The following is a 70,379-nucleotide window of genomic DNA, read 5'->3' on the forward strand; positions in this document are numbered from 1 at the left end:
GGGAACCAGTGAGAGTAGAAGTGAACCCAGCCAGATTCAGCACCTTCAGAGGAGGGGAACCAGTGAGTGAAGAACTGAACCAAGCCAGAGTCATCACCTTCAGGGGAGGGGAACCAGCGAGTGTCGAACTGAACCCTGCCAGAGTCAGACCTTCAGGGGAGGGAAACCAGTCAATGCACAAGTGAACCCACCCAGAGTCAGTACCTTCACGGGGGAGAACCAGTGAGTGCAGAACTGAACCCAGCCAGAGTCAGCACCTTCAGGGGAGCGGAACCTGTGAGTGTAGAACTGAACCCAGCCAGAGTCAGTACCTTCACGGGAGGAGAACCACTGTGTGTCGAACTGAAACCAGCCAGAGTCAGTACCTTTAGGGGAGGGGAACCTGTGAGTGTATAACTGAAGCCAGCCAGAGTCAGTATCTCAGGGGAGTGGAACCAGTGAGTGTCGAACTGAACCCAGCCAGAGTCAGCACCTTCAGAGGAGGGGAACCACTGTGTGTAGAACTGAAACCAGCCAGAGTCTGTACATTCAGGGGAGGAGAACCAGTGAGTGTAGAACTGAAGCCAGCCAGAGTCAGTATCTCAGGGGAGTGGAACCAGTGAGTGTAGAACTGAACCCAGCCAGAGTTCGTACCTTAAGGGGAGGAGAACCAGTGAGTGTAGAACTGAACCCAGCAAGAGTCAGACCTTCAGGGGAGGGGAACCACTGAGTGTAGAACTGAACCTAGCCAGAGTCAGTACCTTCAGGCGAGGGGAACCTGTGAGTGTAGAACTGAACCCAGCCACAGTCAGACCTTCAGGGGAGGGCGACCAGTGAGTGCAGAACTGAACCCAGCCACAGACAGACCTGCAGGGGAGGGGAAGCAGTCAGTGTAGAACAGAAGCCAGCCACAGTCAGCACCTTCAGCGGAGTGGAACCAGTGAGTGTAGAACTGAAACCAGCCAGATTCAGCAGCTTCAGGGGACGGGAACCAGTGAGTGTAGAACTGAACCGAGAAAGAGTCAGTACCTTCAGGGGAGGGAAACCAGTCAGTGTACAAGTGAACCCAGCCAGAGTCAGTACCTTCAGCGGGGGGAACCAGTGAGAGCAGAACTGAACCCAGCCAGAGTCAGTACCTTCAGGGGAGGGGAACCAGTGAGTGTAGAACTGAACCCAGCCAGAGTCTGTATCTCAGGGGAGGGGAAACTGTGAGCGTAGAACTGAACCGAGCCATAGTCAGACCTTCAGGGGAGGGGGACCAGTGAGTGTAGAACTGAACCCAGCCAGAGTCATCACCTTCAGGGGAGGGGAACCAGCGAGTGTAGAACTGAACCCAGAAAGAGTCAGTACCTTCAGTGGAGGGTGACCAGTTTGTGTAGAATTGAACCCAGCCAGAATCAGCACCTTCAGGAGAGCGGAACCAGTGAGTGTAGAACTGAACCCAGCCAGAGTCAGCACCTTCAGCGGAGGGCAACCAGTGAGAGCAGAACTGAACCCAGCCAGAGTCAGTACATTAAGGGGAGGAGAACCAGTGAGTGTAGAACTGAACCCAGCAAGAGTCAGACCTTCAGGGGAGGGGGACCAGTGAGTGTGGAACTGAACCCAGCCAGAGTCAGAACCTTCACGTGAGGGGAAGCAGTGAGTGTAGAACTGAACCCAGAAAGAGTCAGTACCTTCAGGGGAGGGTGACCAGTTAGTGTAGAACTGAACCCAGCCAGAGTCAGCACCTTCAGGAGAGCGGAACCATTGAGTGTCGAACTGAACCAAGCCAGAGTCAGCAGCTTCAGGAGAGCGGAACCAGTGAGTGTAGAACTGAACCCAGCCAGAGTCAGCACCTTCAGCGGAGGGCAACCAGTGAGAGCAGAACTGAACCCAGCCAGAGTCAGTACATTAAGGGGAGGAGAACCAGTGAGTGTAGAACTGAACCCAGCAAGAGTCAGACCTTCAGGGGAGGGGGACCAGTGAGTGTGGAACTGAACCCAGCCAGAGTCAGAACCTTCACGTGAGGGGAAGCAGTGAGTGTAGAACTGAACCCAGCCAGAGTCAGCACCTTCAGAGGAGGGGAACCAATGAGTGCAGAACTGAACCCAGCCAGAGTCAGCACCTTCAGGGGTTGGGAACCTGTGAGTGTAGAACTGAACCCAGCCAGAGTCAGCACCTTCAGGGGAGCGGAACCTGTGAGTGTAGAACTGAACCCAGCCAGAGTCAGTACCTTCAGGGGAGGGGAACCAGTGAGTGTAGAAGTGAACCCAGCCAGATTCAGCACCTTCAGAGGAGGGGAACCAGTGAGTGCAGAACTGAACCCAGCCAGAGTCAGCACCTTCAGGGGAGGGGAACCTGTGTGTGTAGAACTGAACCCAGCCAGAGTCAGCACCTTCAGGGGAGGGGAACCACTGTGTGTAGAACTGAACCCAGCCAGAGTCAGTACCTTGAGGGGAGGAGAACCAGCGAGTGTGGAACTGAACCCAGCCAGAGTCAGACCTTCAGGGGAGGGAAACCAGTCAATGCACAAGTGAACCCAGCCAGAGTCAGTACCTTCACGGGGAGAACCAGTGAGTGCAGAACTGAACCCAGCCAGAGTCAGCACCTTCAGGCGAGGGGAATCTGTGAATGTAGAATTGAACCAAGACAGAGTCAGTACATTCAGGGGAGGGGAACCACTGTGTGTAGAACTGAACCCAGCCAGAGTCAGTACCTTCAGGGGAGGAGAACAAGTGAGTGTAGAACTGAACCCAGCCAGAGTCAGTATCTCAGGGGAGTGGAACCAGTGAGTGTAGAACTGAACCCAGCCAGAGTCAGCACCTCAGGAGAGGGGAACCAGTGAGTGTAGAACTGAAACCAGCCAGAGTCAGCACCTTCAGGGGAGAGGAACAAGTGAGTGCAGAACTGAGCCCAGCCAGAGTCAGTACGTTAAGGGGAGGAGAATCAGTGAGTGTAGAACTGAACCCAGCCATAGTCAGACCTTCAGGGGAGGGGGACCAGTGAGTGTAGAACTGAACCCAGCCAGAGTCATCACCTTCAGGGGAGGGGAACCAGCGAGTGTAGAACTGAACCCAGCCAGAGTCAGCACCTTCAGGGGAGGGGAACCATTGAGTGCAGAACTGAACCCAGCCAGAGTCAGCACCTTCAGCGGAGGGCAACCAGTGAGAGCAGAACTGAACCCAGCCAGAGTCAGTACCTTCAGGGGAGGGAAACCAGTCAATGCACAAGTGAACCCAGCCAGAGTCAGTACCTTCACGGGGGAGAACCAGTGAGTGCAGAACTGAACCCAGCCAGAGTCAGTAATTTCAGGGGAGGGGAACCAGTGAGTGCAGAACTGAGCCCAGCCAGAGTCAGTACCTTAACGGGCGGAGAACCAGTGAGTGTAGAACTGAACCCAGAAAGAGTCAGTACCTTCAGGGGAGGGTGACCAGTTTGTGTAGAATTGAACCCAGCCAGAATCAGCACCTTCAGGAGAGCGGAACCAGTGAGTGTAGAACTGAACCCAGCCAGAGTCAGCACCTTCAGGGGAGGGGAACCATTGAGTGCAGAACTGAACCCAGCCAGAGTCAGCACCTTCAGCGGAGGGCAACCAGTGAGAGCAGAACTGAACCCAGCCATAGTCAGTCCTTCAGGGGAGGGGGACCAGTGAGTGTGGAACTGAACCCAGCCAGAGTCAGCACCTTCAGCGGAGGGCAACCAGTGAGTGTCGAACTGAACCCAGCCACAGTCAGGCCTTCAGGGGACGGGAACCAGTGAATGTAGAACTGAACCCAGCCAGAGTGAGGATCTTCAGAGGAGGCGTACCAGTGAGTGTAGAACTGAACCCAGCCACAGTCAGCACCTTCAGGGGAGGGGAGCCACTGAGTGTAGAACTGAAGCCAGCCAGAGTCAGTACCTTCAGGGGAGAGGAACCAGTTAGTGTAGAACTGAACCCAGCCTGAGTCAGCACCTTCAGCGGAGGGCAATCAGTGAGAGCAGAACTGAACACAGCCAGAGCCAGTACCTTCCGGGGAGGAGAACCAGTGAGTGTAGAACTGAACCCAGCCAGAGTCATCACCTTCAGGGGAAGGGAACCGGCGAGTGTAGAACTGAACCCAGCCAGAGTCAGACCTTCAGGGGAGGGAAACCAGTCAGTGTCCAAGTGAACCCAGCCAGAGTCAGTACCTTCAGGGGGGGGGGGAGCCAGTGAATGTAGAACTGAACCCGGCCAGAGTCAGTATCTTCAGGGGAGGGGAACCAGTGAGTGTAGAACTGAACAAGCCAGAGTCAGTACCTTCAGGGGAGGGGAACCAGTGAGTGAAGAACTGAACCAAGCCAGAGTCAGCAGCTTCAGGGGAGGGGAACCAGTGAGTGCAGAACTGAAACCAGCCAGAGTCAGCACCTTCAGAGGAGGGAACCAGTGAGTGTAGAACTGAACCCATCCAGAGTCAGTACCTTCAGCGGAGGGGAACCACTGTGTGTAGAACTGAAACCAGCCAGAGTCAGTACCTTTAGGGGAGGAGAACCAGTGACTGTAGAACTGAACCCAGCCAGAGTCAGTATCTCAGGGGAGTGGAACCAGTGAGTGCAGAACTGAACCCAGCCAGAGTCAGTACCTCGGAGGAGGGGAACCAGTGAGTGTCGAACTGAACCCAGCCAGAGTCAGTAACTTCAGGGGAGGTGAACCAGTGAGTGAAGAACTGAACCCAGCCAGAGTCAGCACCTTTCGGGGAGGGGAACCAGTGAGTGTAGAACTGAACAAGCCGGAGTCATCACCTTCAGGGGAGGGGAACCAGCGAGTGTAGAACTGAACCCAGCCAGAGTCAGACCTTCAGGGGAGGGAAACCAGTCAGTGGACAAGTGAACCCAGCCAGAGTCAGTACCTTCAGCGGGGGGAACCAGTGAGTGTAGAACTGAACCCAGCCAGAGACAGTATCTTCAGGGGAGGGGAACCAGTGAGTGTAGAACGGAACCCAGCCAGAGTCAGTACCTTCAGGGGAGGGGAACCAGTGAGTGTAGAACTGAACCCAGCCAGAGTCTGTATCTCAGGGGAGGGGAACCTGTGAGCGTAGAACTGAACCGAGCCATAGTCAGACCTTCAGGGGAGGGGGACCAGTGAGTGTAGAACTGAACCCAGCCAGAGTCATCACCTTCAGTGAGGGGAACCAGCGAGTGTAGAACTGAACCCAGCCAGAGTCAGTACCTTCAGGGGAGGGGAACCTGTGAGTGTAGAACTGAACCCAGCCATAGTCAGACCTTCAGGGGAGGGGGACCAGTGAGTGTGGAACTGAACCCAGCCAGAGTCAGAACCTTCAGGGGAGGGGAACCTGTGAGTGTAGAACTGAACCCAGCCATAGTCAGACCTTCAGGGGAGGGGGACCAGTGAGTGTGGAACTGAACCCAGCCAGAGTCAGAACCTTCACGTGAGGGGAAGCAGTGAGTGTAGAACTGAACCCAGAAAGAGTCAGTACCTTCAGGGGAGGGTGACCAGTTAGTGTAGAACTGAACCCAGCCAGAGTCAGCACCTTCAGGGGAGAGGAACCAGTGAGTGTCGAACTGAACCCAGCCACAGTCAGGCCTTCAGGGGAGGGGAACCAGTGAGTGCAGAACTGAACCCAGCCAGAGTGAGGATCTTCAGAGGAGGGGTACCAGTGAGTGTAGTACTGAACCCAGCCAGTGTCAGCACCTTCAGGGTAGTGCAACCAGTGAGTGTAGAACTGAACCCAGCCACAGTCAGCACCTTCAGGGGAGGGGAGCCACTGAGTGTAGAACTGAACCCAGCCAGAGTCAGCAGCTTCAGGAGAGCGGAACCATTGAGTGTAGAACTGAACCCAGCCAGAGTCAGCACCTTCAGAGGAGGGGAACCAATGAGTGCAGAACTGAACCCAGCCAGAGTCAGCACCTTCAGGGGTTGGGAACCTGTGAGTGTAGAACTGAACCCAGCCAGAGTCAGCACCTTCAGGGGAGCGGAACCTGTGAGTGTAGAACTGAACCCAGCCAGAGTCAGTACCTTCAGGGGAGGGGAACCAGTGAGTGTAGAACTGAACAAGCCAGAGTCAGTACCTTCAGGGGAGGGGAACCAGTGAGTGAAGAACTGAACCAAGCCAGAGTCAGCAGCTTCAGGGGAGGGGAACCAGTGAGTGCAGAACTGAAACCAGCCAGAGTCAGCACCTTCAGAGGAGGGAACCAGTGAGTGTAGAACTGAACCCATCCAGAGTCAGTACCTTCAGCGGAGGGGAACCACTGTGTGTAGAACTGAAACCAGCCAGAGTCAGTACCTTTAGGGGAGGAGAACCAGTGACTGTAGAACTGAACCCAGCCAGAGTCAGTATCTCAGGGGAGTGGAACCAGTGAGTGCAGAACTGAACCCAGCCAGAGTCAGTACCTCGGAGGAGGGGAACCAGTGAGTGTCGAACTGAACCCAGCCAGAGTCAGTAACTTCAGGGGAGGGGAACCTGTGAGTGTAGAACTGAACCCAGCCATAGTCAGACCTTCAGGGGAGGGGGACCAGTGAGTGTGGAACTGAACCCAGCCAGAGTCAGAACCTTCAGGGGAGGGGAACCTGTGAGTGTAGAACTGAACCCAGCCATAGTCAGACCTTCAGGGGAGGGGGACCAGTGAGTGTGGAACTGAACCCAGCCAGAGTCAGAACCTTCACGTGAGGGGAAGCAGTGAGTGTAGAACTGAACCCAGAAAGAGTCAGTACCTTCAGGGGAGGGTGACCAGTTAGTGTAGAACTGAACCCAGCCAGAGTCAGCACCTTCAGGGGAGAGGAACCAGTGAGTGTCGAACTGAACCCAGCCACAGTCAGGCCTTCAGGGGAGGGGAACCAGTGAGTGTAGAACTGAACCCAGCCAGAGTGAGGATCTTCAGAGGAGGGGTACCAGTGAGTGTAGTACTGAACCCAGCCAGTGTCAGCACCTTCAGGGTAGTGCAACCAGTGAGTGTAGAACTGAACCCAGCCACAGTCAGCACCTTCAGGGGAGGGGAGCCACTGAGTGTAGAACTGAACCCAGCCAGAGTCATCACCTTCAGGGGAAGGGAACCGGCGAGTGTAGAACTGAACCCAGCCAGAGTCAGACCTTCAGGGGAGGGAAACCAGTCAGTGTACAAGTGAACCCAGCCAGAGTCAGTACCTTCAGTGGGGGGGGGGAGCCAGTGAATGTAGAACTGAACAAGCCAGAGTCAGTACCTTCAGGGGAGGGGAACCAGTGAGTGAAGAACTGAACCAAGCCAGAGTCAGCAGCTTCAGGGGAGGGGAACCAGTGAGTGCAGAACTGAACCCAGCCAGAGTCAGCACCTTCAGAGGAGGGAACCAGTGAGTGTAGAACTGAACCCATCCAGAGTCAGTACCTTCAGCGGAGGGGAACCATTGTGTGTAGAACTGAAACCAGCCAGAGTCAGTACCTTTAGGGGAGGAGAACCAGTGACTGTAGAACTGAACCCAGCCAGAGTGAGTATCTCAGGGGAGTGGAACCAGTGAGTGCAGAACTGAACCCAGCCAGAGTCAGTACCTCGGAGGAGGGGAACCAGTGAGTGGAGAACTGAACCCAGCCAGAGTCAGACCTTCAGGGGAGGGAAACCAGTCAGTGGACAAGTGAACCCAGCCAGAGTCAGTACCTTCAGCGGGGGGAACCAGTGAGTGTAGAACTGAACCCAGCCAGAGACAGTATCTTCAGGGGAGGGGAACCACTGAGTGTAGAACGGAACCCAGCCAGAGTCAGTACCTTCAGGGGAGGGGAACCAGTGAGTGTAGAACTAAACCCAGCCAGAGTCTGTATCTCAGGGGAGGGGAACCTGTGAGCGTAGAACTGAACCGAGCCATAGTCAGACCTTCAGGGGAGGGGGACCAGTGAGTGTAGAACTGAACCCAGCCAGAGTCAGACCTTCAGGGGAGGGAAACCAGTCAATGCACAAGTGAACCCAGCCAGAGTCAGTACCTTCACGGGGGAGAACCAGTGAGTGCAGAACTGAACCCAGCCAGAGTCAGAACTTTCAGGGGAGGAGAACCAGTGAGTGTAGAACTGAGCCCAGCCAGAGTCAGTACCTTAACGGGAGGAGAACCAGTGAGTGTAGAACTGAACCCAGAAAGAGTCAGTACCTTCAGGGGAGGGTGACCAGTTTGTGTAGAATTGAACCCAGCCAGAATCAGCACCTTCAGGAGAGCGGAACCAGTGAGTGTAGAACTGAACCCAGCCAGAGTCAGCACCTTCAGCGGGGGGCAACCAGTGTAAGCAGAACTGAACCCAGCCAGAGTCAGTACATTAAGGGGAGGAGAACCAGTGAGTGTAGAACTGAACCCAGCAAGAGTCAGACCTTCAGGGGAGGGGAACGACTGAGTGTAGAACTGAACCCAGCCAGAGTCAGTACCTTCAGGGGAGGGGAACCTGTGAGTGTAGAACTGAACCCAGCCATAGTCAGACCTTCAGGGGAGGGGGACCAGTGAGTGTGGAACTGAACCCAGCCAGAGTCAGAACCTTCACGTGAGGGGAAGCAGTGAGTGTAGAACTGAATCCAGAAAGAGTCAGTACCTTCAGGGGAGGGTGACCAGTTAGTGTAGAACTGAACCCAGCCAGAGTCAGCACCTTCAGAGGAGGGGAACCAATGAGTGTAGAACTGAACCCAGCCAGAGTCAGTACTTTCAGGGGAGGGGAACCAGTGAGTGTAGAACTGAGCCCAGCCAGAGTCAGTACCTTAACGGCAGGAGAAGCAGTGAGTGTAGAACTGAACCCAGAAAGAGTCAGTACCTTCAGGGGAGGGTGACCAGTTTGTGCGGAACTGAAGCCAGCCACAATCAGCACCTTCAGGAGAGCGGAACCAGTGAGTGGAGAACTGAACCCAGCCAGAGTCAGCACCTTCAGGGGAGCGGAACCTGTGAGTGTAGAACTGAACCCAGCCAGAGTCAGTACCTTCAGGGGAGGGGAACCACTGTGTGTAGAACTGAAACCAGCCAGAGTCAGTACCTTTAGGGGAGGGGAACAAGTGAGTGTAGAACTGAACCCAGCCAGAGTCAGTATCTCAGGGGAGTGGAACCAGTGAGTGTAGAACTGAACCCAGCCAGAGTCAGCACCTCAGGAGAGGGGAACCAGTGAGTGTAGAACTGAACAAGCCAGAGTCAGTACCTTCAGGGGAGGGGAACCAGTGAGTGAAGAACTGAACCAAGCCAGAGTCAGCAGCTTCAGGAGAGGGGATCCAGTGAGTGTAGAACTGAACCCAGCCAGAGTCAGCACCTTCAGAGGAGGGGAACCAGTGAGTGTAGAACTGAACCCAGCCAGAGACAGTATCTTCAGGGGAGGGGAACCAGTGAGTGTAGAACGGAACCCAGCCAGAGTCAGTACCTTCAGGGGAGGGGAACCAGTAAGTGTAGAACTGAACCCAGCCAGAGTCAGCACCTTTAGGGGAGGGGAACCAGTGAGTGTAGAACTGAAACCAGCCACAGTCAGCACCTTCAGGGGAGAGGAACAAGTGAGTGCAGAACTGAGCCCAGCCAGAGTCAGTACGTTAAGGGGAGGAGAATCAGTGAGTGTAGAACTGAACCCAGCAAGAGTCAGACCTTCACGGGAGGGGAACCACTGAGTGTCGAACTGAACCCAGCCAGAGTCAGTACCTTCAGGGGAGGGGAACCTGTGAATGTAGAACTGAACCCAGCCATAGACCATCAGGGGAGGGGGACCAGTGAGTGCAGAACTGAACCCAGCCAGAGTCATCACCTTCAGGGGAGGGGAACCAGCGAGTGTAGAACTGAACCCAGCCAGAGTCAGATCTTCAGGGGAGGGAAACCAGTCAATGTACAAGTGAACCCAGCCAGAGTCAGTACCTTCACGAGGGAGAACCAGTGAGTGTAGAACTGAACCCAGCCAGAGTCAGTACCTTCAGGGGAGGGGAACCAGTGAGTGTAGAACTGAACCCAGCCAGAGTCAGTACCTTCAGGGGAGGGGAACCAGTGAGTGTAGAACTGAACCAAGAAAGAGTCAGTACCTTCAGTGGAGGGTGACCAGTTTGTGTAGAACTGAACCCAGCCAGAATCAGCACCTTCAGGAGAGCGGAACCAGTGAGTGTAGAACTGAACCCAGCCAGAGTCAGTACCTTCAGGGGAGAGGAACCAGTTAGTGCAGAACTGAACCCAGCCTGAGTCAGACCTTCAGGGGAGGGAAACCAGTCAATGTACAAGTGAACCCAGCCAGAGTCAGTACCTTCAGAGGGGGGAACCAGTGAGTGTAGAACTGAAGCCAGCAAGAGTCAGTACCTTCAGGGGAGGGGAACCTGTGAGTGTAGAACTGAACCCAGCCATAGTCAGACCTTCAGGGGAGGGGGACCAGTGAGTGGAGAACTGAACCCAGCCAGAGTCAGCACCTTCAGGGGAGGGGAAGCAGTGAGTGTAGAACTGAATCCAGCCAGAGTCATCACCTTCAGGGGAGGGGAACCATCATATGCAGAACTGAACCCAGCCAGAGTCAGTACCTTTAGGGGAGGGGAACCAGTGAGTGTAGAACTGAACCCAGCCAGAGTCAGCACCTTTAGGGGAGGGGAACCAGTGAGTGTAGAACTGAAACCAGCCAGAGTCAGCAACTTCAGGGGAGAGGAACCAGTGAGTGTAGAACTGAACCCAGCCTCAGTCAGTACCTTAAAGGAGGAGAACCAGTGAGTGTAGAACTGAGCCCAGCCAGAGTCAGTACCTTCAGGGGAGGGTGACCAGTTTGTGTAGAACTGAAGCCAGCCACAATCAGCACCTTCAGGGGAGCGGAACCTGTGAGTGTAGAACTGAACCCAGCCAGAGTCAGTACCTTCAGGGGAGGGGAACCACTGTGTGTAGAACTGAAACCAGCCAGAGTCAGTACCTTTAGGGGAGGGGAACGAGTGAGTGTAGAACTGAACCCAGCCATAGTCAGACCTTCAGGGGAGGGAAACCAGTCAATGCACAAGTGAACCCAGCCAGAGTCAGTACCTTCACGGGGGAGAACCAGTGAGTGCAGAACTGAACCCAGCCAGAGTCAGAACTTTCAGGGGAGGGGAACCAGTGAGTGTAGAACTGAGCCCAGCCAGAGTCAGTACCTTAACGGGCGGAGAACCAGTGAGTGTAGAACTGAAGCCAGAAAGAGTCAGACCTTCACGGGAGGGGAACCACTGAGTGTAGAACTGTAACCAGCCAGAGTCATCACCTTCAGGGGAGGGGAACCAGCGAGTGTAGAACTGAACCCAGCCAGATTCAGACCTTCAGGGGAGGGAAACCAGTCAATGCACGAGTGAACCCAGCCAGAGTCAGTACCTTCACGAGGGAGAACCAGTGAGTGCAGAACTGAACCCAGCCAGAGTCAGTACTTTCAGGGGAGAGGAACCAGTGAGTGTAGAACTGAACCCAGCCAGAGTCAGTACCTTCAGGGGAGGGGAACCTGTGAGTGTAGAACTGAACCCAGCCACAGTCAGACCTTCAGGGGAGGGGGACCAGTGAGTGTGGAACTGAACCCAGCCAGAGTCAGAACCTTCACGTGAGGGGAAGCAGTGAGTGTAGAACTGAACCCAGAAAGAGTCAGTACCTTCAGGGGAGGGTGACCAGTTAGTGTAGAACTGAACCCAGCCAGAGTCAGCACCTTCAGGGGAGAGGAACCAGTGAGTGCAGAACTGAACCCAGCCAGAGTCAGTACCTTTAGGGGAGGGGAACCAGTCAGTGTAGAACTGAACCCAGCCAGAGTCAGCACCTTCAGGGGAGGGGAACCACTGTGTGTAGAACTGAAACCAGCCAGAGTCAGTACCTTTAGGGGAGGAGAACCAGTGAGTGTAGAACTGAACCCAACCAGAGTCAGTATCCCAGGGGAGTGGAACCAGTGAGTGTAGAACTGAACCCAGCCAGAGTTAGTACCTTAAGGGGAGGAGAACCAGTGAGTGTAGAACTGAACCCAGCAAGAGTCAGACCTTCAGGGGAGGGGAACCACTGAGTGTAGAACTGAACCCAGCCAGAGTCAGTATCTTCAGGGGAGTGGAACCTGTGAGTGTAGAACTGAACCCAGCCATAGTCAGACCTTCAGGGGAGGGGGACCAGTGAGTGTGGAACTGAACCCAGCCACAGACAGACCTGCAGAGGAGGGGAAGCAGTCAGTGTAGAACCGAAGCCAGCCAGAGTCAGACCTTCAGGGGGGGGAAACCAGTCAGTGTACAAGTGAACCCAGCCAAAGTCAGTACCTTCAGCGGGGGGAACCAGTGAGTGTAGGACTGAACCCAGCCAGAGACAGTATCTTCAGGGGAGGGGAACCAGTGAGTGTAGAACGGAACCCAGCCAGAGTCAGTACCTTTAGGGGAGGGGAACCAGTGAGTGTAGAACTGAGCCCAGACAGAGTCAGTACCTTAACGGGCGGAGAACCAGTGAGTGTAGAACTGAAGCCAGAAAGAGTCAGACCTTCACGGGAGGGGAACCACTGAGTGTAGAACTGAACCCAGCCAGAGTCATCACCTTCAGGGGAGGGGAACCAGCGAGTGTAGAACTGAACCCAGCCAGAGTCAGACCTTCAGGGGAGGGAAACCTGTGAGTGTAGAACTGAACCCAGCCATAGTCAGACCTTCAGGGGAGGGGGACCAGTGAGTGTAGAACTGAACCCAGCCAGAGTCAGCACCTTCAGGGGAGAGGAACCAGTGAGTGTAGAACTGAACCCAGCCAGAGTCAGTACATTTAGGGGAGGGGAACCAGTCAGTGTAGAACTGAACCCAGCCAGAGTCAGCACCTTCAGGGGAGGAGAACCAGTGAGTGTCAAACTGAACCCAACCAGAGTCAGTATCTCAGGGGAGTGGAACCAGTGAGTGTAGAACTGAACCCAGCCAGAGTTAGTACCTTAAGGGGAGGAGAACCAGTGAGTGTAGAACTGAACCCAGCCACAGACAGACCTTCAGGGGAGGGGAACCACTGAGTGTAGAACTGAACCCAGCCAGAGTCAGTACCTTCAGGGGAGGGTGACCAGTTTGTGTAGAACTGAACCCAGCCACAATCAGCACCTTCAGGAGAGCGGAACCAGTGAGTGTAGAACTGAACCCAGCCAGAGTCAGACCTTCAGGGGGGAGAAACCAGTCAGTGTACAAGTGAACCCAGCCAGAGTCAGTACCTTCAGCGGGGGGAACCAGTGAGTGTAGGACTGAACCCAGCCAGAGACAGTATCTTCAGGGGAGGGGAACCAGTGAGTGTAGAACGGAACCCAGCCAGAATCAGTACCTTTAGGGGAGGGGAACCAGTGAGTGTAGCACTGAACCCAGCCAGAGTCAGTACCTTCAGGGGAGGGGAACCAGTGAGTGCAGAACTGAACCCAGCGAGAGTCAGCACCTTTAGGGGAGGGGAACCAGTGAGTGTAGAACTGAAACCAGCCAGAGTCAGCACATTCAGGGGAGAGGAACCAGTGAGTGCAGAACTGAGCCCAGCCAGAGTCAGTACATTAAGGGGAGGAGAATCAGTGAGTGTAGAACTGAACCCAGCAAGAGTCAGACCTTCAGGGGAGGGGAACCACTGAGTGTAGAACTGAACCCAGCCAGAGTCAGTACCTTCAGGGGAGGGAAACCAGTCAATGCACAAGTGAACCCAGCCAGAGTCAGTACCTTAACGGGGGAGAACCAGTGAGTGCAGAACTGAACCCAGCCAGAGTCAGTACTTTCAGGGGAGGGGAACCACTGAATGTAGAACTGAGCACAGCCAGAGTCAGTACCTTAACGGGCGGAGAACCAGTGAGTGTAGAACTGAACCCAGAAAGAGTCAGTACCTTCAGGGGAGGGGGACCAGTGAGTGTGGAACTGAACCCAGCCAGAGTCAGCACCTTCAGCAGAGTGCAACCAGTGAGAGCAGAACTGAACCCAGCCAGAGTCAGACTTTCAGGGGAGGGGAACCTGTGAGTGTAGAACTGAACCCAGCCATAGTCAGACCTTCAGGGGAGGGGGACCAGTGAGTGTGGAACTGAACCCAGCCAGAGTCAGAACCTTCACGTGAGGGGAAGCAGTGAGTGTATAACTGAACCCAGAAAGAGTCAGTACCTTCAGGGGAGGATGACCAGTTAGTGTAGAACTGAACCCAGCCAGAGTCAGCACTTTCAGGAGAGCGGAACCATTGAGTGTAGAACTGAACCCAGCCAGAGTCAGTACCTTCAGGGGAGAGGAACTATTTAGAGTAGAACTGAACCCAGCCAGAGTCAGCACCTTCAGGGGAGGGGAATCAGTGAGTGTAGAACTGAGCCCAGCCAGAGTCAGTACCTTAACGGGCGGAGAACCAGTGAGTGTAGAACTGAAGCCAGAAAGAGTCAGACCTTCACGGGAGGGGAACCACTGAGTGTAGAACTGAACCCAGCCATAGTCAGACCTTCAGGGGAGGGGGACCAGTGAGTGTGGAACTGAACCCAGCCAGAGTCAGAACCTTCACGTGAGGGGAAGCAGTGAGTGTAGAACTGAACCCAGAAAGAGTCAGTACCTTCAGGGGAGGGTGACCAGTTAGTGTAGAACTGAACCCAGCCAGAGTCAGCACCTTCAGGGGAGAGGAACCAGTGAGTGTAGAACTGAACCCAGCCAGAGTCAGTACCTTTAGGGGAGGGGAACCAGTCAGTGTAGAACTGAACCCAGCCAGAGTCAGCACCTTCAGGGGAGGGGAACCACTGTGTGTAGAACTGAAACCAGCCAGAGTCAGTACCTTTAGGGGAGGAGAACCAGTGAGTGTCGAACTGAACCCAGCCACAGTCAGTACCTTCAGGGGAGGGTGACCAGTTTGTGTAGAACTGAACCCAGCCACAATCAGCACCTTCAGGAGAGCGGAACTAGTGAGTGTAGAACTGAACCCAGCCAGAGTCAGACCTTCAGGGGGGGGAAACCAGTCAGTGTACAAGTGAACCCAGCCAGAGTCAGTACCTTCAGCGGGGGGAACCAGTGAGTGTAGGACTGAACCCAGCCAGAGACAGTATCTTCAGGGGAGGGGAACCAGTGAGTGCAGAACTGAACCCAGCCAGAGTCAGCACCTTTAGGGGAGGGGAACCAGTGAGTGTAGAACTGAACCCAGCAAGAGTCAGACCTTCAGGGGAGGGGAACCACTGAGTGTAGAACTGAACCCAGCCAGAGTCAGTACCTTCAGGGGAGGGGAACCTGTGAGTGTAGAACTGAACCCAGCCACAGTCAGACCTTCAGGGGAGGGGGACCAGTGAGTGTAGAACTGAACCCAGCCAGAGTCATCACCTTCAGGGGAGGGGAACCAGCGAGTGTAGAACTGAACCCAGCCAGAGTCAGTACATTAAGGGGAGGAGAACCAGTGAGTGTAGAACTGAACCCAGCAAGAGTCAGACCTTCAGGGGAGGGTGACCAGTTTGTGTAGAATTGAAACCAGCCAGAATCAGCACCTTCAGGAGAGCGGAACCAGTGAGTGTAGAACCGAAGCCAGCCAGAGTCAGACCTTCAGGGGGGGGAAACCAGTCAGTGTACAAGTGAACCCAGCCAAAGTCAGTACCTTCAGCGGGGGGAACCAGTGAGTGTCGGACTGAACCCAGCCAGAGACAGTATCTTCAGGGGAGGGGAACCAGTGAGTGTAGAACGGAACCCAGCCAGAGTCAGTACCTTTAGGGGAGGGGAACCAGTGAGTGTAGAACTGAGCCCAGACAGAGTCAGTACCTTAACGGGCGGAGAACCAGTGAGTGTAGAACTGAACCCAGCCAGAGTCAGTACCTTCACGAGGGAGAACCAGTGAGTGCAGAACTGAACCCAGCCAGAGTCAGTACTTTCAGGGGAGAGGAACCAGTGAGTGTAGAACTGAACCCAGCCAGAGTCAGTACCTTCAGGGGAGGGGAACCTGTGAGTGTAGAACTGAACCCAGCCATAGTCAGACCTTCAGGGGAGGGGGACCAGTGAGTGTGGAACTGAACCCAGCCAGAGTCAGAACCTTCACGTGAGGGGAAGCAGTGAGTGTAGAACTGAACCCAGAAAGAGTCAGTACCTTCAGGGGAGGGTGACCAGTTAGTGTAGAACTGAACCCAGCCAGAGTCAGCACCTTCAGGGGAGAGGAACCAGTGAGTGTAGAACTGAGCCCAGCCAGAGTCAGTACGTTAAGGGGAGGAGAATCAGTGAGTGTAGAACTGAACCCAGCAAGAGTCAGACCTTCACGGGAGGGGAACCACTGAGTGTCGAACTGAACCCAGCCAGAGTCAGTACCTTCAGGGGAGGGGAACCTGTGAATGTAGAACTGAACCCAGCCATAGACCATCAGGGGAGGGGGACCAGTGAGTGCAGAACTGAACCCAGCCAGAGTCATCACCTTCAGGGGAGGGGAACCAGCGAGTGTAGAACTGAACCCAGCCAGAGTCAGATCTTCAGGGGAGGGAAACCAGTCAATGTACAAGTGAACCCAGCCAGAGTCAGTACCTTCACGAGGGAGAACCAGTGAGTGTAGAACTGAACCCAGCCAGAGTCAGTACCTTCAGGGGAGGGGAACCAGTGAGTGTAGAACTGAACCCAGCCAGAGTCAGTACCTTCAGGGGAGGGGAACCAGTGAGTGTAGAACTGAACCAAGAAAGAGTCAGTACCTTCAGTGGAGGGTGACCAGTTTGTGTAGAACTGAACCCAGCCAGAATCAGCACCTTCAGGAGAGCGGAACCAGTGAGTGCAGAACTGAACCCAGCCAGAGTCAGTACCTTCAGGGGAGAGGAACCAGTTAGTGCAGAACTGAACCCAGCCTGAGTCAGACCTTCAGGGGAGGGAAACCAGTCAATGTACAAGTGAACCCAGCCAGAGTCAGTACCTTCAGAGGGGGGAACCAGTGAGTGTAGAACTGAAGCCAGCAAGAGTCAGTACCTTCAGGGGAGGGGAACCTGTGAGTGCAGAACTGAACCCAGCCATAGTCAGACCTTCAGGGGAGGGGGACCAGTGAGTGGAGAACTGAACCCAGCCAGAGTCAGCACCTTCAGGGGAGGGGAAGCAGTGAGTGTAGAACTGAATCCAGCCAGAGTCATCACCTTCAGGGGAGGGGAACCATCATATGCAGAACTGAACCCAGCCAGAGTCAGTACCTTCAGGGGAGGGGAACCAGTGAGTGTAGAACTGAACCCAGCCAGAGTCAGCACCTTTAGGGGAGGGGAACCAGTGTGTGTAGAACTGAAACCAGCCAGAGTCAGCAACTTCAGGGGAGAGGAACCAGTGAGTGTAGAACTGAACCCAGCCTCAGTCAGTACCTTAAAGGAGGAGAACCAGTGAGTGTAGAACTGAACCCAGCCAGAGTCAGTACCTTCAGGGGAGGGGAACCACTGTGTGTAGAACTGAAACCAGCCAGAGTCAGTACCTTTAGGGGAGGGGAACGAGTGAGTGTAGAACTGAACCCAGCCATAGTCAGACCTTCAGGGGAGGGAAACCAGTCAATGCACAAGTGAACCCAGCCAGAGTCAGTACCTTCACGGGGGAGAACCAGTGAGTGCAGAACTGAACCCAGCCAGAGTCAGAACTTTCAGGGGAGGGGAACCAGTGAGTGTAGAACTGAGCCCAGCCAGAGTCAGTACCTTAACGGGCGGAGAACCAGTGAGTGTAGAACTGAAGCCAGAAAGAGTCAGACCTTCACGGGAGGGGAACCACTGAGTGTAGAACTGTAACCAGCCAGAGTCAGTACCTTTAGGGGAGGAGAACCAGTGAGTGTAGAACTGAACCCAACCAGAGTCAGTATCTCAGGGGAGTGGAACCAGTGAGTGTAGAACTGAACCCAGCCAGAGTTAGTACCTTAAGGGGAGGAGAACCAGTGAGTGTAGAACTGAACCCAGCCAGTCAGACCTTCAGGGGAGGGGGACCAGTGAGTGTGGAACTGAACCCAGCCACAGACAGACTTGCAGAGGAGGGGAAGCAGTCAGTGTAGAACCGAAGCCAGCCAGAGTCAGACCTTCAGGGGGGGGAAACCAGTCAGTGTACAAGTGAACCCAGCCAAAGTCAGTACCTTCAGCGGGGGGAACCAGTGAGTGTAGGACTGAACCCAGCCAGAGACAGTATCTTCAGGGGAGGGGAACCAGTGAGTGTAGAACGGAACCCAGCCAGAGTCAGTACCTTTAGGGGAGGGGAACCAGTGAGTGTAGAACTGAGCCCAGACAGAGTCAGTACCTTAACGGGCGGAGAACCAGTGAGTGTAGAACTGAAGCCAGAAAGAGTCAGACCTTCACGGGAGGGGAACCACTGAGTGTAGAACTGAACCCAGCCAGAGTCATCACCTTCAGGGGAGGGGAACCAGCGAGTGTAGAACTGAACCCAGCCAGAGTCAGACCTTCAGGGGAGGGAAACCAGTCAATGCACAAGTGAACCCAGCCAGAGTCAGTACCTTCACGAGGGAGAACCAGTGAGTGCAGAACTGAACCCAGCCAGAGTCAGTACTTTCAGGGGAGAGGAACCAGTGAGTGTAGAACTGAACCCAGCCAGAGTCAGTACCTTCAGGGGAGGGGAACCTGTGAGTGTAGAACTGAACCCAGCCATAGTCAGACCTTCAGGGGAGGGGGACCAGTGAGTGTGGAACTGAACCCAGCCAGAGTCAGAACCTTCACGTGAGGGGAAGCAGTGAGTGTAGAACTGAACCCAGAAAGAGTCAGTACCTTCAGGGGAGGGTGACCAGTTAGTGTAGAACTGAACCCAGCCAGAGTCAGCACCTTCAGGGGAGAGGAACCAGTGAGTGTAGAACTGAACCCAGCCAGAGTCAGTACATTTAGGGGAGGGGAACCAGTCAGTGTAGAACTGAACCCAGCCAGAGTCAGCACCTTCAGGGGAGGAGAACCAGTGAGTGTCGAACTGAACCCAACCAGAGTCAGTATCTCAGGGGAGTGGAACCAGTGAGTGTAGAACTGAACCCAGCCAGAGTTAGTACCTTAAGGGGAGGAGAACCAGTGAGTGTAGAACTGAACCTAGCCACAGACAGACCTTCAGGGGAGGGGAACCACTGAGTGTAGAACTGAACCCAGCCAGAGTCAGTACCTTCAGGGGAGGGTGACCAGTTTGTGTAGAACTGAACCCAGCCACAATCAGCACCTTCAGGAGAGCGGAACCAGTGAGTGTAGAACTGAACCCAGCCAGAGTCAGACCTTCAGGGGGGGGAAACCAGTCAGTGTACAAGTGAACCCAGCCAGAGTCAGTACCTTCAGCGGGGGGAACCAGTGAGTGTAGGACTGAACCCAGCCAGAGACAGTATCTTCAGGGGAGGGGAACCAGTGAGTGTAGAACAGAACCCAGCCAGAGTCAGTACCTTTAGGGGAGGGGAACCAGTGAGTGTAGAACTGAAACCAGCCAGAGTCAGCACATTCAGGGGAGAGGAACCAGTGAGTGCAGAACTGAGCCCAGCCAGAGTCAGTACGTTAAGGGGAGGAGAATCAGTGAGTGTAGAACTGAACCCAGCAAGAGTCAGACCTTCAGGGGAGGGGAACCACTGAGTGTAGAACTGAACCCAGCCAGAGTCAGTACCTTCAGGGGAGGGAAACCAGTCAATGCACAAGTGAACCCAGCCAGAGTCAGTACCTTAACGGGGGAGAACCAGTGAGTGCAGAACTGAACCCAGCCAGAGTCAGTACTTTCAGGGGAGGGGAACCACTGAATGTAGAACTGAGCACAGCCAGAGTCAGTACCTTAACGGGCGGAGAACCAGTGAGTGTAGAACTGAACCCAGAAAGAGTCAGTACCTTCAGGGGAGGGTGAGCAGTGAGAGCAGAACTGAACCCAGCCATAGTCAGACCTTCAGGGGAGGGGGACCAGTGAGTGTGGAACTGAACCCAGCCAGAGTCAGCACCTTCAGCAGAGTGCAACCAGTGAGAGCAGAACTGAACCCAGCCAGAGTCAGTACATTAAGGGGAGGAGAACCAGTGAGTGTAGAACTGAACCCAGCAAGAGTCAGACTTTCAGGGGAGGGGAACCTGTGAGTGTAGAACTGAACCCAGCCATAGTCAGACCTTCAGGGGAGGGGGACCAGTGAGTGTGGAACTGAACCCAGCCAGAGTCAGAACCTTCACGTGAGGGGAAGCAGTGAGTGTAGAACTGAACCCAGAAAGAGTCAGTACCTTCAGGGGAGGGTGACCAGTTAGTGTAGAACTGAACCCAGCCAGAGTCAGCACTTTCAGGAGAGCGGAACCATTGAGTGTAGAACTGAACCCAGCCAGAGTCAGTACCTTCAGGGGAGAGGAACTATTTAGTGTAGAACTGAACCCAGCCAGAGTCAGCACCTTCAGGGGAGGGGAATCAGTGAGTGTAGAACTGAGCCCAGCCAGAGTCAGTACCTTAACGGGCGGAGAACCAGTGAGTGTAGAACTGAAGCCAGAAAGAGTCAGACCTTCACGGGAGGGGAACCACTGAGTGTAGAACTGAACCCAGCCATAGTCAGACCTTCAGGGGAGGGGGACCAGTGAGTGTGGAACTGAACCCAGCCAGAGTCAGAACCTTCACGTGAGGGGAAGCAGTGAGTGTAGAACTGAACCCAGCCACAGTCAGTACCTTCAGGGGAGGGTGACCAGTTTGTGTAGAACTGAATCCAGCCACAATCAGCACCTTCAGGAGAGCGGAACTAGTGAGTGTAGAACTGAACCCAGCCAGAGTCAGACCTTCAGGGGGGGGAAACCAGTCAGTGTACAAGTGAACCCAGCCAGAGTCAGTACCTTCAGCGGGGGGAACCAGTGAGTGTAGGACTGAACCCAGCCAGAGACAGTATCTTCAGGGGAGGGGAACCAGTGAGTGTAGAACGGAACCCAGCCAGAGTCAGTACCTTTAGGAGAGGGGAACCAGTTAGTGTAGCACTGAACCCAGCCAGAGTCAGTACCTTCAGGGGAGGGGAACCAGTGAGTGCAGAACTGAACCCAGCCAGAGTCAGCACCTTCAGGGGAGGGGAACCAGTGAGTGTAGAACTGAAACCAGCCAGAGTCAGCACCTTCAGGGGAGAGGAACCAGTGAGTGCAGAACTGAGCCCAGCCAGAGTCAGCACCTTCAGCAGAGTGCAACCAGTGAGAGCAGAACTGAACCCAGCCAGAGTCAGTACATTAAGGGGAGGAGAACCAGTGAGTGTAGAACTGAACCCAGCAAGAGTCAGACCTTCAGGGGAGGGGAACCTGTGAGTGTAGAACTGAACCCAGCCATAGTCAGACCTTCAGGGGAGGGGGACCAGTGAGTGTGGAACTGAACCCAGCCAGAGTCAGAACCTTCACGTGAGGGGAAGCAGTGAGTGTATAACTGAACCCAGAAAGAGTCAGTACCTTCAGGGGAGGGTGACCAGTTAGTGTAGAACTGAACCCAGCCAGAGTTAGCACTTTCAGGAGAGCGGAACCATTGAGTGTAGAACTGAACCCAGCCAGAGTCAGTACCTTCAGGGGAGAGGAACTATTTAGTGTAGAACTGAACCCAGCCAGAGTCAGCACCTTCAGGGGAGGGGAATCAGTGAGTGTAGAACTGAACCCAGCCAGCGTCAGCACCTTCAGGGGAGAGGAACCAGTGAGTGTGGAACTGAAACCAGCCTGTTTCAGCACCTTCAGGGTAGTGCAACCAGTGAGTGGAGAACTGAACCCAGCCACAGTCAGGCCTTCAGGGGAGGGGAACCAGTGAGTGTAGAACTGAACCCAGCCAGAGTTAGTACCTTAAGGGGAGGAGAACCAGTGAGTGTAGAACTGAACCCAGCAAGAGTCAGACCTTCAGGGAAGGGGAACCACTGAGTGTAGAACTGAACCCAGCCACAGTCAGTACCTTCAGGGGAGGGTGACCAGTTTGTGTAGAACTGAACCCAGCCACAATCAGCACCTTCAGGAGAGCGGAACTAGTGAGTGTAGAACTGAACCCAGCCAGAGTCAGACCTTCAGGGGGGGGAAACCAGTCAGTGTACAAGTGAACCCAGCCAGAGTCAGTACCTTCAGCGGGGGGAACCAGTGAGTGTAGGACTGAACCCAGCCAGAGACAGTATCTTCAGGGGAGGGGAACCAGTGAGTGTAGAACGGAACCCAGCCAGAGTCAGTACCTTTAGGAGAGGGGAACCAGTTAGTGTAGCACTGAACCCAGCCAGAGTCAGTACCTTCAGGGGAGGGGAACCAGTGAGTGCAGAACTGAACCCAGCCAGAGTCAGCACCTTTAGGGGAGGGGAACCAGTGAGTGTAGAACTGAAACCAGCCAGAGTCAGCACTTTCAGGGGAGAGGAACCAGTGAGTGCAGAACTGAGCCCAGCCAGAGTCAGTACGTTAAGGGGAGGAGAATCAGTGAGTGTAGAACTGAACCCAGCAAGAGTCAGACCTTCAGGGGAGGGGAACCACTGAGTGTAGAACTGAACCCAGCCAGAGTCAGTACCTTCAGGGAGGGGAACCTGTGAGTGTAGAACTGAACCCAGCCACAGTCAGACCTTCAGGGGAGGGGGACCAGTGAGTGTAGAACTGAACCCAGCCAGAGTCATCACCTTCAGGGGAGGGGAACCAGCGAGTGTAGAACTGAACCCAGCCAGAGTCAGACCTTCAGGGGAGGGAAACCAGTCAATGCACAAGTGAACCCAGCCAGAGTCAGTACCTTAACGGGGGAGAACCAGTGAGTGCAGAACTGAACCCAGCCAGAGTCAGTACTTTCAGGGGAGGGGAACCACTGAATGTAGAACTGAGCACAGCCAGAGTCAGTACCTTAACGGGCGGAGAACCAGTGAGTGTAGAACTGAACCCAGAAAGAGTCAGTACCTTCAGGGGAGGGTGACCAGTTTGTGTAGAATTGAAACCAGCCAGAATCAGCACCTTCAGGAGAGCGGAACCAGTGAGTGTAGAACTGAACCCAGCCAGAGTCAGCACCTTCAGCAGAGTGCAACCAGTGAGAGCAGAACTGAACCCAGCCAGAGTCAGTACATTAAGGGGAGGAGAACCAGTGAGTGTAGAACTGAACCCAGCAAGAGTCAGACCTTCAGGGGAGGGGAACCTGTGAGTGTAGAACTGAACCCAGCCATAGTCAGACCTTCAGGGGAGGGGGACCAGTGAGTGTGGAACTGAACCCAGCCAGAGTCAGAACCTTCACGTGAGGGGAAGCAGTGAGTGTATAACTGAACCCAGAAAGAGTCAGTACCTTCAGGGGAGGGTGACCAGTTAGTGTAGAACTGAACCCAGCCAGAGTTAGCACTTTCAGGAGAGCGGAACCATTGAGTGTAGAACTGAACCCAGCCAGAGTCAGTACCTTCAGGGGAGAGGAACTATTTAGTGTAGAACTGAACCCAGCCAGAGTCAGCACCTTCAGGGGAGGGGAATCAGTGAGTGTAGAACTGAACCCAGCCAGAGTCAGCACCTTCAGGGGAGAGGAACCAGTGAGTGTGGAACTGAAACCAGCCTGTTTCAGCACCTTCAGGGTAGTGCAACCAGTGAGTGGAGAACTGAACCCAGCCACAGTCAGGCCTTCAGGGGAGGGGAACCAGTGAGTGTAGAACTGAACAAGCCAGAGTCAGTACCTTCAGGGGAGGGGAACCAGTGAGTGAAGAACTGGACCAAGCCAGAGTCAGCAGCTTCAGGGGAGGGGAACCAGTGATTGCAGAACTGAACCCAGCCAGAGTCAGCAACTTCAGAGGAGGGAACCAGTGAGTGTTGAACTGAACCCATCCAGAGTCAGCACCTTCAGGGGAGCGGAATCAGTGAGTGCAGAACTGAACCCAGCCAGAGTCAGTACTTTGAGGGGAGGGGAACCAGTGAGTGTAGAACTGAACCCAGCCAGAGTCAGTACCTTCAGGGGAGGGGAACCAGTGAGTGTAGAACTGAACCCAGCCATAGTCAGACCTTCAGGGGAGGGCAACCAGTGAGAGCACAACTGAACCCAGCCAGAGTCAGTACCTTCAGGGGAGGAGAACCAGTGAGTGTAGAACTGAACCCAGCCAGAGTCATCACCTTCAGGGGAGCAGAACCAGCGAGTGTAGAACTGAACCCAGCCAGAGTCAGATCTTCAGGGGACGGAAACCAGTCAATGTACAAGTGAACCCAGCCAGAGTCAGTACCTTCAGAGGGGGGAACCAGTGAGTGTAGAACTGAAGCCAGCAAGAGTCAGACCTTCAGGGGAGGGGAACCACTGAGTGTAGAACTGAACCCAGCCAGAGTCAGTACCTTCAGGGGAGGGGAACCTGTGAGTGTACAACTGAACCCAGCCATAGTCAGACCTTCAGGGGAGGGGGACCAGTGAGTGTAGAACTGAACCCAGCCAGAGTCAGCACCTTCAGGAGAGCGGAACCAGTGAGTGGAGAACTGAACCCAGCCAGAGTCAGTACCTTCAGGGGAGGGGAACCACTGTGTGTAGAACTGAACCCAGCCAGAGTCAGACCTTCAGGGGAGGGAAACCAGTCAATGCACAAGTGAACCCAGCCAGAGTCAGTACCTTAACGGGGGAGAACCAGTGAGTGCAGAACTGAACCCAGCCAGAGTCAGTACTTTCAGGGGAGGGGAACCACTGAATGTAGAACTGAGCACAGCCAAAGTCAGTACCTTAACGGGCGGAGAACCAGTGAGTGTAGAACTGAACCCAGAAAGAGTCAGTACCTTCAGGGGAGGGTGACCAGTTTGTGTAGAATTGAAACCAGCCAGAATCAGCACCTTCAGGAGAGCGGAACCAGTGAGTGTAGAACTGAACCCAGCCAGAGTCAGCACCTTCAGCAGAGTGCAACCAGTGAGAGCAGAACTGAACCCAGCCAGAGTCAGTACATTAAGGGGAGGAGAACCAGTGAGTGTAGAACTGAACCCAGCAAGAGTCAGACCTTCAGGGGAGGGGAACCTGTGAGTGTAGAACTGAACCCAGCCATAGTCAGACCTTCAGGGGAGGGGGACCAGTGAGTGTGGAACTGAACCCAGCCAGAGTCAGAACCTTCACGTGAGGGGAAGCAGTGAGTGTATAACTGAACCCAGAAAGAGTCAGTACCTTCAGGGGAGGGTGACCAGTTAGTCTAGAACTGAACCCAGCCAGAGTTAGCACTTTCAGGAGAGCGGAACCATTGAGTGTAGAACTGAACCCAGCCAGAGTCAGTACCTTCAGGGGAGAGGAACTATTTAGTGTAGAACTGAACCCAGCCAGAGTCAGCACCTTCAGGGGAGGGGAATCAGTGAGTGTAGAACTGAACCCAGCCAGAGTCAGCACCTTCAGGGGAGAGGAACCAGTGAGTGTGGAACTGAAACCAGCCTGTTTCAGCACCTTCAGGGTAGTGCAACCAGTGAGTGGAGAACTGAACCCAGCCACAGTCAGGCCTTCAGGGGAGGGGAACCAGTGAGTGTAGAACTGAACCCAGCCACAGTCAGCACCTTCAGGGGAGGGAAGCCACTGAGTGTAGAACTTAACCCAGCCAAAGTCAGCACCTTCAGGGGAGGGAACTAGTGAGTGTAGAACTGAACCCAGCCAGAGTCAGTACCTTCAGGGGGGGAGCCAGTGAATGTAGAACTGAACCCGGCCAGAGTCAGTATCTTCAGGGGAGGGGAACCAGTGAGTGTAGAACTGAACAAGCCAGAGTCAGTACCTTCAGGGGAGGGGAACCAGTGAGTGAAGAACTGGACCAAGCCAGAGTCAGCAACTTCAGGGGAGGGGAACCAGTGATTGCAGAACTGAACCCAGCCAGAGTCAGCAACTTCAGAGGAGGGAACCAGTGAGTGTAGAACTGAACCCATCCAGAGTCAGCACCTTCAGGGGAGCGGAATCAGTGAGTGCAGAACTGAACCCAGCCAGAGTCAGTACCTCGGAGGAGGGGAACCAGTGAGTGAAGAACTGAACCCAGCCAGAGTCAGCACCTTTAGGGGAAGGGAAGCAGTGAGTGCAGAACTGAACCCAGCCTGAGTCATCACCTTCAGCGGAGGGCAACCACTGAGAGCAGAACTGAACCCAGCCAGAGTCAGTACCTTCAGGGGAGGTGAACCAGTGAGTGAAGAACTGAACCCAGCCAGAGTCAGCACCTTTAGGGGAGGGGAAGCAGTGAGTGCAGAACTGAACCCAGCCTGAGTCAGCACCTTCAGCGGAGGGCAACCAGTGAGAGCACAACTGAACCCAGCCAGAGTCAGACCTTCAGGGGAGGGAAACCAGTCAATGCACAAGTGAACCCAGCCAGAGTCAGTACCTTCACGAGGGAGAACCAGTGAGTGTAGAACTGAACCCAGCCAGAGTCAGTACTTTCAGGGGAGAGGAACCAGTGAGTGTAGAACTGAACCCAGCCAGAGTAAGTACCTTCAGGGGAGGGGAACCTGTGAGTGTAGAACTGAACCCAGCCAGAGTCAGCACCTTCAGGGGAGAGGAACCAGTGAGTGTAGAACTGAACCCAGCCAGAGTCAGCACCTTCAGGGGAGGGGAACCACTGTGTGTAGAACTGAAACCAGCCAGAGTCAGTACCTTCAGGGGAGGAGAACCAGTGAGTGTCGAACTGAACCCAACCAGAGTCAGTATCTCAGGGGAGTGGAAACAGTGAGTGTAGAACTGAACCCAGCCAGAGTTAGTACCTTAAGGGGAGGAGAACCAGTGAGTGTAGAACTGAACCCAGCCACAGACAGACCTTCAGGGGAGGGGAACCACTGAGTGTCGAACTGAACCCAGCCACAGTCAGTACCTTCAGGGGAGGGTGACCAGTTTGTGTAGAACTGAACCCAGCCACAATCAGCACCTTCAGGAGAGCGGAACCAGTGAGTGTAGAACTGAACCCAGCCAGAGTCAGACCTTCAGGGGGGGGAAACCAGTCAGTGTACAAGTGAACCCAGCCAGAGTCAGTACCTTCAGCGGGGGGAACCAGTGAGTGTAGGACTGAACCCAGCCAGAGACAGGATCTTCAGGGGAGGGGAACCAGTGAGTGTAGAACGGAACCCAGCCAGAGTCAGTACCTTTAGGGGAGGGGAACCAGTGAGTGTAGCACTGAACCCAGCCAGAGTCAGTACCTTCAGGGGAGGGGAACCAGTGAGTGCAGAACTGAACCCAGCCAGAGTCAGCACCTTTAGGGGAGGGGAACCAGTGAGTGTAGAACTGAAACCAGCCAGAGTCAGCACCTTCAGGGGAGAGGAACCAGTGAGTGCAGAACTGAGCCCAGCCAGAGTCAGTACGTTAAGGGAAGGAGAATCAGTGAGTGTAGAACTGAACCCAGCAAGAGTCAGACCTTCAGGGGAGGGGAACCACTGAGTGTAGAACTGAACCCAGCCAGAGTCAGTACCTTCAGGGAAGGGAAACCAGTCAATGCACAAGTGAACCCAGCCAGAGTCAGTACCTTAACGGGGGAGAACCAGTGAGTGCAGAACTGAACCCAGCCAGAGTCAGTACTTTCAGGGGAGGAGAACCACTGAATGTAGAACTGAGCACAGCCAGAGTCAGTACCTTAACGGGCGGAGAACCAGTGAGTGTAGAACTGAACCCAGAAAGAGTCAGTACCTTCAGGGGAGGGTGACCAGTGAGAGCAGAACTGAACCCAGCCGGAGTCAGTACCTTCAGGGGAGGGGAACCAGTCAATGCACAAGTGAACCCAGCCAGAGTCAGTACCTTAACGGGGGAGAACCAGTGAGTGCAGAACTGAACCCAGCCAGAGTCAGTACTTTCAGGGGAGGAGAACCACTGAATGTAGAACTGAGCACAGCCAGAGTCAGTACCTTAACGGGCGGAGAACCAGTGAGTGTAGAACTGAACCCAGAAAGAGTCAGTACCTTCAGGGGAGGGTGACCAGTGAGAGCAGAACTGAACCCAGCCATAGTCAGACCTTCAGGGGAGGGGGACCAGTGAGTGTGGAACTGAACCCAGCCAGAGTCAGCACCTTCAGCAGAGTGCAACCAGTGAGAGCAGAACTGAACCCAGCCAGAGTCAGTACATTAAGGGGAGGAGAACCAGTGAGTGTAGAACTGAACCCAGCAAGAGTCAGACCTTCAGGGGAGGGGAACCTGTGAGTGTAGAACTGAACCCAGCCATAGTCAGCACTTTCAGGAGAGCGGAACCATTGAGTGTAGAACTGAACCCAGCCAGAGTCAGTACCTTCAGGGGAGAGGAACTATTTAGTGTAGAACTGAACCCAGCCAGAGTCAGCACCTTCAGGGGAGGGGAATCAGTGAGTGTAGAACTGAACCCAGCCAGAGTCAGCACCTTCAGGGGAGAGGAACCAGTGAGTGTGGAACTGAAACCAGCCTGTTTCAGCACCTTCAGGGTAGTACAACCAGTGAGTGGAGAACTGAACCCAGCCACAGTCAGGCCTTCAGGGGAGGGGAACCAGTGAGTGTAGAACTGAACCCAGCCACAGTCAGCACCTTCAGGGGAGGGAAGCCACTGAGTGTAGAACTGAACCCAGCCACAGTCAGCACCTTCAGGGGAGGGAACTAGTGAGTGTAGAACTGAACCCAGCCAGAGTCAGTACCTTCAGGGGGGGAGCCAGTGAATGTAGAACTGAACCCGGCCAGAGTCATCACCTTCAGGGGAGAAGAACCAGCGAGTGTAGAACTGAACCCAGCCAGAGTCAGATCTTCAGGGGACGGAAACCAGTCAATGTACAAGTGAACCCAGCCAGAGTCAGTACCTTCACGAGGGAGAACCAGTGAGTGTTGAACTGAACCCAGCCAGAGTCAGTACTTTCAGGGGAGGGGAACCAGTGAGTGTAGAACTGAACCCAGCCAGAGTCAGTACCTTCAGGGGAGGGGAACCAGTGAGTGTAGAACTGAACCCAGCCATAGTCAGACCTTCAGGGGAGGGCAACCAGTGAGAGCACAACTGAACCCAGCCAGAGTCAGTACCTTCAAGGGAGGAGAACCAGTGAGTGTAGAACTGAACCCAGCCAGAGTCATCACCTTCAGGGGAGAAGAACCGGCGAGTGTAGAACTGAACCCAGCCAGAGTCAGATCTTCAGGGGACGGAAACCAGTCAATGTACAAGTGAACCCAGCCAGAGTCAGTACCTTCACAAGGGAGAACCAGTGAGTGTAGAACTGAACCCAGCCAGAGTCAGTACCTTCAGGGGAGGGGAACCAGTGAGTGTAGAACTGAACCCAGCCAGAGTCAGTACCTTCAGGGGAGGGGAACCAGTGAGTGTAGAACTGAACCAAGAAAGAGTCAGTACCTTCAGTGGAGGGTGACCAGTTTGTGTAGAACTGAACCCAGCCAGAATCAGCACCTTCAGGAGAGCGGAACCAGTGAGTGTAGAACTGAACCCAGCCAGAGTCAGTCCCTTCAGGGGAGAGGAACCAGTTAGTGCAGAACTGAACCCAGCCTGAGTCAGACCTTCAGGGGAGGGAAACCAGTCAATGTACAAGTGAACCCAGCCAGAGTCAGTACCTTCAGAGGGGGGAACCAGTGAGTGTAGAACTGAAGCCAGCAAGAGTCAGACCTTCAGGGGAGGGGAACCACTGAGTGTAGAACTGAACCCAGCCAGAGTCAGTACCTTCAGGGGAGGGGGACCAGTGAGTGTAGAACTGAACCCAGCCATAGTCAGACCTTCAGGGGAGGGGGACCAGTGAGTGTAGAACTGAACCCAGCCACCATCAGCACCTTCAGGAGAGCGGAACCAGTGAGTGTAGAACTGAACCCAGCCAGAGTCAGACCTTCAGGGGAGGGAAACCAGTCAGTGTACAAATGAACCCAGCCAGAGTCAGTACCTTCAGCGGGGGGGACCAGTGAGAGCAGAACTGAACCCAGCCAGAGTCAGTACCTTCAGGGGAGGGGAACCAGTGAGTGGAGAACTGAACCCAGAAAGAGTCAGACCTTCAGGGGAGGGGAACCACTGAGTGTAGAACTGAACCCAGCCAGAGTCAGAACCTTCACGTGAGGGGAAGCAGTGAGTGTATAACTGAACCCAGCCAGAGTCAGCACCTTCAGGGGAGAGGAACCAGTGAGTGTGGAACTGAAACCAGCCTGTTTCAGCACCTTCAGGGTAGTGCAACCAGTGAGTGGAGAACTGAACCCAGCCACAGTCAGGCCTTCAGGGGAGGGGAACCAGTGAGTGTAGAACTGAACCCAGCCACAGTCAGCACCTTCAGGGGAGGGAAGCCACTTAGTGTAGAACTGAACCCAGCCACAGTCAGCACCTTCAGGGGAGGGAACCAGTGAGTGTAGAACTGAACCCAGCCAGAGTCAGTACCTTCAGGGGGGTGAGCCAGTGAATGTAGAACTGAACCCGGCCAGAGTCAGTATCTTCAGGGGAGGGGAACCAGTGAGTGTAGAACTGAACAAGCCAGAGTCAGTACCTTCAGGGGAGGGGAACCAGTGAGTGAAGAACTGAACCAAGCCAGAGTCAGCACCTTCAGGGGAGGGGAACCTGTGATTGTAGAACTGAACCCAGCCAGAGTCAGTACCTTCAGGGGAGGGGAACCACTGTGTGTAGAACTGAAACCAGCCAGAGTCAGTACCTTCAGCGGAGCGGAACCTGTGAGTGTGGAACTGAACCCAGCCAGAGTCAGTACCTTCAGGGGAAGGGAACCACTGTGTGTAGAACTGAAACCAGCCAGAGTCAGTACCTTTAGGGGAGGAGAATCAGTGACTGTAGAACTGAACCCAGCCAGAGTCAGTATCTCAGGGGAGTGGAATCAGTGAGTGCAGAACTGAACCCAGCCAGAGTCAGTACCTCGGAGGAGGGGAACCAGTGAGTGTAGAACTGAACCCAGCCAGAGTCATCACCTTCAGGGGAGAGGAACCAGTCAATGTACAAGTGAACCCAGCCAGAGTCAGTACCTTCACGAGGGAGAACCAGTGAGTGTAGAACTGAACTCAGCCAGAGTCAGTACCTTCAGGGGAGGGGAACCAGTGAGTGTAGAACTGAACCCAGCCAGAGTCAGTACCTTCAGGGGAGAGGAACCAGTTAGTGTAGAACTGAACCCAGCCAGAGTCAGACCTTAAGGAGAGGGAAACCAGTCAATGTACAAGTGAACCCAGCCAGAGTTAGTACCTTAAGTGGAGGAGAACCAGTGAGTGTAGAACTGAACCCAGCCACAGACAGACCTTCAGGGGAGGGGAACCACTGAGTGTAGAACTGAAACCAGCCAGAGTCAGTACCTTCAGGGGAGGGTGACCAGTTTGTGTAGAACTGAACCCAGCCACAATCAGCACCTTCAGGAGAGCGGAACCAGTGAGTGTAGAACTGAACCCAGCCAGAGTCAGACCTTCAGGGGGGGGAAACCAGTCAGTGTACAAGTGAACCCAGCCAGAGTCAGTACCTTCAGCGGGGGGAACCAGTGAGTGTAGGACTGAACCCAGCCAGAGACAGTATCTTCAGGGGAGGGGAACCAGTGAGTGTAGAACGGAACCCAGCCAGATGCAGTACCTTTAGGGGAGGGGAACCAGTGAGTGTAGCACTGAACCCAGCCAGAGTCAGTACCTTCAGGGGAGGGGAACCAGTGAGTGCAGAACTGAACCCAGCCAGAGTCAGCACCTTTAGGGGAGGGGAACCAGTGAGTGTAGAACTGAAACCAGCCAGAGTCAGCACCTTCAGGGGAGAGGAACCAGTGAGTGCAGAACTGAGCCCAGCCAGAGTCAGTACGTTAAGGGGAGGAGAATCAGTGAGTGTAGAACTGAACCCAGCAAGAGTCAGACCTTCAGGGGAGGGGAACCACTGAGTGTAGAACTGAACCCAGCCAGACTCAGTACCTTCAGGGGAGGGAAACCAGTCAATGCACAAGTGAACCCAGCCAGAGTCAGTACCTCAACGGGGGAGAACCAGTGAGTGCAGAACTGAACCCAGCCAGAGTCAGTACTTTCAGGGGAGGGGAACCACTGAATGTAGAACTGAGCACAGCCAGAGTCAGTACCTTCAGCAGAGTGCAACCAGTGAGAGCAGAACTGAACCCAGCCAGAGTCAGTACATTAAGGGGAGGAGAACCAGTGAGTGTAGAACTGAACCCAGCAAGAGTCAGACCTTCAGGGGAGGGGAACCTGTGAGTGTAGAACTGAACCCAGCCATAGTCAGACCTTCAGGGGAGGGGGACCAGTGAGTGTGGAACTGAACCCAGCCAGAGTCAGAACCTTCACGTGAGGGGAAGCAGTGAGTGTATAACTGAACCCAGCCAGAGTCAGCACCTTCAGTGGAGAGGAACCAGTGAGTGTGGAACTGAAACCAGCCTGTTTCAGCACCTTCAGGGTAGTGCAACCAGTGAGTGGAGAACTGAACCCAGCCACAGTCAGGCCTTCAGGGGAGGGGAACCAGTGAGTGTAGAACTGAACCCAGCCACAGTCAGCACCTTCAGGGGAGGGAAGCCACTTAGTGTAGAACTGAACCCAGCCACAGTCAGCACCTTCAGGGGAGGGAACCAGTGAGTGTAGAACTGAACCCAGCCAGAGTCAGTACCTTCAGGGGGGTGAGCCAGTGAATGTAGAACTGAACCCGGCCAGAGTCAGTATCTTCAGGGGAGGGGAACCAGTGAGTGTAGAACTGAACAAGCCAGAGTCAGTACCTTCAGGGGAGGGGAACCTGTGATTGTAGAACTGAACCCAGCCAGAGTCAGTACCTTCAGGGGAGGGGAACCACTGTGTGTAGAACTGAAACCAGCCAGAGTCAGTACCTTCAGCGGAGCGGAACCTGTGAGTGTGGAACTGAACCCAGCCAGAGTCAGTACCTTCAGGGGAAGGGAACCACTGTGTGTAGAACTGAAACCAGCCAGAGTCAGTACCTTTAGGGGAGGAGAATCAGTGACTGTAGAACTGAACCCAGCCAGAGTCAGTATCTCAGGGGAGTGGAATCAGTGAGTGCAGAACTGAACCCAGCCAGAGTCAGTACCTCGGAGGAGGGGAACCAGTGAGTGTAGAACTGAACCCAGCCAGAGTCATCACCTTCAGGGGAGAGGAACCAGTCAATGTACAAGTGAACCCAGCCAGAGTCAGTACCTTCACGAGGGAGAACCAGTGAGTGTAGAACTGAACTCAGCCAGAGTCAGTACCTTCAGGGGAGGGGAAGCAGTGAGTGTAGAACTGAACCAAGAAAGAGTCAGTACCTTCAGTGGAGGGTGACCAGTTTGTGTAGAACTGAACCCAGCCAGAATCAGCACCTTCAGGAGAGCGGAACCAGTGAGTGTAGAACTGAACCCAGCCAGAGTCAGTACCTTCAGGGGAGAGGAACCAGTTAGTGTAGAACTGAACCCAGCCAGAGTCAGACCTTAAGGAGAGGGAAACCAGTCAATGTACAAGTGAACCCAGCCAGAGTCAGTACCTTCAGCGGGGGGAACCAGTGAGTGTAGAACTGAACCCAGCTAGAGTCAGACCTTCAGGGGAGGGGAACCTGTGAGTGTAGAACTGAACCCAGCCATAGTCAGACCTTCAGGGGAGGGGGACCAGTGAGTGTAGAACTGAAACCAGCCAGAGTCAGTATCTTCAGGGTAGGAGAACCTGTGAGTGCAGAACTGAACCCAGCCATAGTCAGACCTTCAGGGGAGGGGAAGCAGTCAGTGTAGAACAGAAGCCAGCCACAGTCAGTACCTTCAGCGGAGTGGAACCAGTGAGTGTAGAACTGAAACCAGCCAGATTCAGCAGCTTCAGGGGAGAGGAACCAGTGAGTGTAGAACTGAACCCAGCGAGAGTCAGCACCTTCAGGAGAGGGGAACCAGTGAGTGTAGAACTGAACCCAGAAAGAGTCAGTACCTTCAGGGGAGGGTGACCAGTTTGTGTAGAACTGAACCCAGCCACCATCAGCACCTTCAGGAGAGCGGAACCAGTGAGTGTAGAACTGAACCCAGCCAGAGTCAGACCTTCAGGGGAGGGAAACCAGTCAGTGTACAAGTGAACCCAGCCAGAGTCAGTACCTTCAGCGGGGGGGACCAGTGAGAGCAGAACTGAACCCAGCCAGAGTCAGTACCTTCAGGGGAGGGGAACCAGTGAGTGTAGAACGGAACCCAGCCAGAGTCAGTACCTTCAGGGGAGGGGAACCAGTGAGTGTAGCACTGAACCCAGCCAGAGTCAGTACCTTCAGGGGAGGGGAACCAGTGAGTGTAGAACTGAACCCAGCCAGAGTCAGCACCTTTAGGGGAGGGGAACCAGTGAGTGTAGAGCTGAAACCAGCCAGAGTCAGCACCTTCAGGGGAGAGGAACCAGTGAATGCAGAACTGAGCCCAGCCAGAGTCAATACGTGAAGGGGAGGAGAACCAGTGAGTGTATAACTGAACCCAGAAAGAGTCGGTACCTTCAGGGGAGGGTGACCATTTTGTGTAGAATTGAACCCAGCCAGAATCAGCACCTTCAGGGGAGGGGAATCAGTGAGTGTAGAACTGAACCCAGCCTATGTCAGCACCTTCAGGGTAGTGCATCCAGTGAGTGTAGAACTGAACCCAGCCACAGTCATGCCTTCAGGGGAGGGGAGCCACTGAGTACAGAACTGAAGCCAGCCAGAGTCAGTACCTTCAGCGGAGGGCAATCAGTGAGAGCAGAACTGAACCCAGCCAGAGTCAGTACCTTCCGGGGAGGAGAACCAGTGAGTGTAGAACTGAATCCAGCCAGAGTCATCACCTTCAGGGGAGGGGAACCGGCGAGTGTAGAACTGAACCCAGCCAGAGTCAGACCTTCAGGGGAGGGAAACCAGTCAGTGTACAAGTGAACCCAGCCAGAGTCAGTACCTTCAGGGGGGGGAGCCAGTGAATGTAGAACTGAACCCGGCCAGAGTCAGTATCTTCAGAGGAGGGGAACCAGTGAGTGTAGAACTGAACAAGCCAGAGTCAGTACCTTCAGGGGAGGGGAACCAGTGAGTGAAGAACTGAACCAAGCCACAGTCAGCAGCTTCAGGGGAGAGGAACCAGTGATTGCAGAACTGAACCCAGCCAGAGTCAGCAACTTCAGAGGAGGGAACCAGTGAGTGCAGAACTGAACCCATCCAGAGTCAGCACCTTCAGGGGAGGGGAACCTGTGAGTGTAGAACTGAACCCAGCCAGAATCAGCACCTTCAGCGGAGAGGAACCAGTGAGTGTAGAACTGAACCCAGCCTGAGTCAGTACCTTAAAGGAGGAGAACCAGTGAGTGGAGAACTGAACCCAGCAAGGGTCAGTACCTTCACGTGAGGGGAAGCAGTGAGTGTAGAACTGAACCCAGAAAGAGTCAGTACTTTCAGGGGAGGGTGACCAGTTTGTGTAGAACTGAACCCAGCCACAATCAGCACCTTCAGGAGTGCGGAACCAGTGAGTGTAGAACTGAACCCAGCCAGAGTCAGCACCTTCAGGAGAGCGGAACCATTGAGTGTAGAACTGAACCCAGCCAGAGTCAGTACCTTCAGGGGAGAGGAACTATTTAGTGTAGAACTGAACCCAGCCAGAGTCAGCACCTTCAGGGGAGGGGAATCAGTGAGTGTAGAACTGAACCCAGCCAGAGTCATCACCTTCAGGGGAGGGGAACCAGCGAGTGCAGAACTGAACCCAACCAGAGTCAGACCTTCAGGGGAGGGAAACCAGTCAGTATACAAGTGAACCCAGCCAGAGTCAGTACCTTCAGGCGAGGGGAACCAGTGAGTGTAGCACTGAACCCAGCCAGAGTCATCACCTTGAGGGGAGGGGAACCAGCGAGTGTAGAACTGAACCCAGACAGAGTCAGTATCTTCAGGGGAGGGGAAGCAGTCAGTGTAGAACAGAAGCCAGCCACAGTCAGTACCTTCAGCGGAGTGGAACCAGTGAGTGTAGAACTGAAACCAGCCAGATTCAGCAGCTTCAGGGGAGGGGAACCAGTGAGTGTAGAACTGAACCCAGCGAGAGTCAGCACCTTCAGGGGAGGGGAACCAGTGAGTGTAGAACTGAACCCAGCTAGAGTCAGTACCTTCACGTGAGGGGAACCAGTGAGTGTAGAACTGAACCCAGAAAGAGTCAGTACCTTAAGGAGAGGGTGACCAGTTTGTGTAGAACTGAACCCAGCCACCATCAGCACCTTCAGGAGAGCGGAACCAGTGAGTGTAGAACTGAACCCAGCCAGAGTCAGACCTTCAGGGGAGGGAAACCAGTCAGTGTACAAGTGAACCCAGCCAGAGTCAGTACCTTCAGCGGGGGGAACCAGTGAGAGCAGAACTGAACCCAGCCAGAGTCAGTCCCTTCAGGGGAGGAGAACCAGTGAGTGTAGAACTGAACCCAGCCGGAGTCATCACCTTCAGGGGAGGGGAACCAGCGAGTGTAGAACTGAACCCAGCCAGAGTCAGACCTTCATGGGAGGGAAACCAGTCAGTGCACAAGTGAACCCAGCCAGAGTCAGTACCTTCAGCGGGGGGAACCAGTGAGTGTAGGACTGAACCCAGCCAGAGACAGTATCTTCAGGGGAGGGGAACCAGTGAGTGTAGAACGGAACCCAGCCAGAGTCAGTGCCTTCAGGGGAGGGGAACCAGTGAGTGTAGAACTGAACCCAGCCAGAGTCAGTACATTAAGGGGAGGAGAACCAGTGTGTGTAGAACTGAACCCAGCCGGAGTCATCACCTTCAGGGGAGGGGAACCAGTGAGTGTAGAACTGAACCCAGCCATAGTCAGACCTTCAGGGGAGGGGGACCAGTGAGTGTGGAACTGAACCCAGCCAGAGTCAGAACCTTCATGTGAGGGGAAGCAGTAGGTGTAGAATTGAACCCAGAAAGAGTCAGTACCTTCAGGGAAGGGTGACCAGTTCGTGTAGAACTGAACCCAGCCAGAGTCAGCACCTTCAGGAGAGCGGAACCATTGAGTGTAGAACTGAACCCAGCCAGAGTCAGTACCTTCAGGGGAGAGGAACCAGTTGGTGCAGAACTGAACCCAGCCTGAGTCAGCACCTTCAGCGGAGGGCAATCAGTGAGAGCAGAACTGAACCCAGCCAGAGTCATCACCTTCAGGGGAGGGGAACCGGCGAGTGTAGAACTGAACCCAGCCAGAGTCAGACCTTCAGGGGAGGGAAACCAGTCAGTGTACAAGTGAACCCAGCCAGAGTCAGTACCTTCAGTGGGGGGAGCCAGTGAATGTAGAACTGAACCCGGCCAGAGTCAGTATCTTCAGGGGAGGGGAACCAGTGAGTGTAGAACTGAACCCAGCCAGAGTCAGCAACTTCAGAGGAGGGAACCAGTGAGTGTAGAACTGAACCCATCCAGAGTCAGTACCTTCAGGGGAGGGGAAACAGTGAGTGTAAAACTGAACCCAGCCAGAGTCAGTAACTTCAGAGGAGGGAACCAGTGAGTGTAGAACTGAACGCATCCAGAGTCAGCACCTTCAGGGGAGGGGAACCACTGTGTGTAGAACTGAAACCAGCCAGAGTCAGTACCTTTAGGGGAGGAGAACCAGTGACTGTAGAACTGAACCCAGCCAGAGTCAGTATCTCAGGGGAGTGGAACCAGTGAGTGCAGAACTGAACCCAGCCAGAGTCAGTACCTCGGAGGAGGGGAACCAGTGAGTGTAGAACTGAACCCAGCCAGAGTCAGTAACTTCAGGGGAGGTGAACCAGTGAGTGAAGAACTGAACCCAGCCAGAGTCAGCACCTTTCGGGGAGGGGAAGCAGTGAGTGCAGAACTGAACCCAGCCTGAGTCAGCACCTTCAGCGGAGGGCAACCAGTGAGAGCACAACTGAACCCAGCCAGAGTCATCACCTTCAGGGGAGGGGAATCAGTGAGTGTAGAACTGAACCCAGCCAGTGTCAGTACCTTCAGGGGAGGGGAACCAGTGGAGTGTAGAACTGAACCCAGCCAGAGTAAGCACCTTCAGGAGAGCGGAACCAGTGAGTGTAGAACTGAACCCAGCCAGAGTCATCACCTTCAGGGGAGGGGAATCAGTGAGTGTAGAACTGATCCCAGCCAGAGTCAGCACCTTCAGGGGAGAGGAACCAGTGAGTGTAGAACTGAACCCAGCCTGTGTCAGCACCTTCAGAGTAGTGCAACCAGTGAGTGTAGAACTGAACCCAGCCACAGTCAGGCCTTCAGGGGAGGGGAACCAGTGAGTGTAGAACTGAACCCAGCCACAGTCAGCACCTTCAGGGGTGGGGAGCCACTGAGTGTAGAACTGAAGCCAGCCAGAGTCAGTACCTTCAGCGGAGGGCAATCAGTGAGAGCAGAACTGAACCCAGCCAGAGTCAGTACCTTCCGGGGAGGAGAACCAGTGAGTGTAGAACTGAATCCAGCCAGAGTCATCACCTTCAGGGGAGGGGAACCGGCGAGTGTAGAACTGAACACAGCCAGAGTCAGACCTTCAGGGGAGGGAAACCACTGTGTGTCGAACTGAAACCAGCCAGAGTCAGTACCTTTAGGGGAGGAGAACCAGTGACTGTAGAACTGAACCCAGCCAGAGTCAGCACCTTAAGGGGAGGGGAAGCAGTGAGTGCAGAACTGAACCCAGCCTGAGTCAGCACCTTCAGCGGAGGGCAACCAGTGAGAGCACAACTGAACCCAGCCAGAGTCAGTACCTTCAGGGGAGGAGAACCAGTGAGTGTAGAACTGAACCCAGCCAGAGTCATCACCTTCAGGGGAGAGGAACCAGCGAGTGTAGAACTGGAACCAGCGAGTGTAGAACTGAACCCAGCCAGAGTCATACCTTCAGGGGAGGGAAACCAGTCAATGTACAAGTGAACCCAGCCAGAGTCAGTACCTTCACGAGGGAGAACCAGTGAGTTTAGAACTGAACTCAGCCAGAGTCAGTACCTTCAGGGGAGGGGAACCAGTGATTGTAGAACTGAACCAAGAAAGAGTCAGTACCTTCAGTGGAGGGTGACCAGTTTGTGTAGAACTGAACCCAGCCAGAATCAGCACCTTTAGGAGAGCGGAACCAGTGAGTGTAGAACTAAACCCAGCCAGAGTCAGTACCTTCAGGGGAGAGGAACCAGTTAGTGTGGAACTGAACCCAGCCAGAGTCAGACCTTCAGGGGAGGGAAACCAGTCAATGTACAAGTGAACCCAGCCAGAGTCAGTACCTTCAGCGGGGGGGAACCAGTGAGTGTAGAACTGAACCCAGCAAGAGTCAGACCTTCAGAAGAGGGGAACCTGTGAGTGTAGAACTGAACCTAGCCATAGTCAGTCCTTCAGGGGAGGGGGACCAGTGAGTGTAGAACTGAACCCAGCCAGAGTCAGCACCTTCAGGGGAGGGGAACCAGTGAGTGTACAACTGAACCCAGCCAGAGTCATCACCTTCAGGGGAGGGGAACCAGCAAGTGCAGAACTGAACCCAGCCAGAGTCAGTACCTTCAGGGGAGGGGAACCAGTGAGTGTAGAACTGAACCCAGCCAGAGTCAGCACCTTTAGGGGAGCGGAACCAGTGAGTGTAGAACTGAAACCAGCCAGAGTCAGCACCTTCAGGGGAGAGGAACCAGTGAGTGTAGAACTGAACCCAGCCTGAGTCAGTACCTTAAAGGAGGAGAACCAGTGAGTGGAGAACTGAACCCAGCAAGAGTCAGTACCTTCACGTGAGGGGAACCAGTGAGTATAGAACTGAACCCAGAAAGAGTCTGTACCTTCAGGGGAGGGTGACCAGTTTGTGTAGAACTGAACCCAGCCACAATCAGCACCTTCAGGAGTGCGGAACCAGTGAGTGTAGAACTGAACCCAGCCAGAGTCAGACCTTCAGGGGAGGGAAACCAGTCAGTGTACAAGTGAACCCAGCCAGAGTCAGTACCTTCAGCGGGGGGAACCAGTGAGAGCAGAACTGAACCCAGCCAGAGTCAGGACCTTCAGGGGAGGAGAACCAGTGAGTGTCGAACTGAACCCAGCCGGAGTCATCACCTTCAGGGGAGGGGAACCAGCGAGTGCAGAACTGAACCCAACCAGAGTCAGACCTTCAGGGGAGGGAAACCAGTCAGTATACAAGTGAACCCAGCCAGAGTCAGTACCTTCAGGCGAGGGGAACCAGTGAGTGTAGCACTGAACCCAGCCAGAGTCATCACCTTCAGGGGAGGGGAACCAGCGAGTGTAGAACTGAACCCAGACAGAGTCAGTATCTTCAGGGGAGGGGAACCTGTGAGTGTAGAACTGAACCCAGCCATAGTCAGACCTTCAGGGGAGGGGGACCAGTGAGTGTAGAACTGAACCCAGCCACAGACAGACCTGCAGGGGAGGGGAAGCAGTCAGTGTAGAACAGAAGCCAGCCACAGTCAGTACCTTCAGCGGAGTGGAACCAGTGAGTGTAGAACTGAAACCAGCCAGATTCAGCAGCTTCAGGGGAGGGGAACCAGTGAGTGTAGAACTGAACCCAGCGAGAGTCAGCACCTTCAGGGGAGGGGAACCAGTGAGTGTAGAACTGAACCCAGAAAGAGTCAGTACCTTAAGGAGAGGGTGACCAGTTTGTGTAGAACTGAACCCAGCCACCATCAGCACCTTCAGGAGAGCGGAACCAGTGAGTGTAGAACTGAACCCAGCCAGAGTCAGACCTTCAGGGGAGGGAAACCAGTCAGTGTACAAGTGAACGCAGCCAGAGTCAGTCCCTTCAGGGGAGGAGAACCAGTGAGTGTAGAACTGAACCCAGCCGGAGTCATCACCTTCAGGGGAGGGGAACCAGCGAGTATAGAACTGAACCCAGCCAGAGTCAGACCTTCATGGGAGGGAAACCAGTCAGTGCACAAGTGAACCCAGCCAGAGTCAGTACCTTCAGCGGGGGGAACCAGTGAGTGTAGGACTGAACCCAGCCAGAGACAGTATCTTCAGGGGAGGGGAACCAGTGAGTGTAGAACGGAACCCAGCCAGAGTCAGTGCCTTCAGGGGAGGGGAAACAGTGAGTGTAGAACTGAACCCAGCCAGAGTCAGCACCTTTAGGGGAGGGTAACCAGTGAGTGTAGAACTGAAACCAGCCAGAGTCAGCACCTTCAGGGGAGAGGAACCAGTGAGTGCAGAACTGAACCCAGCCAGAGTCAGTACATTAAGGGGAGGAGAACCAGTGTGTGTAGAACTGAACCCAGCCGGAGTCATCACCTTCAGGGGAGGGGAACCAGTGAGTGTAGAACTGAACCCAGCCATAGTCAGACCTTCAGGGGAGGGGGACCAGTGAGTGTGGAACTGAACCCAGCCAGAGTCAGAACCTTCACGTGAGGGGAAGCAGTAAGTGTAGAATTGAACCCAGAAAGAGTCAGTACCTTCAGGGAAGGGTGAGCAGTTCGTGTAGAACTGAACCCAGCCAGAGTCAGCACCTTCAGGAGAGCGGAACCATTGAGTGTAGAACTGAACCCAGCCAGAGTCAGTACCTTCAGGGGAGAGGAACTATTTAGTGCAGAACTGAACCCAGCCAGATTCAGCAACTTCAGGGGAGGGGAATCAGTGAGTGTAGAACTGAAGCCAGCCAGAGTCAGTACCTTCAGGGGAGAGAAACCAGTTGGTGCAGAACTGAACCCAGCCTGAGTCAGCACCTTCAGCGGAGGGCAATCAGTGAGAGCAGAACTGAACCCAGCCAGAGTCATCACCTTCAGGGGAGGGGAAACGGCGAGTGTAGAACTGAACCCAGCCAGAGTCAGACCTTCAGGGGAGGGAAACCAGTCAGTGTACAAGTGAACCCAGCCAGAGTCAGTACCTTCAGGGGGGGGAGCCAGTGAATGTAGAACTGAACCCGGCCAGAGTCAGTATCTTCAGGGGAGGGGAACCAGTGAGTGTAGAACTGAACCCAGCCAGAGTCAGCAACTTCAGAGGAGGGAACCAGTGAGTGTAGAACTGAACGCATCCAGAGTCAGCACCTTCAGGGGAGGGGAACCTGTGAGTGTAGAACTGAACCCAGCCAGAGTCAGTACCTTCAGGGGAGGGGAACCACTGTGTGTAGAACTGAAACCAGCCAGAGTCAGTACCTTTTAGGGGAGGAGAACCAGTGACTGTAGAACTGAACCCAGCCAGAGTCAGTACCTTAAAGGAGGAGAACCAGTCAGTGTAGAACTGAAGCCAGAAAGAGTCAGACCTTCACGTGAGGGGAAGCAGTGAGTGTAGAACTGAACCCAGAAAGAGTCAGTACCTTCAGGGGAGGGTGACCAGTTAGTGTAGAACTGAACCCAGCCAGAGTCAGCACCTTCAGGGGAGAGGAACCAGTGAGTGTAGAACTGAACCCAGCCAGAGTCAGTACCTTCAGGGGAGGGGAACCTGTGAGTGTAGAACTGAACCCAGCCATAGTCAGACCTTCAGGGGAGGGGGACTAGTGTGTGTAGAACTGAACCCAGCCAGAGTCAGCACCTTCAGGGGAGGGGAAGCAGTGAGTGTAGAACTGAACCCAGCCAGAGTCATCACCTTCAGGGGAGGGGAACCATCAAGTGCAGAACTGAACCCAGCCAGAGTCAGTACCTTCAGGGGAGGGGAACCAGTGAGTGTAGAACTGAACCCAGCCAGAGTCAGCACCTTTAGGGGAGGGGAACCAGTGAGTGTAGAACTGAAACCAGCCAGAGTCAGCACCTTCAGGGGAGAGGAACCAGTGAGTGTAGAACTGAACCCAGCCTGAGTCAGTACCTTAAAGGAGGAGAACCAGTGAGTGGAGAACTGAACCCAGAAAGAATCTGACCTTCAGGGGAGGGGAACCACTGAGTGTAGAACTGAACCCAGCCAGAGTCAGTACCTTCACGTGAGGGGAACCATTGAGTGTAGAACTGAACCCAGAAAGAGTCAGTACCTTCAGGGGAGGGTGACCAGTTTGTGTAGAACTGAACCCAGCCACAATCAGCACCTTCAGGAGTGCGGAACCAGTGAGTGTAGAACTGAACCCAGCCAGAGTCAGACCTTCAGGGGAGGGAAACCAGTCAGTGTACAAGTGAACCCAGCCAGAGTCAGTACCTTCAGCAGGGGGAACCAGTGAGAGCAGAACTGAACCCAGCCAGAGTCAGTACCTTCAGGGGAGGGTGACCAGTTTGTGTAGAACTGAAGCCAGCCACAATCAGCACCTTCAGGAGAGCGGAACCAGTGAGTGGAGAACTGAACCCAGCCAGAGTCAGCACCTTCAGGGGAGCGGAACCTGTGAGTGTAGAACTGAACCCAGCCAGAGTCAGTACCTTCAGGGGAGGGGAACCACTGTGTGTAGAACTGAAACCAGCGAGAGTCAGTACCTTTAGGGGAGGGGAACCTGTGTGTGTAGAACTGAACCCAGCCATAGTCAGACCTTCAGGGGAGGGAAACCAGTCAATGCACAAGTGAACCCAGCCAGCGTCAGTACCTTCACTGGGGAGAACCAGTGAGTGCAGAACTGAACCCAGCCAGAGTCAGAACTTTCAGGGGAGGGGAACCAGTGAGTGTAGAACTGAGCCCAGCCAGAGTCAGTACCTTAACGGGCGGAGAACCAGTGAGTGTAGAACTGAAGCCAGAAAGAGTCAGACCTTCACGGGAGGGGAACCACTGAGTGTAGAACTGAACCCAGCCAGAGTCATCACCTTCAGGGGAGGGGAACCAGCGAGTGTAGAACTGAACCCAGCCAGAGTCAGACCTTCAGGGGAGGGAAACCAGTCAATGCACAAGTGAACCCAGCCAGAGTCAGTACCTTCACGAGGGAGAACCAGTGAGTGCAGAACTGAACCCAGCCAGAGTCAGTACTTTCAGGGGAGAGGAACCAGTGAGTGTAGAACTGAACCCAGCCAGAGTCAGTACCTTCAGGGGAGGGGAACCTGTGAGTGTAGAACTGAACCCAGCCATAGTCAGACCTTCAGGGGAGGGGGACCAGTGAGTGTGGAACTGAACCCAGCCAGAGTCAGAACCTTCACGTGAGGGGAAGCAGTGAGTGTAGAACTGAACCCAGAAAGAGTCAGTACCTTCAGGGGAGGGTGACCAGTTAGTGTAGAACTGAACCCAGCCAGAGTCAGCACCTTCAGGGGAGAGGAACCAGTGAGTGTAGAACTGAACCCAGCCAGAGTCAGTACATTTAGGGGAGGGGAACCAGTCAGTGTAGAACTGAACCCAGCCAGAGTCAGCACCTTCAGGGGAGGAGAACCAGTGAGTGTCGAACTGAACCCAACCAGAGTCAGTATCTCAGGGGAGTGGAACCAGTGAGTGTAGAACTGAACCCAGCCAGAGTTAGTACCTTAAGGGGAGGAGAACCAGTGAGTGTAGAACTGAACCTAGCCACAGACAGACCTTCAGGGGAGGGGAACCACTGAGTGTAGAACTGAACCCAGCCAGAGTCAGTACCTTCAGGGGAGGGTGACCAGTTTGTGTAGAACTGAACCCAGCCACAATCAGCACCTTCAGGAGAGCGGAACCAGTGAGTGTAGAACTGAACCCAGCCTGAGTCAGCACCTTCAGCGGAGGGCAACCAGTGAGAGCACAACTGAACCCAGCCAGAGTCAGTACCTTCAGGGGAGGAGAACCAGTGAGTGTAGAACTGAACCCAGCCAGAGTCATCACCTTCAGGGGAGAGGAACCAGCGAGTGTAGAACTGGAACCAGCGAGTGTAGAACTGAACCCAGCCAGAGTCATACCTTCAGGGGAGGGAAACCAGTCAATGTACAAGTGAACCCAGCCAGAGTCAGTACCTTCACGAGGGAGAACCAGTGAGTTTAGAACTGAACTCAGCCAGAGTCAGTACCTTCAGGGGAGGGGAACCAGTGATTGTAGAACTGAACCAAGAAAGAGTCAGTACCTTCAGTGGAGGGTGACCAGTTTGTGTAGAACTGAACCCAGCCAGAATCAGCACCTTTAGGAGAGCGGAACCAGTGAGTGTAGAACTAAACCCAGCCAGAGTCAGTACCTTCAGGGGAGAGGAACCAGTTAGTGTGGAACTGAACCCAGCCAGAGTCAGACCTTCAGGGGAGGGAAACCAGTCAATGTACAAGTGAACCCAGCCAGAGTCAGTACCTTCAGCGGGGGGGAACCAGTGAGTGTAGAACTGAACCCAGCAAGAGTCAGACCTTCAGAAGAGGGGAACCTGTGAGTGTAGAACTGAACCTAGCCATAGTCAGTCCTTCAGGGGAGGGGGACCAGTGAGTGTAGAACTGAACCCAGCCAGAGTCAGCACCTTCAGGGGAGGGGAACCAGTGAGTGTACAACTGAACCCAGCCAGAGTCATCACCTTCAGGGGAGGGGAACCAGCAAGTGCAGAACTGAACCCAGCCAGAGTCAGTACCTTCAGGGGAGGGGAACCAGTGAGTGTAGAACTGAACCCAGCCAGAGTCAGCACCTTTAGGGGAGCGGAACCAGTGAGTGTAGAACTGAAACCAGCCAGAGTCAGCACCTTCAGGGGAGAGGAACCAGTGAGTGTAGAACTGAACCCAGCCTGAGTCAGTACCTTAAAGGAGGAGAACCAGTGAGTGGAGAACTGAACCCAGCAAGAGTCAGTACCTTCACGTGAGGGGAACCAGTGAGTATAGAACTGAACCCAGAAAGAGTCTGTACCTTCAGGGGAGGGTGACCAGTTTGTGTAGAACTGAACCCAGCCACAATCAGCACCTTCAGGAGTGCGGAACCAGTGAGTGTAGAACTGAACCCAGCCAGAGTCAGACCTTCAGGGGAGGGAAACCAGTCAGTGTACAAGTGAACCCAGCCAGAGTCAGTACCTTCAGCGGGGGGAACCAGTGAGAGCAGAACTGAACCCAGCCAGAGTCAGGACCTTCAGGGGAGGAGAACCAGTGAGTGTCGAACTGAACCCAGCCGGAGTCATCACCTTCAGGGGAGGGGAACCAGCGAGTGCAGAACTGAACCCAACCAGAGTCAGACCTTCAGGGGAGGGAAACCAGTCAGTATACAAGTGAACCCAGCCAGAGTCAGTACCTTCAGGCGAGGGGAACCAGTGAGTGTAGCACTGAACCCAGCCAGAGTCATCACCTTCAGGGGAGGGGAACCAGCGAGTGTAGAACTGAACCCAGACAGAGTCAGTATCTTCAGGGGAGGGGAACCTGTGAGTGTAGAACTGAACCCAGCCATAGTCAGACCTTCAGGGGAGGGGGACCAGTGAGTGTAGAACTGAACCCAGCCACAGACAGACCTGCAGGGGAGGGGAAGCAGTCAGTGTAGAACAGAAGCCAGCCACAGTCAGTACCTTCAGCGGAGTGGAACCAGTGAGTGTAGAACTGAAACCAGCCAGATTCAGCAGCTTCAGGGGAGGGGAACCAGTGAGTGTAGAACTGAACCCAGCGAGAGTCAGCACCTTCAGGGGAGGGGAACCAGTGAGTGTAGAACTGAACCCAGAAAGAGTCAGTACCTTAAGGAGAGGGTGACCAGTTTGTGTAGAACTGAACCCAGCCACCATCAGCACCTTCAGGAGAGCGGAACCAGTGAGTGTAGAACTGAACCCAGCCAGAGTCAGACCTTCAGGGGAGGGAAACCAGTCAGTGTACAAGTGAACGCAGCCAGAGTCAGTCCCTTCAGGGGAGGAGAACCAGTGAGTGTAGAACTGAACCCAGCCGGAGTCATCACCTTCAGGGGAGGGGAACCAGCGAGTATAGAACTGAACCCAGCCAGAGTCAGACCTTCATGGGAGGGAAACCAGTCAGTGCACAAGTGAACCCAGCCAGAGTCAGTACCTTCAGCGGGGGGAACCAGTGAGTGTAGGACTGAACCCAGCCAGAGACAGTATCTTCAGGGGAGGGGAACCAGTGAGTGTAGAACGGAACCCAGCCAGAGTCAGTGCCTTCAGGGGAGGGGAACCAGTGAGTGTAGAACTGAACCCAGCCAGAGTCAGCACCTTTAGGGGAGGGTAACCAGTGAGTGTAGAACTGAAACCAGCCAGAGTCAGCACCTTCAGGGGAGAGGAACCAGTGAGTGCAGAACTGAACCCAGCCAGAGTCAGTACATTAAGGGGAGGAGAACCAGTGTGTGTAGAACTGAACCCAGCCGGAGTCATCACCTTCAGGGGAGGGGAACCAGTGAGTGTAGAACTGAACCCAGCCATAGTCAGACCTTCAGGGGAGGGGGACCAGTGAGTGTGGAACTGAACCCAGCCAGAGTCAGAACCTTCACGTGAGGGGAAGCAGTAAGTGTAGAATTGAACCCAGAAAGAGTCAGTACCTTCAGGGAAGGGTGAGCAGTTCGTGTAGAACTGAACCCAGCCAGAGTCAGCACCTTCAGGAGAGCGGAACCATTGAGTGTAGAACTGAACCCAGCCAGAGTCAGTACCTTCAGGGGAGAGGAACTATTTAGTGCAGAATTGAACCCAGCCAGATTCAGCAACTTCAGGGGAGGGGAATCAGTGAGTGTAGAACTGAAGCCAGCCAGAGTCAGTACCTTCAGGGGAGAGAAACCAGTTGGTGCAGAACTGAACCCAGCCTGAGTCAGCACCTTCAGCGGAGGGCAATCAGTGAGAGCAGAACTGAACCCAGCCAGAGTCATCACCTTCAGGGGAGGGGAAACGGCGAGTGTAGAACTGAACCCAGCCAGAGTCAGACCTTCAGGGGAGGGAAACCAGTCAGTGTACAAGTGAACCCAGCCAGAGTCAGTACCTTCAGGGGGGGGAGCCAGTGAATGTAGAACTGAACCCGGCCAGAGTCAGTATCTTCAGGGGAGGGGAACCAGTGAGTGTAGAACTGAACCCAGCCAGAGTCAGCAACTTCAGAGGAGGGAACCAGTGAGTGTAGAACTGAACGCATCCAGAGTCAGCACCTTCAGGGGAGGGGAACCTGTGAGTGTAGAACTGAACCCAGCCAGAGTCAGTACCTTCAGGGGAGGGGAACCACTGTGTGTAGAACTGAAACCAGCCAGAGTCAGTACCTTTTAGGGGAGGAGAACCAGTGACTGTAGAACTGAACCCAGCCAGAGTCAGTACCTTAAAGGAGGAGAACCAGTCAGTGTAGAACTGAAGCCAGAAAGAGTCAGACCTTCACGTGAGGGGAAGCAGTGAGTGTAGAACTGAACCCAGAAAGAGTCAGTACCTTCAGGGGAGGGTGACCAGTTAGTGTAGAACTGAACCCAGCCAGAGTCAGCACCTTCAGGGGAGAGGAACCAGTGAGTGTAGAACTGAACCCAGCCAGAGTCAGTACCTTCAGGGGAGGGGAACCTGTGAGTGTAGAACTGAACCCAGCCATAGTCAGACCTTCAGGGGAGGGGGACTAGTGTGTGTAGAACTGAACCCAGCCAGAGTCAGCACCTTCAGGGGAGGGGAAGCAGTGAGTGTAGAACTGAACCCAGCCAGAGTCATCACCTTCAGGGGAGGGGAACCATCAAGTGCAGAACTGAACCCAGCCAGAGTCAGTACCTTCAGGGGAGGGGAACCAGTGAGTGTAGAACTGAACCCAGCCAGAGTCAGCACCTTTAGGGGAGGGGAACCAGTGAGTGTAGAACTGAAACCAGCCAGAGTCAGCACCTTCAGGGGAGAGGAACCAGTGAGTGTAGAACTGAACCCAGCCTGAGTCAGTACCTTAAAGGAGGAGAACCAGTGAGTGGAGAACTGAACCCAGAAAGAATCTGACCTTCAGGGGAGGGGAACCACTGAGTGTAGAACTGAACCCAGCCAGAGTCAGTACCTTCACGTGAGGGGAACCATTGAGTGTAGAACTGAACCCAGAAAGAGTCAGTACCTTCAGGGGAGGGTGACCAGTTTGTGTAGAACTGAACCCAGCCACAATCAGCACCTTCAGGAGTGCGGAACCAGTGAGTGTAGAACTGAACCCAGCCAGAGTCAGACCTTCAGGGGAGGGAAACCAGTCAGTGTACAAGTGAACCCAGCCAGAGTCAGTACCTTCAGCAGGGGGAACCAGTGAGAGCAGAACTGAACCCAGCCAGATTCAGTACCTTCAGGGGAGGGTGACCAGTTTGTGTAGAACTGAAGCCAGCCACAATCAGCACCTTCAGGAGAGCGGAACCAGTGAGTGGAGAACTGAACCCAGCCAGAGTCAGCACCTTCAGGGGAGCGGAACCTGTGAGTGTAGAACTGAACCCAGCCAGAGTCAGTACCTTCAGGGGAGGGGAACCACTGTGTGTAGAACTGAAACCAGCGAGAGTCAGTACCTTTAGGGGAGGGGAACCTGTGTGTGTAGAACTGAACCCAGCCATAGTCAGACCTTCAGGGGAGGGAAACCAGTCAATGCACAAGTGAACCCAGCCAGCGTCAGTACCTTCACTGGGGAGAACCAGTGAGTGCAGAACTGAACCCAGCCAGAGTCAGAACTTTCAGGGGAGGGGAACCAGTGAGTGTAGAACTGAGCCCAGCCAGAGTCAGTACCTTAACGGGCGGAGAACCAGTGAGTGTAGAACTGAAGCCAGAAAGAGTCAGACCTTCACGGGAGGGGAACCACTGAGTGTAGAACTGAACCCAGCCAGAGTCATCACCTTCAGGGGAGGGGAACCAGCGAGTGTAGAACTGAACCCAGCCAGAGTCAGACCTTCAGGGGAGGGAAACCAGTCAATGCACAAGTGAACCCAGCCAGAGTCAGTACCTTCACGAGGGAGAACCAGTGAGTGCAGAACTGAACCCAGCCAGAGTCAGTACTTTCAGGGGAGAGGAACCAGTGAGTGTAGAACTGAACCCAGCCAGAGTCAGTACCTTCAGGGGAGGGGAACCTGTGAGTGTAGAACTGAACCCAGCCATAGTCAGACCTTCAGGGGAGGGGGACCAGTGAGTGTGGAACTGAACCCAGCCAGAGTCAGAACCTTCACGTGAGGGGAAGCAGTGAGTGTAGAACTGAACCCAGAAAGAGTCAGTACCTTCAGGGGAGGGTGACCAGTTAGTGTAGAACTGAACCCAGCCAGAGTCAGCACCTTCAGGGGAGAGGAACCAGTGAGTGTAGAACTGAACCCAGCCAGAGTCAGTACATTTAGGGGAGGGGAACCAGTCAGTGTAGAACTGAACCCAGCCAGAGTCAGCACCTTCAGGGGAGGGGAACCACTGTGTGTAGAACTGAAACCAGCCAGAGTCAGTACCTTTTAGGGGAGGAGAACCAGTGAGTGTCGAACTGAACCCAACCAGAGTCAGTATCTCAGGGGAGTGGAACCAGTGAGTGTAGAACTGAACCCAGCCACAGACAGACCTTCAGGGGAGGGGAACCACTGAGTGTAGAACTGAACCCAGCCAGAGTCAGTACCTTCAGGGGAGGGTGACCAGTTTGTGTAGAACTGAACCCAGCCACAATCAGCACCTTCAGGAGAGCGGAACCAGTGAGTGTAGAACTGAACCCAGCCAGAGTCAGACCTTCAGGGGGGGGAAACCAGTCAGTGTACAAGTGAACCCAGCCAGAGTCAGTACCTTCAGCGGGGGGAACCAGTGAGTGTAGGACTGAACCCAGCCAGAGACAGCATCTTCAGGGGAGGGGAACCAGTGAGTGTAGAACGGAACCCAGCCAGAGTCAGTACCTTTAGGGGAGGGGAACCAGTGAGTGTAGCACTGAACCCTGCCAGAGTCAGTATTTTCAGGGGAGGGGAACCAGTGAGTGCAGAACTGAACCCAGCCAGAGTCAGCACCTTTAGGGGAGGGGAACCAGTGAGTGTAGAACTGAAACCAGCCAGAGTCAGCACCTTCAGGGGAGAGGAACCAGTGAGTGCAGAACTGAGCCCTGCCAGAGTCAGTACGTTAAGGGGAGGAGAATCAGTGAGTGTAGAACTGAACCCAGCCAGAGTCAGTACCTTCAGGGGAGGGTGACCAGTTTGTGTAGAACTGAACCCAGCCACAATCAGCACCTTCAGGAGAGCGGAACCAGTGAGTGTAGAACTGAACCCAGCCAGAGTCAGACCTTCAGGGGGGGGAAACCAGTCAGTGTACAAGTGAACCCAGCCAGAGTCAGTACCTTCAGCGGGGGGAACCAGTGAGTGTAGGACTGAACACAGCCAGAGACAGTATCTTCAGGGGAGGGGAACCAGTGAGTGTAGAACGGAACCCAGCCAGAGTCAGTACCTTTCGGGGAGGGGAACCAGTGAGTGTAGCACTGAACCCAGCCAGAGTCAGTACCTTCAGGGGAGGGGAACCAGTGAGTGCAGAACTTAACCCAGCCAGAGTCAGTACTTTCAGGGGAGGGGAACCACTGAATGTAGAACTGAGCACAGCCAGAGTCAGTACCTTAACGGGCGGAGAACCAGTGAGTGTAGAACTGAACCCAGAAAGAGTCAGTACCTTCAGGGGAGGGTGACCAGTGAGAGCAGAACTGAACCCAGCCATAGTCAGACCTTCAGGGGAGGGGGACCAGTGAGTGTGGAACTGAACCCAGCCAGAGTCAGCACCTTCAGCAGAGTGCAACCAGTGAGAGCAGAACTGAACCCAGCCAGAGTCAGTACATTAAGGGGAGGAGAACCAGTGAGTGTAGAACTGAACCCAGCAAGAGTCAGACCTTCAGGGGAGGGGAACCTGTGAGTGTAGAACTGAACCCAGCCATAGTCAGACCTTCAGGGGAGGGGGACCAGTGAGTGTGGAACTGAACCCAGCCAGAGTCAGAACCTTCACGTGAGGGGAAGCAGTGAGTGTATAACTGAACCCAGCCAGAGTCAGCACCTTCAGGGGAGAGGAACCAGTGAGTGTGGAACTGAAACCAGCCTGTTTCAGCACCTTCAGGGTAGTGCAACCAGTGAGTGGAGAACTGAACCCAGCCACAGTCACGCCTTCAGGGGAGGGGAACCAGTGAGTGTAGAACTGAACCCAGCCACAGTCAGCACCTTCAGGGGAGGGAAGCCACTGAGTGTAGAACTGAACCCAGCCACAGTCAGCACCTTCAGGGGAGGGAACCAGTGAGTGTAGAACTGAACCCAGCCAGAGTCAGTACCTTCAGGGGGGTGAGCCAGTGAATGTAGAACTGAACCCAGCCAGAGTCAGTATCTTCAGGGGAGGGGAACCAGTGAGTGTAGAACTGAACAAGCCAGAGTCAGTACCTTCAGGGGAGGGGAACCAGTGAGTGAAGAACTGAACCAAGCCAGAGTCAGCACCTTCAGGGGAGGGGAACCTGTGATTGTAGAACTGAACCCAGCCAGAGTCAGTATCTTCAGGGGAGGAGAATCAGTGACTAGAACTGAACCCAGCCAGAGTCAGTATCTCAGGGGAGTGGAATCAGTGAGTGCAGAACTGAACCCAGCCAGAGTCAGTACCTCGGAGGAGGGGAACCAGTGAGTGTAGAACTGAACCCAGCCAGAATCAGCACCTTCAGGAGAGCGGAACCAGTTAGTGTAGAACTGAACCGAGCCAGAGTCAGACCTTAAGGAGAGGGAAACCAGTCAATGTACAAGTGAACCCAGCCAGAGTCAGTACCTTCAGCGGGGGGAACCAGTGAGTGTAGAACTGAACCCAGCTAGAGTCAGACCTTCAGGGGAGGGGAACCTGTGAGTGTAGAACTGAACCCAGCCATAGTCAGACCTTCAGGGGAGGGGGACCAGTGAGTGTAGAACTGAACCCAGCCAGAGTCAGCACCTTCAGGGGAGGGGAACCAGTGAGTGTAGAACTGAACCCAGCCAGAGTCATCACCTTCAGGCGAGGGGAACCAGCAAGTGCAGAACTGAACCCAGCCAGAGTCAGCACCTTTAGGGGAGGGGAACCAGTGAGTGTCGAACTGAAACCAGCCAGAGTCAGCACCTTCAGGGGAGGGGAACCAGTGAGTGTAGAACTGAACCCAGCCAGAGTCAGACCTTCAGGGGAGGGAAACCAGTCAGTGTACAAGTGAACCCAGCCAGAGTCAGTACCTTCAGCGGGGGGAACCAGTGAGAGCAGAACTGAACCCAGCCAGAGTCAGTACCTTCAGGGGAGGAGAACCAGTGAGTGTAGAACTGAACCCAGCCGGAGTCATCACCTTCAGGGGAGGGGAACCAGCGAGTGTAGAACTGAACCCAACCAGAGTCAGACCTTCAGGGGAGGGAAACCAGTCAGTGTACAAGTGAACCCAGCCAGAGTCAGTACCTTCAGGCGAGGGGAACCAGTGAGTGTAGCAATGAACCCAGCCAGAGTCATCACCTTCAGGGGAGGGGAACCAGCGAGTGTAGAACTGAACCCAGCCAGAGTCAGTATCTTCAGGGTAGGAGAACCTGTGAGTGTAGAACTGAACCCAGCCATAGTCAGACCTTCAGGGGAGGGGGACCAGTGAGTGTAGAACTGAACCCAGCCACAGACAGACCTGCAGGGGAGGGGAAGCAGTCAGTGTAGAACAGAAGCCAGCCACAGTCAGTACCTTCAGCGGAGTGGAACCAGTGAGTGTAGAACTGAAACCAGCCAGATTCAGCAGCTTCAGGGGAGAGGAACCAGTGAGTGTAGAACTGAACCCAGCGAGAGTCAGCACCTTCAGGAGAGGGGAACCAGTGAGTGTAGAACTGAACCCAGCTAGAGTCAGTACCTTCACGTGAGGGGAACCAGTGAGTGTAGAACTGAACCCAGAAAGAGTCAGTACCTTCAAGGGAGGGTGACCAGTTTGTGTAGAACTGAACCCAGCCAGAGTCAGTACCTTCAGCGGGGGGGACCAGTGAGAGCAGAACTGAACCCAGCCAGAGTCAGTACCTTCAGCGGGGGGAACCAGTGAGTGTAGGACTGAACCCAGCCAGAGACAGTATCTTCAGGGGAGGGGAACCAGTGAGTGTAGAACGGAACCCAGCCAGAGTCAGTACCTTCAGGGGAGGGGAACCAGTGAGTGTAGCACTGAACCCAGCCAGAGTCAGTACCTTCAGGGGAGGGGAACCAGTGAGTGTAGAACTGAACCCAGCCAGAGTCAGCACCTTTAGGGGAGGGGAACCAGTGAGTGTAGAGCTGAAACCAGCCAGAGTCAGCACCTTCAGGGGAGAGGAACCAGTGAGTGCAGAACTGAGCCCAGCCAGAGTCAATACGTGAAGTGGAGGAGAACCAGTGAGTGTATAACTGACGACCCAGAAAGAGTCGGTACCTTCAGGGGAGGGTGACCATTTTGTGTAGAATTGAACCCAGCCAGAATCAGCACCTTCAGGGGAGGGGAATCAGTGAGTGTAGAACTGAACCCAGCCTGTGTCAGCACCTTCAGGGTAGTGCATCCAGTGAGTGTAGAACTGAACCCAGCCACAGTCATGCCTTCAGGGGAGGGGAGCCACTTGGTGCAGAACTGAAGCCAGCCAGAGTCAGTACCTTCAGCGGAGGGCAATCAGTGAGAGCAGAACTGAACCCAGCCAGAGTCAGTACCTTCCGGGGAGGAGAACCAGTGAGTGTAGAACTGAATCCAGCCAGAGTCATCACCTTCAGGGGAGGGGAACCGGCGAGTGTAGAACTGAACCCAGCCAGAGTCAGACCTTCAGGGGAGGGAAACCAGTCAGTGTACAAGTGAACCCAGCCAGAGTCAGTACCTTCAGGGGGGGGAGCCAGTGAATGTAGAACTGAACCCGGCCAGAGTCAGTATCTTCAGAGGAGGGGAACCAGTGAGTGTAGAACTGAACAAGCCAGAGTCAGTACCTTCAGGGGAGGGGAACCAGTGAGTGAAGAACTGAACCAAGCCACAGTCAGCAGCTTCAGGGGAGAGGAACCAGTGATTGCAGAACTGAACCCAGCCAGAGTCAGCAACTTCAGAGGAGGGAACCAGTGAGTGCAGAACTGAACCCATCCAGAGTCAGCACCTTCAGGGGAGGGGAACCTGTGAGTGTAGAACTGAACCCATCCAGAGTCAGCACCTTCAGGGGAGGGGAACCTGTGAGTGTAGAACTGAACCCAGCCAGAGTCAGCACCTTCAGCGGAGAGGAACCAGTGAGTGTAGAACTGAACCCAGCCTGAGTCAGTACCTTAAAGGAGGAGAACCAGTGAGTGGAGAACTGAACCCAGCAAGGGTCAGTACCTTCACGTGAGGGGAACCAGTGAGCATAGAACTGAACCCAGAAAGAGTCAGTACTTTCAGGGGAGGGTGACCAGTTTGTGTAGAACTGAACCCAGCCACAATCAGCACCTTCAGGAGTGCGGAACCAGTGAGTGTAGAACTGAACCCAGCCAGAGTCAGCACCTTCAGGAGAGCGGAACCATTGAGTGTAGAACTGAACCCAGCCAGAGTCAGTACCTTCAGGGGAGAGGAACTATTTAGTGTAGAACTGAACCCAGCCAGAGTCAGCAAATTCAGGGGAGGGGAATCAGTGAGTGCAGAACTGAACCCAGCCAGAGTCAGCACCTTCAGGGGAGAGGAACCAGTGAGTGTAGAACTGAACCCAGCCTGTGTCAGCACCTTCAGGGTAGTGCAACCAGTGAGTGTAGAACTGAACCCAGCCACAGTCAGGCCTTCAGGGGAGGGGAACCAGTGAGTGTAGAACTGAACCCAGCCACAGTCAGCACCTTCAGGGGTGGGGAGCCACTGAGTGTAGAACTGAAGCCAGCCAGAGTCAGTACCTTCAGCGGAGGGCAATCAGTGAGAGCAGAACTGAACCCAGCCAGAGTCAGTACCTTCCGGGGAGGAGAACCAGTGAGTGTAGAACTGAATCCAGCCAGAGTCATCACCTTCAGGGGAGGGGAACCGGCGAGTGTAGAACTGAACCCAGCCAGAGTCAGACCTTCAGGGGAGGGAAACCAGTCAATGTACAAGTGAACCCAGCCAGAGTCAGTACCTTCACGAGGGAGAACCAGTGAGTGTAGAACTGAACTCAGCCAGAGTCAGTACCTTCAGGGGAGGGGAACCAGTGATTGTAGAACTGAACCAAGAAAGAGTCAGTACCTTCAGTGGAGGGTGACCAGTTTGTGTAGAACTGAACCCAGCCAGAATCAGCACCTTTAGGAGAGCGGAACCAGTGAGTGTAGAACTGAACCCAGCCAGAGTCAGTACCTTCAGGGGAGAGGAACCAGTTAGTGTGGAACTGAACCCAGCCAGAGTCAGACCTTCAGGGGAGGGAAACCAGTCAATGTACAAGTGAACCCAGCCAGAGTCAGTACCTTCAGCGGGGGGGAACCAGTGAGTGTAGAACTGAACCCAGCCAGAGTCAGACCTTCAGAAGAGGGGAACCTGTGAGTGTAGAACTGAACCTAGCCATAGTCATCACCTTCAGGGGAGGGGAACCATCGAGTGCAGAACTGAACCCAGCCAGAGTCAGTACCTTCAGGGGAGGGGAACCAGTGAGTGTAGAACTGAACCCAGCCAGAGTCAGCACCTTTAGGGGAGGGGAACCAGTGAGTGTAGAACTGAAACCAGCCAGAGTCAGCACCTTCAGGGGAGAGGAACCAGTGAGTGTAGAACTGAACCCAGCCTGAGTCAGTACCTTAAAGGAGGAGAACCAGTGAGTGGAGAACTGAACCCAGAAAGAATCTGACCTTCAGGGGAGGGGAACCACTGAGTGTAGAACTGAACCCAGCCAGAGTCAGTACCTTCACGTGAGGGGAACCATTGAGTGTAGAACTGAACCCAGAAAGAGTCAGTACCTTCAGGGGAGGGTGACCAGTTTGTGTAGAACTGAACCCAGCCACAATCAGCACCTTCAGGAGTGCGGAACCAGTGAGTGTAGAACTGAACCCAGCCAGAGTCAGACCTTCAGGGGAGGGAAACCAGTCAGTGTACAAGTGAACCCAGCCAGAGTCAGTACCTTCAGCAGGGGGAACCAGTGAGAGCAGAACTGAACCCAGCCAGAGTCAGTACCTTCAGGGGAGGGTGACCAGTTTGTGTAGAACTGAAGCCAGCCACAATCAGCACCTTCAGGAGAGCGGAACCAGTGAGTGGAGAACTGAACCCAGCCAGAGTCAGCAGCTTCAGGGGAGCGGAACCTGTGAGTGTAGAACTGAACCCAGCCAGAGTCAGTACCTTCAGCGGAGGGGAACCACTGTGTGTAGAACTGAAACCCGCCAGAGTCAGTACCTTTAGGGGAGGGGAACCAGCGAGTGTAGAACTGAACCCAGCCAGAGTCAGACCTTCAGGGGAGGGAAACCAGTCAATGCACAAGTGAACCCAGCCAGAGTCAGTACCTTCACGAGGGAGAACCAGTGAGTGCAGAACTGAACCCAGCCAGAGTCAGTACTTTCAGGGGAGAGGAACCACTGAGTGTAGAACTGAACCCAGCCAGAGTCAGTACATTTAGGGGAGGGGAACCAGTCAGTGTAGAACTGAACCCAGCCAGAGTCAGCACCTTCAGGGGAGGGGAACCAGTGAGTGTAGAACTGAACCCAGCCAGAGTCAGTACCTTCAGGGGAGGGGAACCTGTGAGTGTAGAACTGAACCCAGCCATAGTCAGACCTTCAGGGGAGGGGGACCAGTGAGTGTAGAACTGAACCCAGCCAGAGTCAGCACCTTCAGGGGAGGGGAAGCAGTGAGTGTCGAACTGAACCCAACCAGAGTCAGTATCTCAGGGGAGTGGAACCAGTGAGTGTAGAACTGAACCCAGCCACAGACAGACCTTCAGGGGAGGGGAACCACTGAGTGTAGAACTGAACCCAGCCAGAGTCAGTACCTTCAGGGGAGGGTGACCAGTTTGTGTAGAACTGAACCCAGCCACAATCAGCACCTTCAGGAGAGCGGAACCAGTGAGTGTAGAACTGAACCCAGCCAGAGTCAGACCTTCAGGGGGGGGAAACCAGTCAGTGTACAAGTGAACCCAGCCAGAGTCAGTACCTTCAGCGGGGGGAACCAGTGAGTGTAGGACTGAACCCAGCCAGAGACAGCATCTTCAGGGGAGGGGAACCAGTGAGTGTAGAACTGAACCCAGCCAGAGTCAGTACCTTCAGGGGAGGGGAACCTGTGAGTGTAGAACTGAACCCAGCCATAGTCAGACCTTCAGGGGAGGGGGACCAGTGAGTGTAGAACTGAACCCAGCCAGAGTCAGCACCTTCAGGGGAGGGGAAGCAGTGAGTGTAGAACTGAACCCAGCCAGAGTCATCACCTTCAGGGGAGGGGAACCATCAAGTGCAGAACTGAACCCAGCCAGAGTCAGTACCTTCAGGGGAGGGGAACCAGTGAGTGTAGAACTGAACCCAGCCAGAGTCAGCACCTTTAGGGGAGGGGAACCAGTGAGTGTAGAACTGAAACCAGCCAGAGTCAGCACCTTCAGGGGAGAGGAACCAGTGAGTGTAGAACTGAACCCAGCCTGAGTCAGTACCTTAAAGGAGGAGAACCAGTGAGTGGAGAACTGAACCCAGAAAGAATCTGACCTTCAGGGGAGGGGAACCACTGAGTGTAGAACTGAACCCAGCCAGAGTCAGTACCTTCACGTGAGGGGAACCATTGAGTGTAGAACTGAACCCAGAAAGAGTCAGTACCTTCAGGGGAGGGTGACCAGTTTGTGTAGAACTGAACCCAGCCACAATCAGCACCTTCAGGAGTGCGGAACCAGTGAGTGTAGAACTGAACCCAGCCAGAGTCAGACCTTCAGGGGAGGGAAACCAGTCAGTGTACAAGTGAACCCAGCCAGAGTCAGTACCTTCAGCAGGGGGAACCAGTGAGAGCAGAACTGAACCCAGCCAGAGTCAGTACCTTCAGGGGAGGGTGACCAGTTTGTGTAGAACTGAAGCCAGCCACAATCAGCACCTTCAGGAGAGCGGAACCAGTGAGTGGAGAACTGAACCCAGCCAGAGTCAGCACCTTCAGGGGAGTGGAACCTGTGAGTGTAGAACTGAACCCAGCCAGAGTCAGTACCTTCAGGGGAGGGGAACCACTGTGTGTAGAACTGAAACCAGCCAGAGTCAGTACCTTTAGGGGAGGGGAACCTGTGTGTGTAGAACTGAACCCAGCCATAGTCAGACCTTCAGGGGAGGGAAACCAGTCAATGCACAAGTGAACCCAGCCAGCGTCAGTACCTTCACGGGGGAGAACCAGTGAGTGCAGAACTGAACCCAGCCAGAGTCAGACCTTCACGGGAGGGGAACCACTGAGTGTAGAACTGAACCCAGCCAGAGTCATCACCTTCAGGGGAGGGGAACCAGCGAGTGTAGAACTGAACCCAGCCAGAGTCAGACCTTCAGGGGAGGGAAACCAGTCAATGCACAAGTGAACCCAGCCAGAGTCAGTACCTTCACTAGGGAGAACCAGTGAGTGCAGAACTGAACCCAGCCAGAGTCAGTACTTTCAGGGGAGAGGAACCAGTGAGTGTAGAACTGAACCCAGCCAGAGTCAGTACCTTCAGGGGAGGGGAACCTGTGAGTGTAGAACTGAACCCAGCCATAGTCACACCTTCAGGGGAGGGGGACCAGTGAGTGTGGAACTGAACCCAGCCAGAGTCAGAACCTTCACGTGAGGGGAAGCAGTGAGTGTAGAACTGAACCCAGAAAGAGTCAGTACCTTCAGGGGAGGGTGACCAGTTAGTGTAGAACTGAACCCAGCCAGAGTCAGCACCTTCAGGGGAGAGGAACCAGTGAGTGTAGAACTGAACCCAGCCAGAGTCAGTACATTTAGGGGAGGGGAACCAGTCAGTGTAGAACTGAACCCAGCCAGAGTCAGCACCTTCAGGGGAGGGGAACCACTGTGTGTAGAACTGAAACCAGCCAGAGTCAGTACCTTTAGGGGAGGAGAACCAGTGCGTGTCGAACTGAACCCAACCAGAGTCAGTATCTCAGGGGAGTGGAACCAGTGAGTGTAGAACTGAACCCAGCCACAGACAGACCTTCAGGGGAGGGGAACCACTGAGTGCAGAACTGAACCCAGCCAGAGTCAGTACCTTCAGGGGAGGGTGACCAGTTTGTGTAGAACTGAACCCAGCCACAATCAGCACCTTCAGGAGAGCGGAACCAGTGAGTGTAGAACTGAACCCAGCCAGAGTCAGACCTTCAGGGGGGGGAAACCAGTCAGTGTACAAGTGAACCCAGCCAGAGTCAGTACCTTCAGCGGGGGGAACCAGTGAGTGTAGGACTGAACCCAGCCAGAGACAGCATCTTCAGGGGAGGGGAACCAGTGAGTGTAGAACGGAACCCAGCCAGAGTCAGTACCTTTAGGGGAGGGGAACCAGTGAGTGTAGCACTGAACCCAGCCAGAGTCAGTACCTTCAGGGGAGGGGAACCAGTGAGTGCAGAACTGAACCCAGCCAGAGTCAGCACCTTTAGGGGAGGGGAACCAGTGAGTGTAGAACTGAAACCAGCCAGAGTCAGCACCTTCAGGGGAGAGGAACCAGTGAGTGCAGAACTGAGCCCAGCCAGAGTCAGTACATTAAGGGGAGGAGAATCAGTGAGTGTAGAACTGAACCCAGCAAGAGTCAGACCTTCAGGGGAGGGGAACCACTGAGTGTAGAACTGAACCCAGCCAGAGTCAGTACCTTCAGGGGAGGGAAACCAGTCAATGCACAAGTGAACCCAGCCAGAGTCAGTACCTTAACGGGGGAGAACCAGTGAGTGCAGAACTGAACCCAGCCAGAGTCAGTACTTTCAGGGGAGAGGAACCAGTGAGTGTAGAACTGAACCCAGCCACAGACAGACCTTCAGGGGAGGGGAACCACTGAGTGTAGAACTGAACCCAGCCAGAGTCAGTACCTTCAGGGGAGGGTGACCAGTTTGTGTAGAACTGAACCCAGCCACAATCAGCACCTTCAGGAGAGCGGAACCAGTGAGTGTAGAACTGAACCCAGCCAGAGTCAGACCTTCAGGGGGGGGAAACCAGTCAGTGTACAAGTGAACCCAGCCAGAGTCAGTACCTTCAGCGGGGGGAACCAGTGAGTGTAGGACTGAACACAGCCAGAGACAGTATCTTCAGGGGAGGGGAACCAGTGAGTGTAGAACGGAACCCAGCCAGAGTCAGTACCTTTAGGGGAGGGGAACCAGTGAGTGTAGCACTGAACCCAGCCAGAGTCAGTACCTTCAGGGGAGGGGAACCAGCGAGTGCAGAACTGAACCCAGCCAGAGTCAGTACTTTCAGGGGAGGGGAACCACTGAATGTAGAACTGAGCACAGCCAGAGTCAGTACCTTAACGGGCGGAGAACCAGTGAGTGTAGAACTGAACCCAGAAAGAGTCAGTACCTTCAGGGGAGGGTGACCAGTGAGAGCAGAACTGAACCCAGCCATAGTCAGACCTTCAGGGGAGGGGGACCAGTGAGTGTGGAACTGAACCCAGCCAGAGTCAGCACCTTCAGCAGAGTGCAACCAGTGAGAGCAGAACTGAACCCAGCCAGAGTCAGTACATTAAGGGGAGGAGAACCAGTGAGTGTAGAACTGAACCCAGCAAGAGTCAGACCTTCAGGGGAGGGGAACCTGTGAGTGTAGAACTGAACCCAGCCATAGTCAGACCTTCAGGGGAGGGGGACCAGTGAGTGTGGAACTGAACCCAGCCAGAGTCAGAACCTTCACGTGAGGGGAAGCAGTGAGTGTATAACTGAACCCAGCCAGAGTCAGCACCTTCAGGGGAGAGGAACCAGTGAGTGTGGAACTGAAACCAGCCTGTTTCAGCACCTTCAGGGTAGTGCAACCAGTGAGTGGAGAACTGAACCCAGCCACAGTCAGGCCTTCAGGGGAGGGGAACCAGTGAGTGTAGAACTGAACCCAGCCACAGTCAGCACCTTCAGGGGAGGGAAGCCACTGAGTGTAGAACTGAACCCAGCCACAGTCAGCACCTTCAGGGGAGGGAACCAGTGAGTGTAGAACTGAACCCAGCCAGAGTCAGTACCTTCAGGGGGGTGAGCCAGTGAATGTAGAACTGAACCCGGCCAGAGTCAGTATCTTCAGGGGAGGGGAACCAGTGAGTGTAGAACTGAACAAGCCAGAGTCAGTACCTTCAGGGGAGGGGAACCAGTGAGTGAAGAACTGAACCAAGCCAGAGTCAGCACCTTCAGGGGAGGGGAACCTGTGATTGTAGAACTGAACCCAGCCAGAGTCAGTACCTTCAGGGGAGGGGAACCACTGTGTGTAGAACTGAAACCAGCCAGAGTCAGTACCTTTAGGGGAGGAGAATCAGTGACTAGAACTGAACCCAGCCAGAGTCAGTATCTCAGGGGAGTGGAATCAGTGAGTGCAGAACTGAACCCAGCCAGAGTCAGTACCTCGGAGGAGGGGAACCAGTGAGTGTAGAACTGAACCCAGCCAGAGTCATCACCTTCAGGGGAGAGGAACCAGCGAGTGTAGAACTGAACCCAGCCAGAGTCATACCTTCAGGGGAGGGAAACCAGTCAATGTACAAGTGAACCCAGCCAGAGTCAGTACCTTCACGAGGGAGAACCAGTGAGTGTAGAACTGAACTCAGCCAGAATCAGCACCTTCAGGAGAGCGGAACCATTGAGTGTAGAACTGAACCCAGCCAGAGTCATTACCTTCCGGGGAGAGGAACCAGTTAGTGTAGAACTGAACCCAGCCAGAGTCAGACCTTAAGGAGAGGGAAACCAGTCAATGTACAAGTGAACCCAGCCAGAGTCAGTACCTTCAGCGGGGGGAACCAGTGAGTGTAGAACTGAACCCAGCTAGAGTCAGACCTTCAGGGGAGGGGAACCTGTGAGTGTAGAACTGAACCCAGCCATAGTCAGACCTTCAGGGGAGGGGGACCAATGAGTGTAGAACTGAACCCAGCCAGAGTCAGCACCTTCAGGGGAGGGGAACCAGTGAGTGTAGAACTGAACCCAGCCAGAGTCATCACCTTCAGGCGAGGGGAACCAGCAAGTGCAGAACTGAACCCAGCCAGAGTCAGCACCTTAAGGGGAGGGGAACCAGTGAGTGTAGAACTGAAACCAGCCAGAGTCAGCACCTTCAGGGGAGGGGAACCAGTGAGTGTAGAACTGAACCCAGCCAGAGTCAGACCTTCAGGGGAGGGAAACCAGTCAGTGTACAAGTGAACCCAGCCAGAGTCAGTACCTTCAGCGGGGGGAACCAGTGAGAGCAGAACTGAACCCAGCCAGAGTCAGTACCTTCAGGGGAGGAGAACCAGTGAGTGTAGAACTGAACCCAGCCGGAGTCATCACCTTCAGGGGAGGGGAACCAGCGAGTGTAGAACTGAACCCAACCAGAGTCAGACCTTCAGGGGAGGGAAACCAGTCAGTGTACAAGTGAACCCAGCCAGAGTCAGTACCTTCAGGCGAGGGGAACCAGTGAGTGTAGCAATGAACCCAGCCAGAGTCATCACCTTCAGGGGAGGGGAACCAGCGAGTGTAGAACTGAACCCAGCCAGAGTCAGTATCTTCAGGGTAGGAGAACCTGTGAGTGTAGAACTGAACCCAGCCATAGTCAGACCTTCAGGGGAGGGGGACCAGTGAGTGTAGAACTGAACCCAGCCACAGACAGACCTGCAGGGGAGGGGAAGCAGTCAGTGTAGAACAGAAGCCAGCCACAGTCAGTACCTTCAGCGGAGTGGAACCAGTGAGTGTAGAACTGAAACCAGCCAGATTCAGCAGCTTCAGGGGAGAGGAACCAGTGAGTGTAGAACTGAACCCAGCGAGAGTCAGCACCTTCAGGAGAGGGGAACCAGTGAGTGTAGAACTGAACCCAGCCACCATCAGCACCTTCAGGAGAGCGGAACCAGTGAGTGTAGAACTGAACCCAGCCAGAGTCAGACCTTCAGGGGAGGGAAACCAGTCAGTGTACAAGTGAACCCAGCCAGAGTCAGTACCTTCAGCGGGGGGGACCAGTGAGAGCAGAACTGAACCCAGCCAGAGTCAGTACCTTCAGCGGGGGGAACCAGTGAGTGTAGGACTGAACCCAGCCAGAGACAGTATCTTCAGGGGAGGGGAACCAGTGAGTGTAGAACGGAACCCAGCCAGAGTCAGTACCTTCAGGGGAGGGGAACCATAGAGTGTAGCACTGAACCCAGCCAGAGACAGTACCTTCAGGGGAGGGGAACCAGTGAGTGTAGAACTGAACCCAGCCAGAGTCAGCACCTTTAGGGGAGGGGAACCAGTGAGTGTAGCGCTGAAACCAGCCAGAGTCAGCACCTTCAGGGGAGAGGAACCAGTGAGTGCAGAACTGAGCCCAGCCAGAGTCAATACGTGAAGTGGAGGAGAACCAGTGAGTGTATAACTGAACCCAGAAAGAGTCGGTACCTTCAGGGGAGGGTGACCATTTTGTGTAGAATTGAACCCAGCCAGAATCAGCACCTTCAGGGGAGGGGAATCAGTGAGTGTAGAACTGAACGCAGCCTGTGTCAGCACCTTCAGGGTAGTGCATCCAGTGAGTGTAGAACTGAACCCAGCCACAGTCATGCCTTCAGGGGAGGGGAGCCACTTGGTGCAGAACTGAAGCCAGCCAGAGTCAGTACCTTCAGCGGAGGGCAATCAGTGAGAGCAGAACTGAACCCAGCCAGAGTCAGTACCTTCCGGGGAGGAGAACCAGTGAGTGTAGAACTGAATCCAGCCAGAGTCATCACCTTCAGGGGAGGGGAACCGGCGAGTGTAGAACTGAACCCAGCCAGAGTCAGACCTTCAGGGGAGGGAAACCAGTCAGTGTACAAGTGAACCCAGCCAGAGTCAGTACCTTCAGGAGGGGGAGCCAGTGAATGTAGAACTAAACCCAGCCAGAGTTAGTATCTTCAGAGGAGGGGAACCAGTGAGTGTAGAACTGAACAAGCCAGAGTCAGTACCTTCAGGGGAGGGGAACCAGTGAGTGAAGAACTGAACCAAGCCACAGTCAGCAGCTTCAGGGGAGAGGAACCAGTGATTGCAGAACTGAACCCAGCCAGAGTCAGCAACTTCAGAGGAGGGAACCAGTGAGTGTAGAACTGAACCCATCCAGAGTCAGCACCTTCAGGGGAGGGGAACCTGTGAGTGTAGAACTAAACCCAGCCAGAGTCAGCACCTTCAGCGGAGAGGAACCAGTGAGTGTAGAACTGAACCCAGCCTGAGTCAGTACCTTAAAGGAGGAGAACCAGTGAGTGGAGAACTGAACCCAGCAAGGGTCAGTACCTTCACGTGAGGGGAACCAGTGAGCATAGAACTGAACCCAGAAAGAGTCAGTACTTTCAGGGGAGGGTGACCAGTTTGTGTAGAACTGAACCCAGCCACAATCAGCACCTTCAGGAGTGCGGAACCAGTGAGTGTAGAACTGAACCCAGCCAGAGTCAGCACCTTCAGGAGAGCGGAACCATTGAGTGTAGAACTGAACCCAGCCAGAGTCAGTACCTTCAGGGGAGAGGAACTATTTAGTGTAGAACTGAACCCAGCCAGAGTCAGCAAATTCAGGGGAGGGGAATCAGTGAGTGCAGAACTGAACCCAGCCAGAGTCAGCACCTTCAGGGGAGAGGAACCAGTGAGTGTAGAACTGAACCCAGCCTGTGTCAGCACCTTCAGGGTAGTGCAACCAGTGAGTGTAGAACTGAACCCAGCCACAGTCAGGCCTTCAGGGGAGGGGAACCAGTGAGTGTAGAACTGAACCCAGCCACAGTCAGCACCTTCAGGGGTGGGGAGCCATGAGTGTAGAACTGAAGCCAGCCAGAGTCAGTACCTTCAGCGGAGGGCAATCAGTGAGAGCAGAACTGAACCCAGCCAGAGTCAGTACCTTCCGGGGAGGAGAACCAGTGAGTGTAGAACTGAATCCAGCCAGAGTCATTACCTTCAGGGGAGGGGAACCGGCGAGTGTAGAACTGAACCCAGCCAGAGTCAGACCTTCAGGGGAGGGAAACCACTGTGTGTCGAACTGAAACCAGCCAGAGTCAGTACCTTTAGGGGAGGAGAACCAGTGACTGTAGAACTGAACCCAGCCAGAGTCAGCACCTTAAGGGGAGGGGAAGCAGTGAGTGCAGAACTGAACCCAGCCTGAGTCAGCACCTTCAGCGGAGGGCAACCAGTGAGAGCACAACTGAACCCAGCCAGAGTCAGTACCTTCAGGGGAGGAGAACCAGTGAGTGCAGAACTGAACCCAGCCAGAGTCATCACCTTCAGGGGAGAGGAACCAGCGAGTGTAGAACTGAACCCAGCCAGAGTCATACCTTCAGGGGAGGGAAACCAGTCAATGTACAAGTGAACCCAGCCAGAGTCAGTACCTTCACGAGGGAGAACCAGTGAGTGCAGAACTGAACCCAGCCAGAGTCAGCACCTTCAGGGGAGAGGAACCAGTGAGTGTAGAACTGAACCCAGCCTGTGTCAGCACCTTCAGGGTAGTGCAACCAGTGAGTGTAGAACTGAACCCAGCCACAGTCAGGCCTTCAGGGGAGGGGAACCAGTGAGTGTAGAACTGAACCCAGCCACAGTCAGCACCTTCAGGGGTGGGGAGCCATGAGTGTAGAACTGAAGCCAGCCAGAGTCAGTACCTTCAGCGGAGGGCAATCAGTGAGAGCAGAACTGAACCCAGCCAGAGTCAGTACCTTCCGGGGAGGAGAACCAGTGAGTGTAGAACTGAATCCAGCCAGAGTCATCACCTTCAGGGGAGGGGAACCGGCGAGTGTAGAACTGAACCCAGCCAGAGTCAGACCTTCAGGGGAGGGAAACCACTGTGTGTCGAACTGAAACCAGCCAGAGTCAGTACCTTTAGGGGAGGAGAACCAGTGACTGTAGAACTGAACCCAGCCAGAGTCAGCACCTTAAGGGGAGGGGAAGCAGTGAGTGCAGAACTGAACCCAGCCTGAGTCAGCACCTTCAGCGGAGGGCAACCAGTGAGAGCACAACTGAACCCAGCCAGAGTCAGTACCTTCAGGGGAGGAGAACCAGTGAGTGCAGAACTGAACCCAGCCAGAGTCATCACCTTCAGGGGAGAGGAACCAGCGAGTGTAGAACTGAACCCAGCCAGAGTCATACCTTCAGGGGAGGGAAACCAGTCAATGTACAAGTGAACCCAGCCAGAGTCAGTACCTTCACGAGGGAGAACCAGTGAGTGTAGAACTGAACTCAGCCAGAGTCAGTACCTTCAGGGGAGGGGAACCAGTGATTGTAGAACTGAACCAAGAAAGAGTCAGTACCTTCAGTGGAGGGTGACCAGTTTGTGTAGAACTGAACCCAGCCAGAATCAGCACCTTTAGGAGAGCGGAACCAGTGAGTGTAGAACTGAACCCAGCCAGAGTCAGTACCTTCAGGGGAGAGGAACCAGTTAGTGTGGAACTGAACCCAGCCAGAGTCAGACCTTCAGGGGAGGGAAACCAGTCAATGTACAAGTGAACCCAGCCAGAGTCAGTACCTTCAGCGGGGGGGAACCAGTGAGTGTAGAACTGAACCCAGCAAGAGTCAGACCTTCAGAAGAGGGGAACCAGCAAGTGCAGAACTGAACCCAGCCAGAGTCAGTACCTTCAGGGGAGGGGAACCAGTGAGTGTAGAACTGAACCCAGCCAGAGTCAGCACCTTTAGGGGAGCGGAACCAGTGAGTGTAGAACTGAAACCAGCCAGAGTCAGCACCTTCAGGGGAGAGGAACCAGTGAGTGTAGAACTGAACCCAGCCTGAGTCAGTACCTTAAAGGAGGAGAACCAGTGAGTGGAGAACTGAACCCAGCAAGAGTCAGTACCTTCACGTGAGGGGAAGCAGTAAGTGTAGAATTGAACCCAGAAAGAGTCAGTACCTTCAGGGAAGGGTGACCAGTTCGTGTAGAACTGAACCCAGCCAGAGTCAGCACCTTCAGGAGAGCGGAACCATTGAGTGTAGAACTGAACCCAGCCAGAGTCAGTACCTTCAGGGGAGGGGGACCAGTGAGTGTGGAACTGAACCCAGCCAGAGTCAGAACCATCACGTGAGGGGAAGCAGTAAGTGTAGAATTGAACCCAGAAAGAGTCAGTACCTTCAGGGAAGGGTGACCAGTTCGTGTAGAACTGAACCCAGCCAGAGTCAGCACCTTCAGGAGAGCGGAACCATTGAGTGTAGAACTGAACCCAGCCAGAGTCAGTACCTTCAGGGGAGAGGAACCAGTTGGTGCAGAACTGAACCCAGCCTGAGTCAGCACCTTCAGCGGAGGGCAATCAGTGAGAGCAGAACTGAACCCAGCCAGAGTCATCACCTTCAGGGGAGGGGAACCGGCGAGTGTAGAACTGAACCCAGCCAGAGTCAGACCTTCAGGGGAGGGAAACCAGTCAGTGTACAAGTGAACCCAGCCAGAGTCAGTACCTTCAGGGGGGGGAGCCAGTGAATGTAGAACTGAACCCGGCCAGAGTCAGTATCTTCAGGGGAGGGGAACCAGTGAGTGTAGAACTGAACCCAGCCAGAGTCAGCAACTTCAGAGGAGGGAACCAGTGAGTGTAGAACTGAACCCATCCAGAGTCAGCACCTTCAGGGGAGGGGAACCTGTGAGTGTAGAACTGAAACCAGCCAGAGTCAGTACCTTTAGGGGAGCAGAACCAGTGACTGTAGAACTGAACCCAGCCAGAGTCAGTACCTCGGAGGAGGGGAACCAGTGAGTGTAGAACTGAACCCAGCCAGAGTCAGTAACTTCAGGGGAGGTGAACCAGTGAGTGAAGAACTGAACCCAGCCAGAGTCAGCACCTTTAGGGGAGGGGAAGCAGTGAGTGCAGAACTGAACCCAGCCTGAGTCAGCACCTTCAGCGGAGGGCAACCAGTGAGAGCACAACTGAACCCAGCCAGAGTCAGTACCTTCAGGGGAGGAGAACCAGTGAGTGTAGAACTGAACCCAGCCAGAGTCATCACCTTCAGGGGAGAGGAACCAGCGAGTGTAGAACTGAACCCAGCCAGAGTCAGACCTTCATGGGAGGGAAACCAGTCAGTGCACAAGTGAACCCAGCCAGAGTCAGTACCTTCAGCGGGGGGAACCAGTGAGTGTAGGACTGAACCCAGCCAGAGACAGTATCTTCAGGGGAGGGGAACCAGTGAGTGTAGAACGGAACCCAGCCAGAGTCAGTGCCTTCAGGGGAGGGGAACCAGTGAGTGCAGAACTGAACCCAGCCAGAGTCAGCACCTTTAGGGGAGGGGAACCAGTGAGTGCAGAACTGAAACCAGCCAGAGTCAGCACCTTCAGGGGAGAGGAACCAGTGAGTGCAGAACTGAACCCAGCCAGAGTCAGTACATTAAGGGGAGGAGAACCAGTGTGTGTAGAACTGAACCCAGCCGGAGTCATCAACTTCAGGAGAGGGGAACCAGTGAGTGTAGAACTGAACCCAGCCATAGTCAGACCTTCAGGGAAGGGTGACCAGTGAGTGTGGAACTGAACCCAGCCAGAGTCAGCACCTTCAGGAGAGCGGAACCATTGAGTGTAGAACTGAACCCAGCCAGAGTCAGTAACTTCAGGGGAGAGGAACTATTTAGTGTAGAACTGAACCCAGCCAGATTCAGCAACTTCAGGGGAGGGGAATCAGTGAGTGTAGAACTGAAGCCAGCCAGAGTCAGTACCTTCAGGGGAGAGGAACCAGTTGGTGCAGAACTGAACCCAGCCTGAGTCAGCACCTTCAGCGGAGGGCAATCAGTGAGAGCAGAACTGAACCCAGCCAGAGTCATCACCTTCAGGGGAGGGGAACCGGCGAGTGTAGAACTGAACCCAACCAGAGTCAGACCTTCAGGGGAGGGAAACCAGTCAGTGTACAAGTGAACCCAGCCAGAGTCAGTACCTTCAGGGGGGGGAGCCAGTGAATGTAGAACTGAACCCGGCCAGAGTCAGTATCTTCAGGGGAGGGGAACCAGTGAGTGTAGAACTGAACCCAGCCAGAGTCAGCAACTTCAGAGGAGGGAACCAGTGAGTGTAGAACTGAACCCATCCAGAGTCAGTACCTTCAGGGGAGGGGAAACAGTGAGTGTACAACTGAACCCAGCCAGAGTCAGTAACTTCAGAGGAGGGAACCAGTGAGTGTAGAACTGAACGCATCCAGAGTCAGCACCTTCAGGGGAGGGGAACCTGTGAGTGTAGAACTGAACCCAGCCAGAGTCAGTACCTTTAGGGGAGGAGAACCAGTGACTGTAGAACTGAACCCAGCCAGAGTCAGTATCTCAGGGGAGTGGAACCAGTGAGTGCAGAACTGAACCCAGCCAGAGTCAGTACCTCGGAGGAGGGGAACCAGTGAGTGTAGAACTGAACCCAGCCAGAGTCAGTAACTTCAGGGGAGGTGAACCAGTGAGTGAAGAACTGAACCCAGCCAGAGTCAGCACCTTTAGGGGAGGGGAAGCAGTGAGTGCAGAACTGAACCCAGCCTGAGTCAGCACCTTCAGCGGAGGGCAACCAGTGAGAGCACAACTGAACCCAGCCAGAGTCAGTACCTTCAGGGGAGGAGAACCAGTGAGTGCAGAACTGAACCCAGCCAGAGTCATCACCTTCAGGGGAGAGGAACCAGCGAGTGTAGAACTGAACCCAGCCAGAGTCATACCTTCAGGGGAGGGAAACCAGTCAATGTACAAGTGAACCCAGCCAGAATCAGTACCTTCACGAGGGAGAACCAGTGAGTGTAGAACTGAACTCAGCCAGAGTCAGTACCTTCAGGGGAGGGGAACCAGTGAGTGTAGAACTGAACCAAGAAAGAGTCAGTACCTTTAGTGGAGGGTGACCAGTTTGTGTCGAACTGAACCCAGCCAGAATCAGCACCTTCAGGAGAGCGGAACCAGTGAGTGTAGAACTGAACCCAGCCAGAGTCAGTACCTTCAGGGGAGAGGAACCAGTCAATGTACAAGTGAACCCAGCCAGAGTCAGTACCTTCAGCGGGGGGAACCAGTGAGTGTAGAACTGAACCCAGCAAGAGTCAGTACCTTCAGGGGAGGGGAACCTGTGAGTGTAGAACTGAACCCAGCCAGAGTCATCACCTTCAGGGGAGGGGAACCAGCAAGTGCAGAACTGAACCCAGCCAGAGTCAGTACCTTCAGGGGAGGGGAACCAGTGAGTGTAGAACTGAACCCAGCCAGAGTCAGTACCTCCACGTGAGGGGAACCAGTGAGTATAGAACTGAACCCAGAAAGAGTCAGTACCTTCAGGGGAGGGTGACCAGTTTGTGTCGAACTGAACCCAGCCACAATCAGCACCTTCAGGAGTGCGGAACCCGTGAGTGTAGAACTGAACCCAGCCAGAGTCAGACTTTCAGGGGAGGGAAACCAGTCAGTGTGCAAGTGAACCCAGCCAGAGTCACTACCTTCAGGGGAGGGGAACCAGTGAGTGTAGAACTGAACCCAGCCAGAGTCAGTACCTTCAGGGGAGGGCAACCAGTGAGTGTAGAACTGAACCAAGAA

This window comes from Pristiophorus japonicus, chromosome 15, assembly GCF_044704955.1.
Source record: "Pristiophorus japonicus isolate sPriJap1 chromosome 15, sPriJap1.hap1, whole genome shotgun sequence".
Taxonomy (NCBI): Eukaryota; Metazoa; Chordata; class Chondrichthyes; family Pristiophoridae; genus Pristiophorus; species Pristiophorus japonicus.